This window comes from Abrus precatorius, unplaced genomic scaffold (genome assembly GCF_003935025.1).
Source record: "Abrus precatorius isolate BTA unplaced genomic scaffold, Abrus_2018 Scaffold6, whole genome shotgun sequence".
Taxonomy (NCBI): domain Eukaryota; kingdom Viridiplantae; phylum Streptophyta; class Magnoliopsida; order Fabales; family Fabaceae; genus Abrus; species Abrus precatorius.
In genome coordinates this window covers 1327219-1399307 of record NW_020874406.1, presented here as the reverse complement: position 1 = coordinate 1399307, position 72089 = coordinate 1327219, and the positions used below count along the sequence as shown (strand labels likewise).

Below are 72089 nucleotides of genomic sequence, written 5' to 3'. Positions count from 1 at the left end.
GACACATTGTTTCGGCCAGTCAGGATTAAAGGCAATGTTATTGCTCTAAAAAATTTAGGCAACGACCGCTTTTGCAATGCCCTAACCACAGAGGGCAAGACTAACTGCCTTAATGCACTTGAGGCTGAGATTAATAAATGGTCTCATCTTCGAATGTATGAAGTTGTAAGCAAAAGGGAAATCTATGATGTAACATATCACCTAAACAATGCTAGGACTTATAAAGCACCAGGCGGAACTGTGGTAACCAAAGAGATAGACAATGGGACTGCTTCTGAAGCAAAGGGAACAATGAGTTTCTTATACAAAGAAACTAAGACCCAAACTTGGAATGCTTCTCGTGCATGGTCTGTGGAAGTTTCCACCACTATAAAAACTGGTATTCCATTTCTGGCAGATGGAGGAATTAATGTTGGTGCGTCATATTCAGGAGCATTTTCCTGGGGAGAAACTATTGAACAATCAACAGAAATCAGTACAAATTTGAATGTAAATGTTTTGCCCATGGCCACAACAAAAGTGACTCTGATAGTAACAAAAGGAGCCATAGACGTCCCTTTCTCATACACTCAACGTGACACTCTTTTCAGTGGAAAAATTGTAACCTCACGATTCAATGATGGCCTGTTTACTGGGGTCAATACCTCCTTCAAATATCACATCGTGGGACAGTGTCTTCCTCCAACAACAAAATAGGCAGTTTTAATTTGTTCGTCGATTGCTTGCTTGCAAATTGTTCGAATCTCTTGATTTCGCTTGGTTTATAGTAAGACCCAACTGTAGTTGGCTTACTGTCAATAAGGCCATCTTGGCTGAGCCTTTGTTTGTCTTGATTTTGCCAGTTTCATCTAAATTTGCTTTGTGTGCGATTCTAATGTATGTTAAATCCACGTGTGTAACCCATGTCATACATGGAATTTGTGAGTATATTAATTAAATAATATGAATGTGTGTTATTTTATAGTTTTTAGATTTGTATATTATTATATATAATAAATTATTTTCATGTCAACTATTGCTGGACATAATTAACTAATCAAACAATTGAAATATGAAAATTTAAATTTAAAGTTTTGAAATCAAATTATTATTAGGGTATTTGAATCCTTTGTAAGCTAAAATTAAAATTTATAAGTTAATTTTTATAAATTTAATTAATATGCACTATCATTATTAAAAAATTTCACACAAATGCCTAATTGTATTTCATTATTTGTGATATTATAATTATTTTAAAAATAATTATTAGGATGTGACACGACAATAAATTATAATTTGTTATCTATGTAAAAGTTTTTAAACTAACAATGCATGCATAGTTATTAAAGTCTAGTTTATTTTATCATAATATCAACTAATTGTGATTAGGAAGACTTCCTAAGTTTAGTTCATTAAGTTAACCGTGTCTAAATTAGCATACACTATACTTTATCTTACTTCTTTTATTTTTTAAATTAATTTCATTAAATTGATTGTATACAAACAAATATTCATTTAATTAATTACATGATATTATATTATTATAAAACATTAATAGTTATATTAAATATTAAAACATGTATAAATTATATTACGATTATTATTAAAAAATAAATAGCAAATAATAATTAGAAGTAGAAAGAGTAAACTTATAATACATGTCATTTTTGGAGTAAAACAAAACTAAAAATAATAAATCAAAATAAACTTCAATTAATAAAAAAGAATTCAAATTCAACATATATATTTGGAAATATAAAAGAAATTCATTTTAGAAAAACATATGAATATGGTTGGTTGTATTATCAAACTTGATCAATAGAAGAACAAATCAGCCCTTTATCGTTTGAAATATAAAATAATTATAAGTAATTACAAATATCAAGAATGTTAATTAAAATTTTAAAATATAAAAATACAAACATAAACATGTAACAAAAGTGCCAATTGTAACATTGGCATTTCAATTTTATTAGATAATTAGTTTTACTTATTAAACTTATTTTAATTTTTAAAAATAAATCTAGCAAAAAATTATTATTCTAAGAGACACAATTGATCTCAAAATAATTTTAAAAATTTTAGTACATTTTATTTTTATTTTTAAATCGGATATAAAAATAACTAAAATGTCATTTCTATGTATTGTTTGATACCTAAACTATTAAAAATATTAGAAAAATATTTTTAGTTGAAAAATATGTTTATACAATTTTCTTATTTTTAATATAATTTCTGTTTGTATTTTATATTTTTAAAGATTTTCTAGGTATAATTATCAATCAGTAAAAAGAATTAAGAATATTATTTTCTTTTGTATAAATTCATAAAATATTTTTAAAATATATTTCTTGAAATTTTCTCATTTTATAAATTAAGTTTTAGTAATATAAATTTTTATTAGGATAAAATTGAAAAAAATTAAGTACAAATAACAGTACAATTTTGCATTGAGAAAAACACAATTTTTCCACTTTTTTTTCTTTGTTCAACTTAGTCAACTTGATTTTGAGAGAGGAATGGCCTTATCCTGGAGATATGGCCTTGTGTCGAGTAATATTATGAGAACTAGTACACACACTTTGGTTTTTGTTCTCTCCCTTCCTCTCCTATGTGTGCTGCACACACACACACACACCTGCTTAGTGATTTTTGGTTCCAAAACTATGAAAAAGGAGAGGAAGAGAGTCTCAGGGATAGAGTGTGATTGAGGGGGAGAGTGTCGTTCAAAGCTTGGAAATGTGGGTCTTTGATGTCCTCTTGCATTCTTCCAACCTTGTATAATCTTTTCTGAAACCCTATGTCCTTCATCCCTTTTTCATGCTATAAGTGTAACATTCTAAAATTTCCACTTTGACTTTTTTGAAAAATTTAAATTATTATTATTATTTTTATTATTATTCCAATCTAACAAACATCTTTTAGTATATTTTGTTGATTTAATTCTGCTCAAAATATTTAGAATTTTTTTTATTATTTGTTTCAGAATTTAATATGCTATTTCCCTTGTTGATTTCTTTTCTAGTAATATTGATTTTGATTTTAATTTCATGTGGGCACATGTATAATAGTAACATGCAGTGCATAACAAATTACGTTCTTTCATTCTTATTCACAATTCAAACGTGAAGTAAGTATAGTTGACAATTGTCATTGAATTTCATGCGTTATTCCTTCACTTGTCAAGTCGTGATGTTGCAACATTGCTGGTTGAAATATAAATTTGTATGTGTTTTTGTTTTTAATAAGAGGGCAGACTTGTCTAGTTACCCTCAACACCTTGCAACGTGTGAAGTGCAGAAAGGAACTCTCACTTCCCACTACTAAGTTACACAAAAAGAAACGTAAGTGGTTGTGTCCACGTGCAACCTTCTACTCACCTAGTCTTAGTTAGGATGTTGTAACTGAAATTTGTGCAGAATGTAAGTGTTTTATGGGGGAGGCAGATTGCCTAGACCATCTCATAATATTATGTAATCACATGTACAGAAAAAAGGTTTATTCCCTCTTTCTAAATCCTTTTCATTCTCGGATTCCACTTGCTGAATTACATGGACAGATTGCAAATGTCGTGCTCTTTAAACTACACGGGTAATTTCGCAAAATCCATTTACAGCATTTCAATTCCTTGGTGGCTAAGCCGTAATCATGTAGCACAGCACCTTAGAACTTGTGGTCACCTTCTCCCACTCACATTAATGCAGGATTGGACCTCTCCTCATTCAATTAGAATGTTCTTTCCATTCATCTAGTTGCTGCATGGTACAAAATATACCTAAAGGAAATCACTATCAGGCCTTAATTACGAAAAAGGTGTTGATTGAAGTGTGTATGTACATTTCTAGAAGGGAGGCAGATCTGCAAAATCTCTCACAGCATCACATAAGATGAGATGCAGCAATGGTCATTCTCTCTTTTAAAGACCCTATTCACTGTCGGTCTCCACTCCCCAAATGCATGAAAAGAGTATGCACGTGTGTTTCTCCACTAAAGAAGGAGAAAAACATCATAACTGCTTTACATTTTCACATCCCATAAATACTGGACAAGTACCCATTCTTCCACTTACTGTAATCTTCCTACTCCTCCTAAATTGTTGGCTGCTGCACGGTACCTAGAATAACCCTTATCAAACCCTGCCTTGTGATTAATAATAGGAGAAGCTTCCCTTGTCTTTTCATCTGAATAACTTAGGAGGTTGTGACATTACATATCCATCTCATCGCCAAAATTCAGGCTACCTAATCTCCCACTTAACATTCCACCGAAACAACGCAAAAAGAAATCATTCATTCACTTTTCTGTAGGAATTTTAAATATAAAATTAAAAATAAAATAATTATATATAATACACGTCATAACATTTCAATATAATTCCAACGATATGTAATTGAATAATAGCGTTAAACGCATACCTGATTAGAACACATAAGTCATAAGCAATCTTAATGAGAACACATGAATCATAAACAATCCTTGTTTTCGAGTGAGCGTGTACTATTCTCTTCTCTGATTGCTATTATCCCACTCTAGTAACTGTCTAATGGGTCAACAGTTATATAAGCCTAATCAGATGAGAGTAAGAACCTCTCACTGGACATATAGAATAGTCCAACCCATCACGTACTATTTACACTAAGAGCCCAATTACAAAATCTATATAATAATTATTATTATTATACACATTTATTTTACGTCATAATTAATAACAATATAACCATAAAAGATATGTCAATAAAAGTGATGTCAACAAAACATATATCTCATAAAGAAATTAGATAATAATGTCAACAAACAAATACAAAATTTAACTCCCACTCATCCAAAATATCAAAAGACTTGACCAGACCCATATGAGCTACATGATTCTAAAAAGCTCTAATGGTTAAGCCTTTGGTTAGTGGATATGCTAACATGTTCTTTGTACCTACACAATTTGAGTCTAAAATTCAAGTACTTTCTCTCTAACAAACAAATACTTTAGATCAAAGTGTTTCAAACGAGTATAACTCTTATTATTCTAAGAGAGAAGTACAGTAACAGTATTGTTGTAATAAATCACAAGTGGCCTAGATATACTCTTAATAATGCAGAAGCCAAAAATCAAATTCTTTAGCCACATAGCCTAGCCAGTAGCCTCATAACAAGCGACATACTTTGTTTTCATAGTAGAAGTAGCTATAACTATCTATTTGACACTTTTCCAAGATACATCTCCTACCGCCATCATAAAATTAAAGCTTGAAGTAGACTTACGGTCGTCAGGACAACCTACAAAATTAGAGTATCCAATGACCTGAAGTTGATCAGACTTCACATAGGTCAACATATAATCTTTGGTTTCCTGCAAATATCTCAAGACCATCTTCACGGCTTTCCAATGACCCAAACAGAGGTTGCTTAAGTATCTATCCAAAGCATTAACAACATAAGCAATATCGAGATGAGTACAAACTTAAGCACACATCAAACTCTCAATAATGGAAGCATATGGAACTTTCTCCATTTTAAACAACTCTCTATCATCATGAAGACACTAAAAATTAGAGAGTTTCTTACCCCTTTGAACAGGCGCAACACATGGAGTGAAAGAATACATATTAAATCTCTTGAGGATCCTATCAATATACTCTTTCTGAGACAATCTAAGAGTAACACGAGACCTATCATAATATATCTGGATGCCTAGAATAACAGAAGCATCATCAAGGTCTTTCATATCAAAATGGCTACTCAACATATTTTTTGTCTCATTCAAAGATATCATCAACATGTATGACAAAGATGATAAAATTGTTCCTACTCATCTTCAAGTAAATGCACAGATCTCAAGCCTTTTCCTTGAAGCCAATAGAAGTGACCACTTGGTCAAACTTCAAGTACCATTATTTAGAAACTTACTTCAAACTATAAATGGATTTTATTATTCTAGAATTAAATTCAAGTTATAACAAAATTTGATTTATGTTAGTCCACACAAAATATTCAACAATTTATCTCCCACTTGGACGACATAAATCAAAACATTTTATTATTCTAAATTAATCAACAATATATGGCCATAACAAGATGACAAAATAAACTAATATGAATTATAAACATCTTAACAATGCAGAAAATCATACTCGAAGGAGTAGTGATATTATACATTATAAGATACTTATATCATGTGACTCAACAACTCTAGTGGTATAAGTAGGACAATAAAATCTAGAACCCATGGAGTCTACACAATATCCTACAAAGAAACTGCTAATTGATTTTTATGAACAATGAAAAATAATAAGTCTTTTTCGTCTTATCAAATTTCTTAAGTTTCTTGCCTAGAGACACTATTAAGATTTCACAATTTTGCGACGAATCTTTGTCAAAGAATTTGTCACTAATTTATCTGTAACAGATTTTGTGACTAAACTTACTTCTTAATATTACTCATCTCAAGAACATTGTCTACAGTGACCTTTATAATTACTAGACATATTTTATTAGAATGAATCCACTTATCATGTTTTACTATAACGGCAGTGGAAGATTTAGGTGTGAAAAATTTAGGCTCATTCTCTCAGTAGGGGCAACATTAACACTAGAAAATGAATTTAAAAAAGTCAACTTAGTCCTCATAATTAATCATGTTCAAAGTTTTCACCGAAGTGGACATAGACACTGATGTGGGAAATAACAAAATTTAATATGTGCAATTAGCTCAAGTGCAACAATAATATGCCTATCACAAAATTTCTTACTTACTATGATCCCGCCTAAGGGTCCCGGATCACAATAAATAAGAAAGATGAATACAATGCACAAAATTTCATGTCATAAGAATCCTAACACCGATGGGGTATCAGTACAAAATTGATATAAGCAAAACACAATTGCATACTATTTTCAAATCACATTAATAACAACACATTGATAGGATATAATTATTATTAATGCAATATATAATTATATAATTTACACAAGTCATGTATAAATGGTCTCACGATAGGTGGGATGACATTTATACAGAGTAATCATGCATTCAGAATTAATTTAAATATGTATATTATGCATGAAATCATAATTATACCAAAATTACATCAAATAATTTATATAAAACTAAATTATTATTTTTCTAACATATATGACATTAAAAAAAAGAGTGAATAGTATAAAAAATGTCATAAATATAAAATATTAGTATAATAATGTATATAAAAAAATTGGATCATATTCCATCGATACCATAATTATTTAATTAATTTAGGCACAAGTTAATTAATTAAAAAATATTTACAGTGCCTAAAAAAATATGAAAATTGTCTAAAAAATTTAATATCAAAATAATCCTCCACGCGAGTGGCCTTCTTGCACTTAAAACCATAAGCTGCAAGACAGGTCCAACAAATTCAGAAACTTGACCCAGTTCAATCTTGCATTCTAAAGCATCAATTCATATTGTTACAAAGGTTTATTGTGAACAACAAAAGAGAGTTTCAAAGGCTAAAACCCGCACAGTCATGGAGGATTCAAAGTACGTGAGAATTCAAGCAACCCAAACAGTTTCTTTCAACGAGTAGGGTTCACTACGTTCTTTGTGATGTGTACAACAAAAATAGGGCAATGGCGAACGCAAAATGAAAGAAAGAATAAATTCTTAATCTAAATTGAACGAAATAATGAATTAATTATTAGATTATACTCGTGTTCAATTTATTAACAAAAGCCCTTAATCAATTTTTTAAAATAAATCTTTGCCCCTTTGAGAGAATTTGAAAGAAAATGATTTTAGGGTTTATAGTTTCAAAAATTAATAAACTGTGAAATTCTCTTAACATACCCAATGAAAATTAACAATTTTTGGATATGATATTTATGAATATAAGAGGAAAAAAAAAACCTAAATTATTTTCCAAATCCATACATAAAATTATAGCATTTTGGTTGTTCAAAGTTGAAAAATTATGATGTGTATTAAGTTGGCTCTGATACCATTTGCAGGAATTTTAAATATAAAATTAAAGATAACATAATTATATATAATACGTATCATAACATTTCAATATAATTCCAACTATATGTAATTGAATAATGGCGTTAAACGCATACTTGATTAGAACACACGAGTCATAAGCAATCTTGATGAAAACTCATGAGTCATAAGCAATCCTTGTTTTCGAGTGAGCGTGTACTACTCTCTTCTCTGATTGCTATTATCTCACTCTAGTAACTGTCTAATGGGGCAACAGTTATATAAGCCTAATCAGATGAGAGCAAGAACCTCTCACTGGACACATAGAATAGTCCAACCCATCACGTACTATTCATACTAAGAGCCCAATTACAAAATCTATATAATAATAATTATTATTATTATACACATTTATTTTACGTCATAATTAATAACAATATAACCATAATAATTTAATAATGCTAATCTACAAATTAATATAAATATTAATATTAATATTAAAATATCTAACATCTTCTACTCTTTCAAATTTCACGCCATCTTGAGAAGAGAAGCTCTCAGTTTCTTTCTTCCAGCACCTTGAAATTTTTGTTCCAAACGCTTTTCCATTTCACCTTATCTTCCTCCTCTTAGTCCTCATTCATTAGGAATTAAGAGAAACCGAAACTGCAACAGTGAGTAGTCCACACCTTCTGCATTTTTCTTTACTCAACTTCCTCTTCCTCATTCTCACTTTTCCTTTCATTTCAAGGTATCCGCTGTTTCTGTTTTTCTGCCGCTGCATAGTCAAACCGTGCCATCACAAACTCCGCTCTCCATCCTTTCAACGAAGTTCCCTATCACCAAGTAAGGGGAGTTCATCTTTGATTGGAAATTAATAAAATCTTGTTGCATGCACCCCGGGAGGCCTTCTCCCTTGTGAAATCCATGATTGTTTTTGTGTGTAATGTGTAAATACAGCCTGTAACCAACAAATAAAAACTGGACAGATTCAGTTTGCTTTTGCATGTAATAGAAATTGAGTTTGATGTGTGTGTGCAGATTGTGTGGGTGTCGGTTTACTTTGCATGTAATAGAAATTGAGTTTGATATATGTGTGTGCAGACTGTTAGGGTGTTGGTTTGCTTCTGCATGTAATAGAATAATTGCCTCTGCATGTAACTAATAACTCGTGGTCAAATGCTTGGTGCAAAAGTTTAATACATGACATGATACTGTGGAGGTGAAAGGATACATGATTACTTGTCTTTCATTTCTGATTATAGTACAATTGTTATACATGAGATTCATAAACTAATTGGTGAGGTGGCATATAGGTGTAACCAATAAACCGTGATTGAAGAGGATGTGCTTGCTAATTTTCCTAGTGTAGAATGTGGTAATTAGTGTGTAATAAGTAAACAGAACATGCACTGAATATTTGATATAAGTATAACCCCAAACAACAGCATCATAAGTGATAGAATTAGAACAAATAAAATTGGACAGAATTGAAAGTCGCTCTTAGAAATAATTTGACATAGTATTCGTGTACAATAAGAGGCTAGGAAAGTTAACTGCATAACAAGGGAATCATAGGACTTTAGTATGAACTTAAGATAAAACCTCTGCACCTAAGAATGAATAGTTAATCTATACTTTAGTTTCAAATTGAAAGGAATTGAGGAGAAACCGAGAAGAGTAAACTGAGTCAACAACATCTAATATTGAATAAATAGTCATTAAACATTTGAATACACTAGGAAAATTTCCCTTTTAAATATCTAATCCAACTGAACTAATTGAAAGGGAATAGAACATATAAGTAAACCTTAGAATCACTTAGATTTAAGGGAAGATAACTCACGTATAATAGGTACCCAAGATTTAGGAAAAATAATTAATAGTATGACCGTATTAACTAATAGTTTCCAGTAGATATCCTCGCTTAATGTGCCGTGATCCTTGAATGAGTAAGAATAAAGTGGTAGCAGGGAATGATACAGATATATATACATATATGTAACCACATATATATGCATGAACCCTGAAGAGTAAAACCTGGTTGCGTTGAGTGAACTGTAAAACCAACTGTAATAAAACTAATTAAACTGCATATATTATGTGAACATACATCGTACTCGTAGAACTGACAAGTGAAAACCAGGCTATTGTTGGCACAGCTATAGAAAGGCGAACCTTGGGTAGTAATGATCATGTAACATTTTATGTTTACCTTTATGGTTTTATTCTTATTTTTAAACATTTTTATATGCTTTATTTTTTAAGTTTTTACCATTTTCTAGTTATTTAAATAAATTAGACTTGTTATAAATAAATATTTTAATTTTGTATTTTTAATTATTCTAACATTTAACTACCTTTTGGCCATAACTTTTTAATAGATATCGTTTTAGCTAATTCTAATTGCATTGGATTATACACATTTAGAGTTTCAAAATACATATATGAATTGTTGGACTAGAAGTTATTTTTGAGTTTTTATATTTTTTGAAGTTGAGGCAGATTTGCTGTATCTTATATGCGAGATTGCATTTGGACTCTTATTATTTAATAATTGTATTTGAGTTTTTAGATATAATTGAGACTCAAATTTTGTCCATCTAGTTACCCTAATTAGAACTTATAAATAGACCAATGAGGCTCTGAATTAAGTCTATATTAGACACTTGAGTTTTTGAGATTTGATCTTTAATAAGAATAATTCATTTTACCTTTTTTTGAATTCTCCATCTTTCACTTATTCTTGCTTGGGTTAAGTGTTTCAATAGAAGACTAAACCTCTCATTTAATCCGTAGAATCTAAATGGTGTAAATTCAATTTAAGTTTTGGCCAATTATTTTGAGTTTGTTCTCTTTTTTCTAATATCAGATTTGGAAATTGTAATTATGATTAACTTTTTTGTGGTTAGAATTTAAATTACGATTCGATTGATATTCTGATTGATAATTAATTTGCATTAGGTTAAATGATAATTTGATTTAATTCGTGATATGATTCAATTAACTTATTTTATTGAATTAATAATTGGATTGAGTAATTATTCAAATTCAAATTAAAATCTTTAGATAATGTGAAAATTGAAATTACACGCCTTTGAGATTCTGTAGATTAATAATTCTTAATCTGTTTTTATTCAAGTTATTTGGGTTCGTAACTTAATTTAATTGATTTGAAGTTTTTAAATCCCTAAATTTTACTTGCATTATTAATAACTTAAAATTGAATTTAACTGAATATGTGTCTCGATGAATTAACCTAGATTGAGTTCTATACCGCAAAATTCTTAGAGAAATTTAATTATTTTGATAGTGACTTGGCATCGTTTATCAAATTTGAGCCATTGTTAGGACACATTGTTAGTTTTGATTATTTTAGGAGTTGTTAATTTTATTCTACGTGATTGTTCATTCTGTCAATTTAATTTTATTTTTTACGTTTTAATTTGTCCTATTCTTACAGATTTTACTTTAAATGATCAAGACTTGAAAAATATTTATTTGGTTGATGTTGAAAAACTCTTTAAAACAATGGAAGATCTTTGAAAGACAATAACTGTATGTCAATTGTAGAAGATTCAATTTTTAATTTGGTGAAAATAAGTTTACAGCAAATGAGCTCAATTACAATACAACTAAATTGGCTGAAGAACATCGCAAACTTCTACATTCTTTAACATTGGAGCAAAAAGTTGTTTACAATGAAATAATGAGCTCAGTATTAAATCAATCTAGTGGTTTTTTTTTTTCTTATATGGACATGGAGGAATAGGAAAAACATACATTTAGAATATTCTATTAGCAACTCTTTGATCTAAACAATTGATTGTTCTTAATGTGGCTTCAAGTGATATTGCTTCTTTACTTCTTGGAGAAAGACAACTCATTCCAGATTTTCAATTCCATTACTAATTGATGATATCTCCACGTGTAACATCAAGTAAGGAAGTTTGAAAGTCAATCTATTAATTAACGCAAGTCTTATTATATGGGATGAAGTTACGATGTTAATAAATTTTGTTTTGAATCTCTAGATCATACATTAAGACATTTAACGAGAGTGAAAAATTCAAACAGTATAAATGAACCTTTTGGTGGAAAAGTTGTTGTATTGGGAGGAGATTTCAAACAAATACTTTCGGTCATTTTGAAAGATAGTCGTGAGGATGTTCTTTCTGTAACTGTGAACTCTTTTATTATGGCTAATTGCAAATGCTTAAGTTGATAAAAAAAATTTGAGATTATCAACATTAGTAGAAAACACTTTTGCTATAATTGAAACTAATTTTTTGCAGATTAGATTCTTCAAATAGGGGATGAAAAAATTGGAGTTAATTATGATGAAGTTTGTACACTTGAAATTCTAGAAGACTTTCTAATTCTTGAATAAGATAATAGTCTTATGCATTTGGTAACTTTGCATATCCAAGTTTAGTCGATAATTGTGCTGATTTTAAATTCTTTGAACAAAGAACAACATTAGTGTCTACTTTGGAAAGTGTTGAGAAAGTAAATGAATTCATTCCTTCTTAATTCTCAGAGAAGAAAGAGAATACCTAAGTTCTGATTCAACTTGCTCATTTGATGAAAATGCCGAATCAAAAGGTGACTGACACTGAATCTTTGAATGAAGTTAAGCGTTTAGGAATTCCAAACTACAGATTAATTTTGAAACATGTGTTTTAATGATGCTTTTGAAGAATATAGATCAAGCAAATGGATTATGCAATAGAATTAGATTGATTGTTAATCATTGGGAAGAAACATAATTGCAACACTATTTGTTACAGAAAGAAATAATTTTGATAAAATATTATCCTAAGAATAAATTTAGTTTCTTCAGATTCGTGATTACCTTTTAAGTTTCAAAGAAGACATTTCTCTTAACTCTTTATTTTGCAATAACTATTAATAAGAGTTAACGCAAATATTTTCTAACGTCAGTCTTTACTTACCATAGCTATTGTTCTCTCATGGTCAATTATATGTTGTTGTTTCATGAGTGAGAAAAAAAATATTAAAAATATTAATTTTAAATGAAGATAAGAAGTCAACTCTATTTACATCAAATGTAATATTCAAAGAATTTTTTAATAAGATATAACAAGATATTTAAATATTACTTTATGTTATTTATATTTTATTTACTAAATTTCTTATATGTTTTGTTTTATAATATGATTATCGCTATTTTAAGAAATTTTAACTTAACAAAATTTTATTCACTAAGCAGTCATACGTTGAAGTTATCTATATATTATCAAAATTATCTTTATTGACTTAGGAATTTTTTTTATTAAAATAGTAAAAAATGGTGATATATTACCTTATTAAATTATTTTTATATAAAATTAAGAAAATAATAAAATTTACCTTAAAATAAAATAATTTTTATACTAACTACTGACCAATTATAAGAAATTTTTTTTAATAAGATTCATTTACTATAATTACGTCTAATAATAAATTTATTTAATTTATATCATTGTAAAATAATATTATTATAATATGATTCAAATGTACTTTATTAAATAATAAAAAATAGTTATATATTTATAGCTTAATTATGTTTTTGTCCCTATAATATAGTCTTTTTTGATTAGTCCTTACAAATATTTTTGTTAAGAAGTGGTCTTTTTAAAGTTGATAATTTAGGAATTGTCTTGCTGTTAACTCTCCCCCTGTTAAGTACTGAGCTGGCTAATAGAAAGCAGTTCAACACTCCATGTGGCACCACGTTATATGCCATGTCATTTAAATATTTTATTTTTATTAATTAAAATAAATATTTGCCAAAAGATCCATAAACATGTTTTTTATTTGTAAAAAGGCTTCTTCTTCCTCCCCAAACTTTTCTCGCTCAATACGGGCAACCCCACTTCCAATCCACCCCAACCTCCACTTTCATCTCTTCCTCCAACCCCGCCCCCGCCCCCACCTGCAACTCCCAACCTCCACATTCTTACTCCTTCTATCATTTTTATTTCTCATTTCTCACCTTCTCCCTCCTCTACCGCTTCCCCTCTCTAACCCCTTTTAGACACCCTTCTCCTTTCCACATTCCTACCCTTCTCCTTCCTTGTTGAAACTCAGATTCCTAAAGGAAATAGAAAAATAATAATTTTTCATGTTACCAATCTTCCTTTATTAAAATCTTGGGCTTTATTAGTACTCTCACCATTTCGTGCTTTTCATTCCTCTAATGTTTTTTTTAATTTGGAGGATTTGCTAAGGGTTTCGGTGTAGGTGTTGGGGAAGGGTAGCATTGGGAATTCGTATAGGCGGTGTTGAAAGAAAGACTCAGTGCTTGATGCTTATTGAGGTTTGTTGGGTTTTGGAGGTGGGGTGATAAATGAGAAGAAGGGACTCAAAACCAGGCTTGCTATTGGGAATCCTACTAAAAAATGTGTTGATGAAGTAATGGGAAATTGTTGGCATTAGATAGGGCTTACCCTCTTTCTTTGTTGGGTAAATGATAGAAAAATTTCCTCAACTGTGGAGCCAGCAGTTCTGGTGGCCTAAGCAGAAGCAAAAGTGTCTAAGAAAAGAAGAGTTGGGTGGGAACTGAAAGGAAGAATGGATGGGATGCAAGGTTGGAAGAAGAAATGAAAAAATTGTGATGGTTTTGAAAAGAAAGACATGAGACTACTTGAGGTTGAGTAAAAAAGTTTTGAACTCACAAAGTATTGGCAATTTTTGGTCCATTACTCACTGGCCTTGCAGCTTTGGGTTCTGGTTTTTTGGTTCTATGAATGTATTTGGCTGTGATGCTTGGGTTATTAGTGGAGCTTTGGCAAGTGTTGTTAACACATTGCAGCATGGTGGGCAGTAGGGATGGTGTTTGAGTTATATAGAGCAACCCTTGGCTTCTTTAAGTAACGGAAGAGAGTGTAAAGCTAAATATTTATGAACAAGATCATGATAAAGAGAAAATGAAGAGCTGTTTGAAATCAAAGTTGTTTGGGTTAGCCAATGCATTGCCTCAAGAGTGTGCAAATTAAAATTAATTAAAACCAACAAAACCCACATGATTAAGAGTTGTTTGCAGTTCGTATTCTTTTGAATTTATTTCTTTTTATTTCTGTATCTTTGCCAATCTACCCAATAACATCAAGACAGAAAAATTTGTATAAACGTTTAACTTCACATTTGAACATCGTTGAAGTTGGGGTGAGGAAGTGAGGATTAGAGTGGAGGTGGGGAGGAGTTGGAGGAAGGGATAAGAGTAGGAGGTTAGGGTGGATTGGAAGTGGAGTTGCCGTATTAAGGGAGAGAAGTTTGGCAGGAAGAAGCCTTTTTTGCAAATATATAAATATGTTTATGGATCTTTTTACAATATTTATTTTAATCAATAAAAAATAAAAAAATTTAAATGGCATGCATATAATATGGCACCACGTGGAGTGTTGAGCTGACTTTCCATTTGCCAGCTCAGCATTTACATAGGAAAAGTTAACGGTAGGAACCAATTCCTAAATTACTAACTTTAGAAGGATCATTTTTCTAACAAAAATATTTATAAGACTAATTACAAAAGATCTATATTTATAGAGAGCAAAACATAATTAAGCCTATATTTATATTCTTAAATTAATTTTTTATCAGAGTAAAAAATAACTATATTTATATTAAATATAAATATAGATTTATATAATATAATTATCATTTTATATAATAAATATACATTCTGTGAAAAACTATTCTGATATATACATATATATTTTTAAGTAAAAATTATTAATAAAATATTTATTATTGCATTATATATTAATTTATCTTATTTAAAATATTAAAAAATTATAACTTATTTAAAAATAATTTATATATTATATCATTAACATAATTATTTTTTGTTTTATGATAAAATAATAAACTTACTTTAATAATTAGTTCAATTTTTATAATAAGATAAAAATTAATAAAATATAATAATATAAATGTTATATTATAAATATTAGTGATACTAATGTAATTTTTTTAAATTTAATATACTCTAAAATATGGTGTTAATTTAAAAATTAAATACTTAAATTTATTTTATAAATAATATTTTTAAAAATTTTAATATTAAAAATTATTTTATATATTGCATAAGGTTAAAATACTAGTATATATATATAATATATATATATTTATAATTATGTAAATTAAATAAAAAATTTAATAAAGTGTAAAAAATTTTAAACTTATATTAATGTAAAAAAAATCTTTATATATATATATATATATATATATATTTGTACTGAAATTTAAGCTCAAACTAAATACAATACAAAATTAATAATATAATAAAATAAAATAAAATACTGAATAAAACATGTAGAGATATGAAGTATCAGATGGTAAGCAAGAAAAATAATTCCCTAAATAATGTAAGAATTCTGATATTGAACAACAACTGCTAAGTGAAGTAATATAACACCCTTAAAAAATATGAAATAATATCTCTTCCTTTTTTTTCTCCACTCTCTCCTCTAGATTTTTTTCTGAAGCTGTTTTGCCGTCTCCTGTCTCTTTTTTCTTTGTTCTGAATTTCTTTCTCTTGGCCTTTTGGCTGTTCAAATTCTTTCTGTCCCTTCTATGCTCTTTCGTGTCCCCCTCGCTATCTTTGTTCCGTTTCCTTTTTATTCTTTCAATTAAATTTATTGCCTTCCTCTCCCTTTGCTGTGTGACTGTGTCTTCTATTTTCTTTTCAAATTCCTTCTCCAATGTTTTTTCTTGTTCTATCCGTTGCTTCCCTCTTTTTTTTTTTTTCCAGATTAATTACTTAATTCCCTTTAATTGCTTTACGTTTCTCTTTCATTTTTTTTTTAATTTGATTCCTTCCTTAATGTTTCTTTCTTTTTTAGTCCTTCCATTTCTTTCAAATTAATTGCTTTAATTCCTTCCGCCTCACTTGTCTTCCTATTTCTTCAGAATTAATTGCTCCAATCAATTATTTTGATGTTTCATTAATTCATTCTTTATTTTTTTCCTTTTCTATCTGTTGCTTCCCCCTTTCAAATATTGCTTTAAACTCCCTTAACTGCTTACGTTCTATCTCTTTTTCTAATTGATTCCTTCTTTAATGTTTCTGTCTGTCTTTTTCCATATGTTGTTCCTCTTCCAGTTCTTTCAAATTAATTGCTTTAATTCCCTCCCCACCACTACAATAAAATAGAGATTTAGTAACATGTATTTTATACTATAGCTGTAAAAAAAAATAAAATTGCAAATTATAAATAACAATATCTTTTTAATATTCAGCAGCATTTCAAATATGCTAAATTGTTTTAGCAACATGAACTTATACTATATTGTAAAAAAGTTAATAAAATACAAATAGCAACACTTTTTGATTTTTAGCAACATTTTTTTTTAAATATTGCTAAATATATATGTGTTGTAGGCGCCTCTCTTGTCCGTTCTTTTTTCTTTTTTCTTTTTAAATTTGTAACATGTATTTTTAGTTTTTAAAAAGAGAATTTTTTTTTTTAAAAAAATTAGAAACAAACATGTTTATAATTTTTAAATTTTTTTAATAATGGATTAGAAGTATTGGTCTAACTTTTTTTTATTTTTTAGAATGAGTCTAAATAATTAGACAATCTTATTTTTGTTCTTTCTTTCTTACTAGTCCTAAAAATAAAATATTTTTATTTTTTAAAAAAATTATCCAAAATTATAATAATAACACCAACGTTATAATATCAAATATAAAATATAAGGTTCGCGTTTCAAATCTTTCCATTTCCAATCCACACATTGCAAGCATTGTTCATATTATATTATTATTATTGTGTGATCACTATGTTTAGGAGATGATTTTTGGAGGAGAAAGGAGGGGAGGACTTATTTTATATTTTAAATATATATTTAAAATTAATAATTTTTAAAATAAAATAATAAATTAATATAATAATAAAAACTTAATGTATTAATAGTATATTTGTCATCCTAAATAATATATAATTTTATAATATAAAATTAAAAAATAAGCCCTCTCTTTTTATCCTTTTCAAAAATTCTCTCCCAAACATATCTTAAAGAAGTGTACAGTAAACTGTCTGTCTTTCAACATTCATTCTTCAGGATTAAAAATAACAAACAAAAATTTTGTGTTATAAATCCTTTATTTTATTTTATATTTTAAAAAAAAAATTATAACATAAAAAATGAAATAAGAAAAAAGTGTCTAGAAAAAAAAAAAAAAAAAGATAGAGAAAGAATATGAAAAGAGGAAAATATTGAATGAAGTATGAGATTAAGAAATCCTTTTGTCAATATTAAATAGTGTGAGTTATATCTTGAGTTGCAGATATTAGTTGTTATAAAATTGTTCCATTTGAAATTTAGCATTGCTGTCTACGAATGTTATGAAGAGCGTATGACTTAATTTGATATTTGGATAACTAAAGATTATATGAAAGTTGTTAGAAAAGTAAGAGAGTGAAAGAAATAGCCAATATTCACTTACTCATGTCTAGAGTTTTTAAGTGTTATTTTGACGTGGAATCAATCACATTTGAAAAATAATGTTGAGGTCTAAAATTTTTATGAAGATATTAAATCTAAAGAATGAAATTTTGTGTATTATTTTAAGGATAAAAGTGAGCTATTTAATTAAACATTTATATTAAAATTCTACATTTAAAATAAAATAAAATTTATCAAACCTCTTCTTTAAAATCTCACATTAGGCAAATCAATCTCTTTGATCTCTCCTCCCCTGTATAAAAGATGAGCTACCAAGTGCTTAGGTATTATCAAGAAATCAATATTATGGATTTAGTGTTAAATTACATAGCATTATTTTAGTTTTTTTTTTTTTTATGGAGAGTTATGCCTATGCTTTAACGTTCATTTTTTTAAGGCCTATACTAACGTTGGGTGGACATTATTTTTAGGTAAATTCAATGGTACCTTAAAAAAATTATGAGTACAGTATCCTAAAAAAGTAAAAAAATAAAAAAATAAATATGTGACAACTTATTAATGACATATATTAATATATAATTTATTTAGCATTATTATTATTATTATTATATTATTATTATTATTATTATTCTTTGCTAATCAATCCTTTTATGTGTTAGAAGATTTAACCTTTGATTAACGTAAGAATTAGATGTCCAGTTTTATTTTCACTTAAGCGAAAGTGAACTCGCTTAGGTGAAAATGCAGAAAACGACAATTTTTTTTTTATGCAAAATTAGTTTAAGTGAATTTTGTAGATTCGCTTAAACGAATTATGTTGGCTTAAGCAAATTTTGTATATTTTCTCTCAATTTTTTTTTCTTTCTCTTCATCTCCTTAAATATACAAATTTTACTTAAGCCAATATAATTTACTTAAGTTAAAAAAATTTGTTAAAGCTAATTTTACATAAATTTTTTTTATCATTTTATATATTTTTGTTTAATGAGTAAACGAAAATAAAACTGAACGTCTGAATTAGATTAGATTTGGATCTAAACAATAAAAATTCTTAAAATAAAAGTTTATCTAATTTTAATTATTCTTTTAGCATAAATATTTTACTACAAATTTTAAAATTTTATAATAATTTTTAAAATTATTTTAAATAAATTATATATAATAATATATATCATTAGTAAGTTATTACATGTCTTTTGCTTTTATTTATATCTTTATGACACGGTATCTATAATTTTTGAAAAATACTGTAGAACCACCTTATTTTCATATACCCAATTAGTATTAGATCTCCCGATGCGTGTTGGTCACTGCAGCTTTTTATCTCGGGTCTACGTGTTTTGCCACCATACGTTCTCGAAGGTAAATAATAAGTTGGCACCTCAACGGGTGTCTACATCTTCAGAGATATAGGAATAGAAGAGAACTAAGTGATAGATATGATAGATGATGTGATATGATAGAAAAAGAGAGAGAGAAGAATGAGAGGTATAAAATGGGTGTTTGAAAACTTATCATAGATTTTTTTATTTTTTTTTTATTTTTTTGCTATATATAAAGGAGAAGGTTGAGGCAATATTTGCAGCAAGCGAGCAAATTTCAAATAGAAATTTTGGACTTTGAGATATACTGAAAAAGAGAGAGAGATGGCTACGGGGTTGGCCTTGCCACGGTTCATAGCCCTCCAGGGAACCAGTAAATACTTGTGCTTCGTTCGTAAAGATGAAGAGCTTGGCGGTTTCTTACAGCACGCTGGAGATGAGAATGTGAGTCCATGCACCAAGTTTGAAACAGAGTGTGCTAGGACTGATGAAAACTTGGTGCACATAAAATGTTGTTATAACAACAAGTACTTGGTGAGATCTTCCCAGAAGGAATGTTGGATTGTTGGGGAAGCTCATGAACCCGAGGAAGACAAATCCAAATGGTCTTGCACGCTGTTCCGACCTTTTGTCACCGATGCTGATGAGAGTTCCTTCAAGTTCATTCATGTCCAATACGGAGGCTATTTGGACATAGATGCTGGTCTGAATTGCTTGTGCATTAGGCAAATAGATTTTGCGAGTGCGCGAAGCTTCAAAGTGGTAAACATGGAGTCCTCGGTGATACTGCCTCAACATGTTACGTTCAAAGGTTATAATGACTTATACCTTAGTGCACGGGTGATCCAAAACTATCCATATCATCAGTTTGCATCCGACGACATTTATGATCCAACCATTAGGTACGGAGACATATTTTATTTCCACACTAGATTTCTTAGACACTTTTTTATCCAAATCATCTGTGTCTTTTTCCTATCTTTTTTCTTGTCTCAAATAATCCAAAATCACCGCAGTTAATGGTTATAAAAAAAATTAATATGTTATAAAACTGTATGATGTAAAATAATTTTATTAGTTGTGACAGAAAATGAGACCAGAAAAAGAATTGAAGGTTTGAGTTATATTCAACACTATTTTTTTTTATTATTATTGTGAGTGATTCTATTGTGAACCCTTTTTTTTTTATAGATGGAGAATTTTTTAATTTAGTGAATTTATGATATTTTAACTTAGTTTTTTAATCCATAAAATAATTATTTACAAAAAAAAAACTCCTAATTATATTGCCAATTATAATATTTTATGTTTTATCCAATTTTTTTTGGTTATATTTTGCTATTTGGCATGACTATTTAAAATATTGTTATTGCTGCGATACTCCAAAATTGCTAGTTATTGATGTGTTTTAGTGTTATTTTTTGATATGTTTAATTAGGGATAATGAATAACTTATTATGGATCTTATCCATTTAAAAAAAAACAATAAATTTAACAGTTTACCTTAACTTTAAAAATTGGTCCTCCAGTGAAAAGAAAAACAAGAGGTCTATGATAAACAAATCCTATTACTATTTTTATCTCCCTTTAATTTCATAAAAATTGTTGTAAATTTTTTATGTTAATATAATTTTTTTTAGGTACGAGGTCTTCAAAGCAAGCAACGGAAATGTTCGCATTAAGTCCAATCACTTTGGCAAGTTCTGGAGGCGCAGTCCCAACTGGATATGGGCGGACAATGATGACACTACTGTTAGAAATAATGACACATTGTTTCGGCCAGTCAGGATTAAAGGCAATGTTATTGCTCTAAAAAATTTAGGCAACGACCGCTTTTGCAATGCCCTAACCACAGAGGGCAAGACTAACTGCCTTAATGCACTTGAGGCTGAGATTAATAAATGGTCTCATCTTCGAATGTATGAAGTTGTAAGCAAAAGGGAAATCTATGATGTAACATATCACCTAAACAATGCTAGGACTTATAAAGCACCAGGCGGAACTGTGGTAACCAAAGAGATAGACAATGGGACTGCTTCTGAAGCAAAGGGAACAATGAGTTTCTTATACAAAGAAACTAAGACCCAAACTTGGAATGCTTCTCGTGCATGGTCTGTGGAAGTTTCCACCACTATAAAAACTGGTATTCCATTTCTGGCAGATGGAGGAATTAATGTTGGTGCGTCATATTCAGGAGCATTTTCCTGGGGAGAAACTATTGAACAATCAACAGAAATCAGTACAAATTTGAATGTAAATGTTTTGCCCATGGCCACAACAAAAGTGACTCTGATAGTAACAAAAGGAGCCATAGACGTCCCTTTCTCATACACTCAACGTGACACTCTTTTCAGTGGAAAAATTGTAACCTCACGATTCAATGATGGCCTGTTTACTGGGGTCAATACCTCCTTCAAATATCACATCGTGGGACAGTGTCTTCCTCCAACAACAAAATAGGCAGTTTTAATTTGTTCGTCGATTGCTTGCTTGCAAATTGTTCGAATCTCTTGATTTCGCTTGGTTTATAGTAAGACCCAACTGTAGTTGGCTTACTGTCAATAAGGCCATCTTGGCTGAGCCTTTGTTTGTCTTGATTTTGCCAGTTTCATCTAAATTTGCTTTGTGTGCGATTCTAATGTATGTTAAATCCACGTGTGTAACCCATGTCATACATGGAATTTGTGAGTATATTAATTAAATAATATGAATGTGTGTTATTTTATAGTTTTTAGATTTGTATATTATTATATATAATAAATTATTTTCATGTCAACTATTGCTGGACATAATTAACTAATCAAACAATTGAAATATGAAAATTTAAATTTAAAGTTTTGAAATCAAATTATTATTAGGGTATTTGAATCCTTTGTAAGCTAAAATTAAAATTTATAAGTTAATTTTTATAAATTTAATTAATATGCACTATCATTATTAAAAAATTTCACACAAATGCCTAATTGTATTTCATTATTTGTGATATTATAATTATTTTAAAAATAATTATTAGGATGTGACACGACAATAAATTATAATTTGTTATCTATGTAAAAGTTTTTAAACTAACAATGCATGCATAGTTATTAAAGTCTAGTTTATTTTATCATAATATCAACTAATTGTGATTAGGAAGACTTCCTAAGTTTAGTTCATTAAGTTAACCGTGTCTAAATTAGCATACACTATACTTTATCTTACTTCTTTTATTTTTTAAATTAATTTCATTAAATTGATTGTATACAAACAAATATTCATTTAATTAATTACATGATATTATATTATTATAAAACATTAATAGTTATATTAAATATTAAAACATGTATAAATTATATTACGATTATTATTAAAAAATAAATAGCAAATAATAATTAGAAGTAGAAAGAGTAAACTTATAATACATGTCATTTTTGGAGTAAAACAAAACTAAAAATAATAAATCAAAATAAACTTCAATTAATAAAAAAGAATTCAAATTCAACATATATATTTGGAAATATAAAAGAAATTCATTTTAGAAAAACATATGAATATGGTTGGTTGTATTATCAAACTTGATCAATAGAAGAACAAATCAGCCCTTTATCGTTTGAAATATAAAATAATTATAAGTAATTACAAATATCAAGAATGTTAATTAAAATTTTAAAATATAAAAATACAAACATAAACATGTAACAAAAGTGCCAATTGTAACATTGGCATTTCAATTTTATTAGATAATTAGTTTTACTTATTAAACTTATTTTAATTTTTAAAAATAAATCTAGCAAAAAATTATTATTCTAAGAGACACAATTGATCTCAAAATAATTTTAAAAATTTTAGTACATTTTATTTTTATTTTTAAATCGGATATAAAAATAACTAAAATGTCATTTCTATGTATTGTTTGATACCTAAACTATTAAAAATATTAGAAAAATATTTTTAGTTGAAAAATATGTTTATACAATTTTCTTATTTTTAATATAATTTCTGTTTGTATTTTATATTTTTAAAGATTTTCTAGGTATAATTATCAATCAGTAAAAAGAATTAAGAATATTATTTTCTTTTGTATAAATTCATAAAATATTTTTAAAATATATTTCTTGAAATTTTCTCATTTTATAAATTAAGTTTTAGTAATATAAATTTTTATTAGGATAAAATTGAAAAAAATTAAGTACAAATAACAGTACAATTTTGCATTGAGAAAAACACAATTTTTCCACTTTTTTTTCTTTGTTCAACTTAGTCAACTTGATTTTGAGAGAGGAATGGCCTTATCCTGGAGATATGGCCTTGTGTCGAGTAATATTATGAGAACTAGTACACACACTTTGGTTTTTGTTCTCTCCCTTCCTCTCCTATGTGTGCTGCACACACACACACACACCTGCTTAGTGATTTTTGGTTCCAAAACTATGAAAAAGGAGAGGAAGAGAGTCTCAGGGATAGAGTGTGATTGAGGGGGAGAGTGTCGTTCAAAGCTTGGAAATGTGGGTCTTTGATGTCCTCTTGCATTCTTCCAACCTTGTATAATCTTTTCTGAAACCCTATGTCCTTCATCCCTTTTTCATGCTATAAGTGTAACATTCTAAAATTTCCACTTTGACTTTTTTGAAAAATTTAAATTATTATTATTATTTTTATTATTATTCCAATCTAACAAACATCTTTTAGTATATTTTGTTGATTTAATTCTGCTCAAAATATTTAGAATTTTTTTTATTATTTGTTTCAGAATTTAATATGCTATTTCCCTTGTTGATTTCTTTTCTAGTAATATTGATTTTGATTTTAATTTCATGTGGGCACATGTATAATAGTAACATGCAGTGCATAACAAATTACGTTCTTTCATTCTTATTCACAATTCAAACGTGAAGTAAGTATAGTTGACAATTGTCATTGAATTTCATGCGTTATTCCTTCACTTGTCAAGTCGTGATGTTGCAACATTGCTGGTTGAAATATAAATTTGTATGTGTTTTTGTTTTTAATAAGAGGGCAGACTTGTCTAGTTACCCTCAACACCTTGCAACGTGTGAAGTGCAGAAAGGAACTCTCACTTCCCACTACTAAGTTACACAAAAAGAAACGTAAGTGGTTGTGTCCACGTGCAACCTTCTACTCACCTAGTCTTAGTTAGGATGTTGTAACTGAAATTTGTGCAGAATGTAAGTGTTTTATGGGGGAGGCAGATTGCCTAGACCATCTCATAATATTATGTAATCACATGTACAGAAAAAAGGTTTATTCCCTCTTTCTAAATCCTTTTCATTCTCGGATTCCACTTGCTGAATTACATGGACAGATTGCAAATGTCGTGCTCTTTAAACTACACGGGTAATTTCGCAAAATCCATTTACAGCATTTCAATTCCTTGGTGGCTAAGCCGTAATCATGTAGCACAGCACCTTAGAACTTGTGGTCACCTTCTCCCACTCACATTAATGCAGGATTGGACCTCTCCTCATTCAATTAGAATGTTCTTTCCATTCATCTAGTTGCTGCATGGTACAAAATATACCTAAAGGAAATCACTATCAGGCCTTAATTACGAAAAAGGTGTTGATTGAAGTGTGTATGTACATTTCTAGAAGGGAGGCAGATCTGCAAAATCTCTCACAGCATCACATAAGATGAGATGCAGCAATGGTCATTCTCTCTTTTAAAGACCCTATTCACTGTCGGTCTCCACTCCCCAAATGCATGAAAAGAGTATGCACGTGTGTTTCTCCACTAAAGAAGGAGAAAAACATCATAACTGCTTTACATTTTCACATCCCATAAATACTGGACAAGTACCCATTCTTCCACTTACTGTAATCTTCCTACTCCTCCTAAATTGTTGGCTGCTGCACGGTACCTAGAATAACCCTTATCAAACCCTGCCTTGTGATTAATAATAGGAGAAGCTTCCCTTGTCTTTTCATCTGAATAACTTAGGAGGTTGTGACATTACATATCCATCTCATCGCCAAAATTCAGGCTACCTAATCTCCCACTTAACATTCCACCGAAACAACGCAAAAAGAAATCATTCATTCACTTTTCTGTAGGAATTTTAAATATAAAATTAAAAATAAAATAATTATATATAATACACGTCATAACATTTCAATATAATTCCAACGATATGTAATTGAATAATAGCGTTAAACGCATACCTGATTAGAACACATAAGTCATAAGCAATCTTAATGAGAACACATGAATCATAAACAATCCTTGTTTTCGAGTGAGCGTGTACTATTCTCTTCTCTGATTGCTATTATCCCACTCTAGTAACTGTCTAATGGGTCAACAGTTATATAAGCCTAATCAGATGAGAGTAAGAACCTCTCACTGGACATATAGAATAGTCCAACCCATCACGTACTATTTACACTAAGAGCCCAATTACAAAATCTATATAATAATTATTATTATTATACACATTTATTTTACGTCATAATTAATAACAATATAACCATAAAAGATATGTCAATAAAAGTGATGTCAACAAAACATATATCTCATAAAGAAATTAGATAATAATGTCAACAAACAAATACAAAATTTAACTCCCACTCATCCAAAATATCAAAAGACTTGACCAGACCCATATGAGCTACATGATTCTAAAAAGCTCTAATGGTTAAGCCTTTGGTTAGTGGATATGCTAACATGTTCTTTGTACCTACACAATTTGAGTCTAAAATTCAAGTACTTTCTCTCTAACAAACAAATACTTTAGATCAAAGTGTTTCAAACGAGTATAACTCTTATTATTCTAAGAGAGAAGTACAGTAACAGTATTGTTGTAATAAATCACAAGTGGCCTAGATATACTCTTAATAATGCAGAAGCCAAAAATCAAATTCTTTAGCCACATAGCCTAGCCAGTAGCCTCATAACAAGCGACATACTTTGTTTTCATAGTAGAAGTAGCTATAACTATCTATTTGACACTTTTCCAAGATACATCTCCTACCGCCATCATAAAATTAAAGCTTGAAGTAGACTTACGGTCGTCAGGACAACCTACAAAATTAGAGTATCCAATGACCTGAAGTTGATCAGACTTCACATAGGTCAACATATAATCTTTGGTTTCCTGCAAATATCTCAAGACCATCTTCACGGCTTTCCAATGACCCAAACAGAGGTTGCTTAAGTATCTATCCAAAGCATTAACAACATAAGCAATATCGAGATGAGTACAAACTTAAGCACACATCAAACTCTCAATAATGGAAGCATATGGAACTTTCTCCATTTTAAACAACTCTCTATCATCATGAAGACACTAAAAATTAGAGAGTTTCTTACCCCTTTGAACAGGCGCAACACATGGAGTGAAAGAATACATATTAAATCTCTTGAGGATCCTATCAATATACTCTTTCTGAGACAATCTAAGAGTAACACGAGACCTATCATAATATATCTGGATGCCTAGAATAACAGAAGCATCATCAAGGTCTTTCATATCAAAATGGCTACTCAACATATTTTTTGTCTCATTCAAAGATATCATCAACATGTATGACAAAGATGATAAAATTGTTCCTACTCATCTTCAAGTAAATGCACAGATCTCAAGCCTTTTCCTTGAAGCCAATAGAAGTGACCACTTGGTCAAACTTCAAGTACCATTATTTAGAAACTTACTTCAAACTATAAATGGATTTTATTATTCTAGAATTAAATTCAAGTTATAACAAAATTTGATTTATGTTAGTCCACACAAAATATTCAACAATTTATCTCCCACTTGGACGACATAAATCAAAACATTTTATTATTCTAAATTAATCAACAATATATGGCCATAACAAGATGACAAAATAAACTAATATGAATTATAAACATCTTAACAATGCAGAAAATCATACTCGAAGGAGTAGTGATATTATACATTATAAGATACTTATATCATGTGACTCAACAACTCTAGTGGTATAAGTAGGACAATAAAATCTAGAACCCATGGAGTCTACACAATATCCTACAAAGAAACTGCTAATTGATTTTTATGAACAATGAAAAATAATAAGTCTTTTTCGTCTTATCAAATTTCTTAAGTTTCTTGCCTAGAGACACTATTAAGATTTCACAATTTTGCGACGAATCTTTGTCAAAGAATTTGTCACTAATTTATCTGTAACAGATTTTGTGACTAAACTTACTTCTTAATATTACTCATCTCAAGAACATTGTCTACAGTGACCTTTATAATTACTAGACATATTTTATTAGAATGAATCCACTTATCATGTTTTACTATAACGGCAGTGGAAGATTTAGGTGTGAAAAATTTAGGCTCATTCTCTCAGTAGGGGCAACATTAACACTAGAAAATGAATTTAAAAAAGTCAACTTAGTCCTCATAATTAATCATGTTCAAAGTTTTCACCGAAGTGGACATAGACACTGATGTGGGAAATAACAAAATTTAATATGTGCAATTAGCTCAAGTGCAACAATAATATGCCTATCACAAAATTTCTTACTTACTATGATCCCGCCTAAGGGTCCCGGATCACAATAAATAAGAAAGATGAATACAATGCACAAAATTTCATGTCATAAGAATCCTAACACCGATGGGGTATCAGTACAAAATTGATATAAGCAAAACACAATTGCATACTATTTTCAAATCACATTAATAACAACACATTGATAGGATATAATTATTATTAATGCAATATATAATTATATAATTTACACAAGTCATGTATAAATGGTCTCACGATAGGTGGGATGACATTTATACAGAGTAATCATGCATTCAGAATTAATTTAAATATGTATATTATGCATGAAATCATAATTATACCAAAATTACATCAAATAATTTATATAAAACTAAATTATTATTTTTTCTAACATATATGACATTAAAAAAAAGAGTGAATAGTATAAAAAAATGTCATAAATATAAAATATTAGTATAATAATGTATATAAAAAAATTGGATCATATTCCATCGATACCATAATTATTTAATTAATTTAGGCACAAGTTAATTAATTAAAAAATATTTACAGTGCCTAAAAAAATATGAAAATTGTCTAAAAAATTTAATATCAAAATAATCCTCCACGCGAGTGGCCTTCTTGCACTTAAAACCATAAGCTGCAAGACAGGTCCAACAAATTCAGAAACTTGACCCAGTTCAATCTTGCATTCTAAAGCATCAATTCATATTGTTACAAAGGTTTATTGTGAACAACAAAAGAGAGTTTCAAAGGCTAAAACCCGCACAGTCATGGAGGATTCAAAGTACGTGAGAATTCAAGCAACCCAAACAGTTTCTTTCAACGAGTAGGGTTCACTACGTTCTTTGTGATGTGTACAACAAAAATAGGGCAATGGCGAACGCAAAATGAAAGAAAGAATAAATTCTTAATCTAAATTGAACGAAATAATGAATTAATTATTAGATTATACTCGTGTTCAATTTATTAACAAAAGCCCTTAATCAATTTTTTAAAATAAATCTTTGCCCCTTTGAGAGAATTTGAAAGAAAATGATTTTAGGGTTTATAGTTTCAAAAATTAATAAACTGTGAAATTCTCTTAACATACCCAATGAAAATTAACAATTTTTGGATATGATATTTATGAATATAAGAGGAAAAAAAAAACCTAAATTATTTTCCAAATCCATACATAAAATTATAGCATTTTGGTTGTTCAAAGTTGAAAAATTATGATGTGTATTAAGTTGGCTCTGATACCATTTGCAGGAATTTTAAATATAAAATTAAAGATAACATAATTATATATAATACGTATCATAACATTTCAATATAATTCCAACTATATGTAATTGAATAATGGCGTTAAACGCATACTTGATTAGAACACACGAGTCATAAGCAATCTTGATGAAAACTCATGAGTCATAAGCAATCCTTGTTTTCGAGTGAGCGTGTACTACTCTCTTCTCTGATTGCTATTATCTCACTCTAGTAACTGTCTAATGGGGCAACAGTTATATAAGCCTAATCAGATGAGAGCAAGAACCTCTCACTGGACACATAGAATAGTCCAACCCATCACGTACTATTCATACTAAGAGCCCAATTACAAAATCTATATAATAATAATTATTATTATTATACACATTTATTTTACGTCATAATTAATAACAATATAACCATAATAATTTAATAATGCTAATCTACAAATTAATATAAATATTAATATTAATATTAAAATATCTAACATCTTCTACTCTTTCAAATTTCACGCCATCTTGAGAAGAGAAGCTCTCAGTTTCTTTCTTCCAGCACCTTGAAATTTTTGTTCAAACGCTTTTCCATTTCACCTTATCTTCCTCCCTCTTAGTCCTCATTCATTAGGAATTAAGAGAAACCGAAACTGCAACAGGTGAGTAGTCCACACCTTCTGCATTTTTCTTTACTCAACTTCCTCTTCCTCATTCTCACTTTTCCTTTCATTTCAAGGTATCCGCTGTTTCTGTTTTTCTGCCGCTGCATAGTCAAACCGTGCCATCACAAACTCCGCTCTCCATCCTTTCAACGAAGTTCCCTATCACCAAGTAAGGGGAGTTCATCTTTGATTGGAAATTAATAAAATCTTGTTGCATGCACCCCGGGAGGCCTTCTCCCTTGTGAAATCCATGATTGTTTTTTGTGTGTAATGTGTAAATACAGCCTGTAACCAACAAATAAAAACTGGACAGATTCAGTTTGCTTTTGCATGTAATAGAAATTGAGTTTGATGTGTGTGTGCAGATTGTGTGGGTGTCGGTTTACTTTTGCATGTAATAGAAATTGAGTTTGATATATGTGTGTGCAGACTGTTAGGGTGTTGGTTTGCTTCTGCATGTAATAGAATAATTGCCTCTGCATGTAACTAATAACTCGTGGTCAAATGCTTGGTGCAAAAGTTTAATACATGACATGATACTGTGGAGGTGAAAGGATACATGATTACTTGTCTTTCATTTCTGATTATAGTACAATTGTTATACATGAGATTCATAAACTAATTGGTGAGGTGGCATATAGGTGTAACCAATAAACCGTGATTGAAGAGGATGTGCTTGCTAATTTTCCTAGTGTAGAATGTGGTAATTAGTGTGTAATAAGTAAACAGAACATGCACTGAATATTTGATATAAGTATAACCCCAAAACAACAGCATCATAAGTGATAGAATTAGAACAAATAAAATTGGACAGAATTGAAAGTCGCTCTTAGAAATAATTTGACATAGTATTCGTGTACAATAAGAGGCTAGGAAAGTTAACTGCATAACAAGGGAATCATAGGACTTTAGTATGAACTTAAGATAAAACCTCTGCACCTAAGAATGAATAGTTAATCTATACTTTAGTTTCAAATTGAAAGGAATTGAGGAGAAACCGAGAAGAGTAAACTGAGTCAACAACATCTAATATTGAATAAATAGTCATTAAACATTTGAATACACTAGGAAAATTTCCCTTTTAAATATCTAATCCAACTGAACTAATTGAAAGGGAATAGAACATATAAGTAAACCTTAGAATCACTTAGATTTAAGGGAAGATAACTCACGTATAATAGGTACCCAAGATTTAGGAAAAATAATTAATAGTATGACCGTATTAACTAATAGTTTCCAGTAGATATCCTCGCTTAATGTGCCGTGATCCTTGAATGAGTAAGAATAAAGTGGTAAGCAGGGAATGATACAGATATATATACATATATGTAACCACATATATATGCATGAACCCTGAAGAGTAAAACCTGGTTGCGTTGAGTGAACTGTAAAACCAACTGTAATAAAACTAATTAAACTGCATATATTATGTGAACATACATCGTACTCGTAGAACTGACAAGTGAAAACCAGGCTATTGTTGGCACAGCTATAGAAAGGCGAACCTTGGGGTAGTAATGATCAATGTAACATTTTATGTTTACCTTTATGGTTTTATTCTTATTTTTAAACATTTTTTATATGCTTTATTTTTTAAGTTTTTACCATTTTCTAGTTATTTAAATAAATTAGACTTGTTATAAATAAATATTTTAATTTTGTATTTTTAATTATTCTAACATTTAACTACCTTTTGGCCATAACTTTTTTAATAGATATCGTTTTTAGCTAATTCTAATTGCATTGGATTATACACATTTAGAGTTTCAAAATACATATATGAATTGTTGGACTAGAAGTTATTTTTGAGTTTTTATGATTTTTTGAAGTTGAGGCAGATTTGCTGTATCTTATATGCGAGATTGCATTTGGACTCTTATTATTTAATAATTGTATTTGAGTTTTTAGATATAATTGAGACTCAAATTTTGTCCATCTAGTTTACCCTAATTAGAACTTATAAATAGACCAATGAGGCTCTGAATTAAGTCTATAATTAGACACTTGAGTTTTTGAGATTTGATCTTTAATAAGAATAATTCATTTTACCTTTTTTTGAATTCTCCCATCTTTCACTTATTCTTGCTTGGGTTAAGTGTTTCAATAGAAGACTAAACCTCTCATTTAATCCGTAGAATCTAAATGGTGTAAATTCAATTTAAGTTTTGGCCAATTATTTTGAGTTTGTTCTCTTTTTTTCTAATATCAGATTTGGAAATTGTAATTATGATTAACTTTTTTGTGGTTAGAATTTAAATTACGATTCGATTGATATTCTGATTTGATAATTAATTTGCATTAGGTTAAATGATAATTTGATTTAATTCGTGATATGATTCAATTAACTTATTTTATTGAATTAATAATTGGATTGAGTAATTATTCAAATTCAAATTAAAATCTTTAGATAATGTGAAAATTGAAATTACACGCCTTTGAGATTCTGTAGATTAATAATTCTTAATCTGTTTTTATTCAAGTTATTTGGGTTCGTAACTTAATTTAATTGATTTGAAGTTTTTAAATCCCTAAATTTTACTTGCATTATTAAATAACTTAAAATTGAATTTAACTGAATATGTGTCTCGATGAATTAACCTAGATTGAGTTCTATACCGCAAAATTCTTAGAGAAATTTAATTATTTTGATAGTGACTTGGCATCGTTTATCAAATTTGAGCCATTGTTAGGGACACATTGTTAGTTTTGATTTATTTTAGGAGTTGTTAATTTTATTCTACGTGATTGTTCATTCTGCTCAATTTAATTTTATTTTTTTACGTTTTAATTTGTCCTATTCTTACAGATTTTACTTTAAATGATCAAGACTTGAAAAATATTTATTTGGTTGATGTTGAAAAACTTCTTTAAAACAATGGAAGATCTTTGAAAGACAATAACTGTATGTCAATTGTAGAAGATTCAATTTTTAATTTGGTTGAAAATAAGTTTACAGCAAATGAGCTCAATTACAATACAACTAAATTGGCTGAAGAACATCGCAAACTTCTACATTCTTTAACATTGGAGCAAAAAGTTGTTTACAATGAAATAATGAGCTCAGTATTAAATCAATCTAGTGGTTTTTTTTTTTCTTATATGGACATGGAGGAATAGGAAAAACATACATTTAGAATATTCTATTAGCAACTCTTTGATCTAAACAATTGATTGTTCTTAATGTGGCTTCAAGTGATATTGCTTCTTTACTTCTTGGAGAAAAGACAACTCATTCCAGATTTTCAATTCCATTACTAATTGATGATATCTCCACGTGTAACATCAAGTAAGGAAGTTTGAAAGTCAATCTATTAATTAACGCAAGTCTTATTATATGGGATGAAGTTACGATGTTTAATAAATTTTGTTTTGAATCTCTAGATCATACATTAAGACATTTAACGAGAGTGAAAAATTCAAACAGTATAAATGAACCTTTTGGTGGAAAAGTTGTTGTATTGGGAGGAGATTTCAAACAAATACTTTCGGTCATTTTGAAAGATAGTCGTGAGGATGTTCTTTCTGTAACTGTGAACTCTTCTTATTTATGGGCTAATTGCAAAGTGCTTAAGTTGATAAAAAAAATTTGAGATTATCAACATTAGTAGAAAACACTTTTGCTATAATTGAAACTAAGTTTTTTGCAGATTAGATTCTTCAAATAGGGGATGAAAAAATTGGAGTTAATTATGATGAAGTTTGTACACTTGAAATTCTAGAAGACTTTCTAATTCTTGAATAAGATAATAGTCTTATGCATTTGGTAGACTTTGCATATCCAAGTTTAGTCGATAATTGTGCTGATTTTAAATTCTTTGAACAAAGAACAACATTAGTGTCTACTTTGGAAAGTGTTGAGAAAGTAAATGAATTCATTCTCTCTTAATTCTCAGAGAAGAAAGAGAATACCTAAGTTCTGATTCAACTTGCTCATTTGATGAAAATGCCGAATCAAAAGGTGACTGACACTGAATCTTTGAATGAAGTTAAGCGTTTAGGAATTCCAAACTACAGATTAATTTTGAAGACATGTGTTTTAATGATGCTTTTGAAGAATATAGATCAAGCAAATGGATTATGCAATAGAATTAGATTGATTGTTAATCAATTGGGAAGAAACATAATTGCAACACTATTTGTTACAGAAAGAAATAATTTTGATAAAATATTCATCCTAAGAATAAATTTAGTTTCTTCAGATTCGTGATTACCTTTTAAGTTTCAAAGAAGACAATTTCTCTTAACTCTTTATTTTGCAATAACTATTAATAAGAGTTAACGCAAATATTTTCTAACGTCAGTCTTTACTTACCATAGCTATTGTTCTCTCATGGTCAATTATATGTTGTTGTTTCATGAGTGAGAAAAAAAATATTAAAAATATTAATTTTAAATGAAGATAAGAAGTCAACTCTATTTACATCAAATGTAATATTCAAAGAATTTTTTAATAAGATATAACAAGATATTTAAATATTACTTTATGTTATTTATATTTTATTTACTAAATTTCTTATATGTTTTGTTGTTATAATATGATTATCGCTATTTTAAGAAATTTTAACTTAACAAAATTTTATTCACTAAGCAGTCATACGTTGAAGTTATCTATATATTATCAAAATTATCTTTATTGACTTAGGAATTTTTTTTATTAAAATAGTAAAAAATGGTGAGTATATTTACCTTATTAAATTATTTTTTATATAAAAATTAAGAAAATAATAAAATTTACCTTAAAAATTAAAATAATTTTTATACTAACTACTGACCAATTATAAGAAATTTTTTTTAATAAGAATTCATTTACTATAATTACGTCTAATAATAAATTTATTTAATTTATATCATTGTAAAATAATATTATATTATAATATGATTCAAATGTACTTTATTTAAATAATAAAAAATAGTTAATATATTTATAGACTTAATTATGTTTTTGTCCCTATAAATATAGGTCTTTTTGTGATTAGTCCTTACAAATATTTTTGTTAAGAAGTGGTCTTTTTAAAGTTGATAATTTAGGAATTGGTCCTTGCTGTTAACTCTCCCCCTGTTAAGTACTGAGCTGGCTAATAGAAAGCCAGTTCAACACTCCATGTGGCACCACGTTATATGCCATGTCATTTAAATATTTTATTTTTTATTAATTAAAATAAATATTTGCAAAAAGATCCATAAACATGTTTTTATATTTGTAAAAAAGGCTTCTTCTTCCTCCCCAAACTTTTCTCGCTCAATACGGGCAACCCCACTTCCAATCCACCCCAACCTCCACTTTCATCTCTTCCTCCAACCCCGCCCCCGCCCCCACCTGCAACTCCCAACCTCCACATTCTTACTCCTTCTATCATTTTTATTTCTCATTCTCACCCTTCTCCCTCCTCTACCGCTTCCCCTCTCTAACCCCTTTTAGACACCCTTCTCCTTTCCACATTCCTACCCTTCTCCTTCCTTGTTGAAACTCAGATTCCTAAAGGAAATAGAAAAAATAATAATTTTTTCATGTTACCAATCTTCCTTTATTAAAATCTTGGGCTTTATTAGTACTCTCACCATTTCGTGCTTTTCATTCCTCTAATGTTTGTTTTAATTTGGAGGATTTGCTAAGGGTTTCGGTGTAGGTGTTGGGGAAGGGTAGCATTGGGAATTCGTATAAGGCGGTGTTGAAAGAAAGGACTCAGTGCTTGATGCTTATTGAGGTTTGTTGGGTTTGGAGGTGGGGTGATAGAAATGAGAAGAAGGGACTCAAAACCAGGCTTGCTATTGGGAATCCTACTAAAAATGATGTTGATGAAGTAATGGGAAAATTGTTGGCATTAGATAGGGCTTACCCTCTTTCTTTGTTGGGCTCAATGATAGAAAAATTTCCTCAAACTGTGGAGCCAGCAGTCTGGTGGCCTAAGCAGAAGCAAAAGTGTCTAAGAAAAGAAGAGTTGGGTGGGAAACTGAAAGGGAAGAATGGATGGGATGCAAGGTTGGAAGAAGAAATGAAAAAAATTGTGATGGTTTTGAAAAAGAAAGACATGAAAGACTACTTGAGGTTGAGTAAAAAAGTTTTGAACTCACAAAGTATTGGCAATTTTTGGTCCATTACTCACTGGCCTTGCAGCTTTGGGTTCTGGTTTTTTGGGTTCTATGAATGTATCTTGGCTTGTGATGCTTGGGGTTATTAGTGGAGCTTTGGCAAGTGTTGTTAACACATTGCAGCATGGTGGGCAAGTAGGGATGGTGTTTGAGTTATATAGAGCAACCCTTGGCTTCTTTAAGCTCACGGAAGAGAGTGTAAAGCTAAATATTTATGAACAAGATCATGATAAAAGAGAAAATGAAGAGCTGTTTGAAATCAAAGTTGTTTGGGTTAGCCATATGCATTGCCTCAAGAGTGTGCAAATTAAAATTAATTAAAACCAACAAAACCCACATGATTAAGAGTTGTTTGCAGTTCGTATTCTTTTGAATTTATTTCTTTTTATTTGCTGTATCTTTGCCAATCTACCCAATAAACATCAAGACAAGAAAAATTTGTATAAACGTTTAACTTCACATTTGAACATCGTTGAAGTTGGGGTGAGGAAGGTGGAGGATTAGAGTGGAGGTGGGGGAGGAGTTGGAGGAAGGGATAAGAGTAGAGGTTAGGGTGGATTGGAAGTGGAGTTGCCGTATTAAGGGAGAGAAGTTTGGGCAGGAAGAAGCCTTTTTTGCAAATATATAAAATATGTTTATGGATCTTTTTACAAATATTTATTTTAATCAATAAAAAATAAAAAATTTAAATGGCATGGCATATAATATGGCACCACGTGGAGTGTTGAGCTGACTTTCCATTTGCCAGCTCAGCATTTAACATAGGAAAAGTTAACGGTAGGAACCAATTCCTAAATTACTAACTTTAGAAGGATCATTTTCTAACAAAAATATTTATAAGGACTAATTACAAAAAGATCTATATTTATAGAGAGCAAAAACATAATTAAGCCTATATTTATATTCTTAAATTAATTTTTTTATCAGAGTAAAAAAATAACTATATTTATATTAAAATAATAAATATAGATTTATATAATATAATTATCAATTTTATATAATAAATATACATTCTGTGACAAACTATCTGATATATACATATATATTTTAAGTAAAAATTATTAATAAAATATTTATTATTGCATTATATATTAAATTTATCTTATTTAAAATATTAAAAAATTATAACTTATTTAAAAATAATTTATATATTTATATCATTAACATAAGTTATTTTTTGTTTTATGATAAAATAATAACACTTACTTTAATAATTAGTTCAATTTTATAATAAGATAAAATTAATAATAATAATAATAATATAAATGTTATATTATAAATATTAGTGATACTAATGTAATTTTTTTAAATTTAATATACTCTAAAATATGGTGTTAATTTAAAAATTAAATACTTAAATTTATTTTATAAATAATATTTTAAAATTTAATATTAAAAATTATTTTATATATTGCATAAGGTTAAAATACTAGTATATATATATATATATATATATTATAATTATGTAAATTAAATAAAAAATTTAAATAAAGTGTAAAAAATTTTAAACTTATATTAATGTAAAAAAATCTTTATATATATATATATATATATATATATTTGTACTGAAAATTTAAGCTCAAACTAAATACAATACAAAATTAATAATATAATAAAATAAAATAAAAATACTGAATAAAACATGTAGAGATATGAAGTATCAGATGGTAAGCAAGAAAAATAATTCCCTAAATAATGTAAGAATTCTGATATTGAACAACAACTGCTAAGTGAAGTAATATAACACCCTTAAAAAATATGAAATAAATATCTCTTTCCCTTTTTTTTCTCCACTCTCTCTCTCTAGATTTTTTTCTGAAGCTGTTTTGCCGTCTCCTGTCTCTTTTTTCTTTGTTCTGAATTTCTTTCTCTTGGCCTTTTGCTGTTCAAATTCTTTCTGTCCCTTCTATGCTCTTTCGTGTCCCCCTCGCTATCTTTGTTCCGTTTCCTTTTTATTCTTTCAATTAAATTTATTGCCTTCCTCTCCCTTTGCTGTGTGACTGTGTCTTCCTATTTTTCTTTCAAATTCCTTCTCCAATGTTTTTTCTTGTTCTATCCGTTGCTTCCCTCTTTTTTTTTTTTTTCCAGATTAATTACTTTAATTCCCTTTAATTGCTTTACGTTTCTCTTTCATTTTTTTTTAATTTGATTCCTTCCTTAATGTTTCTTTCTTTTTTAGTCCTTCCATTTCTTTCAAATTAATTGCTTTAATTCCCTTCCGCCTCACTTGTCTTCCTATTTCTTTCAGAATTAATTGCTCCAATCAATTATTTTGATTGTTTCATTAATTCATTCTTTATTTTTTTTTCCTTTTCTATCTGTTGCTTCCCCCTTTCAAATTTATTGCTTTAACTCCCTTTAACTGCTTTACGTTTCTATCTCTTTTTCTAATTGATTCCTTCTTTAATGTTTCTGTCTGTCTTTTTCCATATGTTGTTCCTCTTCCAGTTCTTTCAAATTAATTGCTTTAATTCCCTCCCACCACTACAATAAAATAGAGATTTAGTAACATGTATTTTATACTATAGCTGTAAAAAAAAATAAAATTGCAAATTATAAATAACAATATCTTTTTAATATTTCAGCAGCATTTCAAATATTGCTAAATTGTTTTAGCAACATGAACTTTATACTATATTTGTAAAAAAGTTAATAAAATACAAATAGCAACACTTTTTGATTTTTAGCAACATTTTTTTTTAAATATTGCTAAATATATATATGTTGTAGGCGCCTCTCTTGTCCGTTCTTTTTTCTTTTTTCTTTTTAAATTTGTAACATGTATTTTTAGTTTTTAAAAAGAGAATTTTTTTTTTAAAAAAATTAGAAACAAACATGTTTATAATTTTTAAATTTTTTTAATAATGGATTAGAAGTATTGGTCTAACTTTTTTTTATTTTTTAGAATGAGTCTAAATAATTAGACAATCTTATTTTTGTTCTTTCTTTTCTTTACTAGTCCTAAAAATAAAATATTTTTATTTTTTAAAAAAATTATCCAAAATTATAATAATAACACCAACGTTATAATATCAAATATAAAATATAAGGTTCGCGTTTCAAATCTTTCCATTTCCAATCCACACATTGCAAGCATTGGTTCATATTATTATTATTATTATTGTGTGATCACTATGTTTAGGGGATGATTTTTGGAGGAGAAAGGAGGGGAGGACTTATTTTTATATTTTAAATATATATTTAAAATTAATAATTTTTAAAATAAAATATATAAATTAATATAATAATAAAAACTTAATGTATTAATAGTATATTTGTCATCCTAAATAATATATAATTTTTATAATATAAAATTAAAAAATAAGCCCTCTCTTTTTATCCTTTTCAAAAATTCTCTCCCAAACATATCTTAAAGAAGTGTACAGTAAGACTGTCTGTCTTTCAACATTCATTCTGTCAGGATTAAAAATAACAAACAAAAATTTTTGTGTTATAAATCCTTTATTTTTATTTTATATTTTAAAAATAAAAATTAATAACATAAAAAATGAAAATAAGAAAAAAGTGTCTAGAAAAAAAAAAAAAAGATAGAGAAAGAATATGAAAAGAGGAAAATATTGAATGAAGTATGAGATTAAGAAATCCTTTTGTCAATATTAAATAGTGTGAGTTATATCTTGAGTTGCAGATATTAGTTGTTATAAAATTTGTTCCATTTGAAATTTAGCATTGCTGTCTACGAATGTTATGAAGAGCGTATGACTTAATTTTGATATTTGGATAACTAAAGATTATATGAAAGTTGTTAGAAAAGTAAGAGAGTGAAAGAAATAGCCAATATTCACTTACTCATGTCTAGAGTTTTTTAAGTGTTCTTTTGACGTGGAATCAATCACATTTGAAAAATAATTTTGAGGTCTAAAATTTTTATGAAGATATTAAATCTAAAGAATGAAATTTTGTGTATTATTTTAAGGATAAAAGTGAGCTATTTAATTAAACATTTATATTAAAATTCTACATTTAAAATAAAATAAAATTTATCAAACCTCTTCTTTAAAATCTCACATTAGGCAAATCAATCTCTTTGATCTCTCCTCCCCTGTATAAAAGATGAGCTACCAAGTGCTTAGGTATTATCAAGAAATCAATATTATGGATTTAGTGTTAAATTACATAGCATTATTTTAGTTTTTTTTTTTTTATGGAGAGTTATGCCTATGCTTTAACGTTCATTTTTTTAAGGCCTATACTAACGTTGGGTGGACATTATTTTTAGGTCAATTCAATGGTACCTTAAAAAAAATTATGAGTACAGTATCCTAAAAAAGTAAAAAAATAAAAAAATAAATATGTGACAACTTATTAATGACATATATTAATATATAATTTATTTAGCATTATTATTATTATTATTATTATTATTATTCTTTGCTAATCAATCCTTTTATGTGTTAGAAGATTTAACCTTTGATTAACGTAAGAATTGGATGTTCAGTTTTATTTTCACTTAAGCGAAAGTGAACTCGCTTAAGTGAAAATGCAAAAAACGACAAATTTTTTTATGTAAAATTAGTTTAAGTGAATTTTGTAGATTCGCTTAAACGAATTATGTTGGCTTAAGCAAATTTTGTGTATTTTTTCTCAATTTTTTTTTCTTTCTCTTCATCTTCTTAAATATATAAATTTTACTTAAGCCAATATAATTTACTTAAGTTAAAAAAATTTACTAAAGCTAATTTTACATAATTTTTTTATCATTTTATATATTTTTGTTTAAATGAATAAAGGAAAATAAAACTGAACATCTGAATTAGATTGGATTTAGATTAAACAATAAAAATTCTTAAAATAAAATTTTATCTAATTTTAATTATTTTTTTAGCATAAATATTTTACTACAAATTTTAAAATTTTATAATAACTTTTAAAATGATTTTAAATAAATTATATATAATAATATATATCATTAGTAAGTTATTACATGTCTTTTGCTTTTATTTATATCTTTAGGACACGGTATCTATAATTTTTTGAAAAATATTGTAGAACCACCTTATTTTCATATACCCAATTACTATTAGATCTCCCGATGCGTGTTGATCACTGCAGCTTTTTATCTCGGGTCTACGTGTTTTGCCACCATACGTTCTCGAAGGTAAATAATAAGTTGGCACCTCAACGGGTGTCTACATCTTCAGAGATATAGGAATAGAAGTGAAATAAGTGATAGATATGATAGATGATGTGATATGATAGAAAGAGAGAGAGAGAGAAGAATGAGAGGTATAAAATGGGTGTTTGAAAAGCTTATCATAGATTATTTTATTTTATTTTTATTTTTTTGCTATATATAAAAGAGAAGGTTGAGGCAATACTTGCAGCAAGCGAGCAAATTTCAAATAGAAATTTTGGACTTTGAGATATACTGAAAAAGAGAGAGAGATGGCTACGGGGTTGGCCTTGCCACGGTTCATAGCCCTCCAGGGAACCAGTAAATACTTGTGCTTCGTTCGTAAAGATGAAGAGCTTGGCGGTTTCTTACAGCACGCTGGAGATGAGAATGTGAGTCCATGCACCAAGTTTGAAACAGAGTGTGCTAGGACTGATGAAAACTTGGTGCACATAAAATGTTGTTATAACAACAAGTACTTGGTGAGATCTTCCCAGAAGGAATGTTGGATTGTTGGGGAAGCTCATGAACCCGAGGAAGACAAATCCAAATGGTCTTGCACGCTGTTCCGACCTTTTGTCACCGATGCTGATGAGAGTTCCTTCAAGTTCATTCATGTCCAATACGGGGGCTATTTGGACATTGATGCTGGTCTGAATTGCTTGTGCATTAGGCAAATAGATTTTGCGAGTGCGCGAAGCTTCAAAGTGGTAAACATGGAGTCCTCGGTGATACTGCCTCAACATGTTACGTTCAAAGGTTATAATGACTTATACCTTAGTGCACGGGTGATCCAAAACTATCCATATCATCAGTTTGCATCCGACGACATTTATGATCCAACCATTAGGTACGGAGACATATTTTATTTCCACACTAGATTTCTTAGACACTTTTTTTATCCAAATCATCCGTGTCTTTTTCCTATTTTTTTCTTGTCTCAAATAATCCAAAATCACCGCAGTTAATTGGTTATTAAAAAAAATTAATATGTTATAAAACTGTATGATGTAAAATAATTTTATTAGTTGTGAGAGAAAATAAGACAAAAAAAGAATTGAAGGTTTGAATTATATTCAACACTCTTTTTTTTATTATTATTATTATGAGTAATTCTACTGTAAACCCTCTTTTTTTTTTTATTTTATAGATGGACAATTTTTTAATTTAGTTAATTTATGATATCTTACTTAGTTTTTTAATCTATAAAATAATTATTTACAAAAAAAAAACTCCTAATTATATTGTCAATTATAATATTTTGTTTTATCCATTTTTTTTGTCTTATTTTGCTATTTGGCATGACTATTTAAAATATTGTTATTGTTGCGATACTCCAAAATTGCTAGTTGTTTTTTAGTGTTATTTTTTCATATGTTTAATTAGGGATAATGAATAACTTATTATGCATCTTATCCATTTTTAAAAAAATAATAATAAATTTAACAGTTTACCTTGACTTTAAAAACTGGTCCTCTGGTGAATAGAAAAACAAGTGGTATATGATAAACAAATCTTATTACTATTTCTGTCTCCCTTTAATTTCATAAAAATTTTAAATTTTTTATGTATTAATATAATTTCTTTTAGGTACGAGGTCTTCAAAGCAAGTAACGGAAATGTTCGCATAAAGTCCAATCACTTTGGCAAGTTTTGGCGGCGTAGTCCCAACTGGATATGGGCGGACAGTGATGACACCACTGTCAGGAACAATGACACATTGTTTCGGCCAGTCAGGATTAAAGGCAATGTTATTGCTCTCAAAAATTTAGGCAACGACCGCTTTTGCAATGCCCTAACCACAGAGGGCAAGACTAACTGCCTTAATGCCCTTGAGGCTGAGATTAATAAATGGTCTCATCTTCAAATGTATGAGGTTGTAAGCAAAAGGGAAATCTATGATGTAACATATCACGTAAACAATGCCAAGACTTATAAAGCACCAGGCGGAACTGTGGTGACCAAAGAGATAGATAATGAGACTGCTTCCGAAGCAGAGGGAACAGTGAGTTTTTTATACAAAGAAACTAAGACCCAAACTTGGAATGCTTCTCATGCTTGGTCTATGGAAGTTTCCACCACTATAAAAACCGGTATTCCATTTCTGGCAGATGGAGCAATTAATGTTGGTGCGTCATATACAGGAGCATTTTCCTGGGGAGAAACTATTGAACAATCAACAGAAACCAGGACAAATTTGACTGTAAATGTTTCGCGCATGGCCACGACAAAAGTGACTCTAATAGTAACAAAAGGAGCCATAGACGTCCCATTCTCATACACTCAACGTGACACTCTTTTTAGTGGAAAAATTGTGACCTCACGATTTGATGATGGCCTGTTTACTGGGGTCACTACCTCCTTCAAATATCACATCGTGGGACAGTGTCTTCCTCCAACAACAAAATAGGCAGTTTTAATTTGTTCGTTGATTGCTTGCTTGCAGATTGTTCGAATCTCTTGATTTCGCTTGGTTTATAGTAAGACCCAACTGTAGTTGGCTTAGTGGGAATAAGGCCATCTTGGCTGAGCTTTTGTTTGTCTTGATTTCGCCAGTTTCATCTAAATTTGCTTTGTGTGCGATTCTAATGTATGTTAAATTCAGGTGTGTAACACATGTCATACATGAAATTCGTGAATATATTAATTAAATAATATGAATGTGTGTTATTTTATAGTTTTTAGATTTGTATATGATTATATATAATAAATTATTTTCATGTCAACTATTGCTGGACATAATTAACTAATCAAACAATTGAAAGATGAAAATTTGAATTTAAAGTTTTGAAATCAAATTATTATTAGAGTATTTGAATCCTTTGTATTTCTTGTCATATTATAATTATTTTAAAAATAATTATTAGGATGTGACACAACAATAAATTATAATTTGTTATCTATGTAAAAGTTTTTACACTAACAATGCATAGTTATTAAACTCTAATTTATTTTATCATAATATCTTCATTAAGTTAATTGTGTCTAAACTAGCATACACTATACTTTATCTTGCTTTTTTTATAAATTAATTTCATTAAATAGATTGTACACAAATAAGTATTTATTTAATTAATTGCATGATATTATTATAATACATTAATAGTTATATTAAATATTAAAACATGTATAAATTGTATTACGACTATTATTAAAACATAAATATTAAATAATAATTAGATGTAAAAAGAGTAAACTTATAATACATGTCATTTTTGAAGTAAAACAAAACTAAAAATAATAAATCAAAATAAACTTCAATTAATAAAGAAGAATTCAAATTCAACATATATAATTGGAAATATAAAAAAAAATTCATTTTAAAAAAACATAAGAAGATGATTGGTTGTATTATCGAACTTGATAAAAATAAATCAGCCCTTTATCATTTGAAATTTAAAAATATTGTAAGTAATTACAAATATCAAGAATGTTAATTAAAATTTTAAAATATAAAAATACAAACATAAATATCTAACAAAAGGTGCCAATTGTAATATTGGCATTTTACTCTGGAGTCCAATTTTGTAGAAAATTGATCTAAGACCTGAAAGAACAACTCTGGAGTCCAGTTTGTTCCTAGTGGTTGCATCTTTCCAGATTCTAAGCGTTTTTGGGTAACATTTACTGTTTTGACGATATCTCAAGGTACGGGTCGAGTTTCGAGACGATTCTTTTTTCGTTGCAAAACTCTTTTCTGGAGCTTCACTATGGAGTCCAGTTTTGCAGAAAATGGATCCCGTAGATGAAAGATATTTCCTTCGCAACTTGTTCAACACAGCTGCACTTTTAGTGCTATTTTAGTATTTTGGCGATATCTCGACCTGTGGGCCAAGTTTTGAGCTGATTCCGGATTTATTTTGAAGCTCTCGTCAGGGCTTCACTCTAGAGTCTGGTTTTGCAGAAAACGAATCTTGGACTTGAAAGATATGACTTTCACAGTTTGTTCCGAGCGGCTACACCTATCTAGATTCTGAGCGTTTTCGTGTAATGTTTACTGTTTCCACGATATCTCGAGCTATGGGTTAAGTTTCAAGACAATTCTTTTTTTGTTGCAAAAATCTTTTCTGGTGCTTCACTATGGAGTCCAATTTTGTAGAAAATAGAGCCCGCAGATGAAAGCTATGACCTTCACAACTTGTTTCACACGTTTGCACTTTCAGTCCCATTTTACAGTTTCGTCGATATCTCGAGTTGTGGGCTGCGTTTTGAGTTGGTTCCTAATTTATTTCAAAGTTGTCTTCAGGGGCGTCACTCTAGGGTCCAATTTTTATAGAAAATAGATCTCAGACCTAAAAGATATGGCCTTCGCAGTTTGTTCTGAGCGGCTGCACTGTTCCAGATTCTGAGCATTTTTGGCCATTGTTTGCTGTTTCGATGATATATTGTGATATAGGTCGAGTTTTATAGAAAATAGATCTCAGAGATGAGAGATATGTCGTTTGCAACTTGTGCCAAATGGCTGCACTTAAAGCTCCATTTTACTATTTTGGTGATATCTCGAGTTGTGGCTGCGTTTTAAGCTGGTTCCTAATTCATTTCGAAGCTCTCTTTAGGAGATTCACTCTGGAGTCCAATTTTGCAGAAAACGGACCTCGGTCCTTAAGATATTTCCTTCACAATTATTTTTGAGCGGCTGCACCCATCCAGATTCTGAGCGTTTTTGAGTAACGTTTACTATTTCAACAATATCTTGAGCTATGGGTCGAGTTTCGAGATGATTCTTTTTTCGTTGTAAAGCTCTTTTCTAGAGCTTTAATATGGAGTCTAATTTTGCAAAAAATGGACCCTATAGGCGAAAGACATGGTGATGAATCCATATTTTACTAGTATTTTACAATAGTTTTTAGTGCAATTAATAAAGAAAACATGCTAGAAATAGTAAAAAACCCTTAAAAAAATAATAAAATGTTGCATGTCACTTTTAAACATAGTTATTTTAAAATTCATTGATTTTCTATGTAAAAAGTGACATTTCAAGTATGCTTTTGTAGGGAATTTTGAGCAAAGTTCATGAGGATTGGATGATCAAAGGAAAAATAGAAGAAAAGTAGCAAAAATTAGAGGAAAGAAGTTGATAATTGAAGAACAGCCTCTGAGTGATCACTTTCGCTGGTGAAAGTGATCACTCCAGAACCATAAAATGAAGAAGAGCTTCTGCGTAATCACTTTTGCTGGCAAAAGTGATCGTTCTAGAGAGGTTGCAATGAGAAGAGCTTCTGCGTGATGACTTTTTCTGGAAAAAGTGAGCGTTCCAGAGAGTCCTCCAAGAAGAGTAGCTGTGCGTGTTCACTATTATCCACAAAAGTGAACACGCGCAAGAAGGTAGCTTCTGCGTGTTCACTATTTCTAGCAGAAGTGAACATGCTCATGACATTAGTAAGGGAAGTTTCTGCGTGGCTACTATTTTCAACAAAAGTGAACACTTTGAAGTGCGCACGGCTACTATCACCAGCAAAAGTGAACACGCGCAAGTGGAAATGAAGAATTAGCCTCTGCATGATTACTATTGCTGGAAAAAGTGATCATGCCAGTAGAGCAGGAATTCTATAAAAGACAGTTAGCTCAGGAATTTAGAGTTTTTGTTCATTTTTTATTTTCCATTTGTTTTTGTTGTTGAGAGAGTCAGAGAGAGAGATTGAGGACGAACACCAAGCTTCATTTCTTGAGGGATCAGATTGGAGATTGGCTTGAAGATGTTTCTTCTTTATTCATTCTCTTCTTCTCTTCTCTTCTCTTCTCTTTTTGTAATGTTTGCCTAAACTCTTTGTGGTTAGGAATTGTGAATATGAAATGGAAATGTTGAATTGATTTTGGATCTGAACTTTGAGTTTTGGATTGGATTGAGTGATTGATTCTGCTGTTAAACTAGTGATTGAATGGAAATTTAATCAACTAATCATAGAGGAACTCTTATCAATGGGAATTGAATTTGTTTCTCAGATCTGAATTAATTGCCAAGGTTATTTGTTTCTTAGGGATAAGATATCTTAATCTTGCAATCTTTTGGTTTCTCAAACTTAATGCAATATTTGATTGGATTAGATCTAAGGGATTAGAATGATTTGATTAGATGTTAGATTAATTGAGGCAAGGGATTGTCCTTTGATTAATATAACGTGAAATTGATTGTCATTCCATCTAAATGCTTGAAAGTTCAGAACTTTATTAATTCAATGTTGAAGTTTTGGTGAAACAATTTCCTAACTACTCTTTCTACATCTATTTACTATATACTTTTGTATTAGCTGTTCTGTTTTACTTTCTAATTTCATTTTTGATACATTCATACCAAATCCATCTGAAATTTGTAAAGCTCAACTAATTGTGATCTTGTGAAGTGGTAATTGAGAACTTTATTCCCTGAGGATGATACTTGGAACTTAATTTAATTCTAAGATTTTTTTATAACTTACTACAACAACACTAGTACACTTGCTAGTCAGTTTACTTTCAGTGCAACAACAGTTGTAAAAGTAATAAGTTTTTGGCGCCATTGTCGGGGAATAATTTGTTTCAATATCATTAGTAACAGGAAAATAACTAGATTGAACATTTGTTTCTTTAAATTTTCTGCAAATATTACATTATATGTGCAGTTTTCTATTTTCATTATACTATATCTGTGTTTAGTTGTATATGCGTGGCAAAAACAAAAATAAATCTACTCTTGTCTTTGATCCTGACATTGATAGAACTCTTAGGAGATTAAGAAAAGAGACTAGAGCAGAGAGATCTGTAGGAAGTGACAGTGATCTAGAGGTTATACATTCTCCAGAATTTCAAGTCACTCCTTTTGCAAATAGGAAACATTCACCTTTTAGACAACCAACTACAAAAGTTGAAATGGCAGAACAACATAGAATGAGAACACTAGGAGATTATGCAATTCCAGATATGCAAGGCTATAATTCTTCAATTGTTAGACTAACCATTCAAGCCAATCATTTTGAGATAAAACCAGCCTTACTTCACCTAGTGCAGCAGGACCAATTTTCTGGTGGAATTTCTGATGATCTTAATCTGCATATTTCTAATTTTCTGCAGTTGTGTGATACTATAAGGATGAATGGAGTAAGTGAAGATGCTATAAGACTGAGGCTATTTCCATTTTCTTTAAGAGACAAAGCCAAATGTTGGTTACAAGTACAGCTTCAGGGAAGTATCACCACATGGACTGAACTTGTGAATAAATTTCTAACAAAATATTTTTCTCCCTCAAAAGCTGCTAAGCTGAGAGGAGAAATAACATCTTTTGTGCAGCAGGAAGGAGAATCACTTTATGTAGCATGGGAAAGATATAAAGAGTTGCTGAGAAGATGCCCACATCATTGTATTCCAGAATGGATGCAGTTGGAAACTTTTTATAATGGAATGAATGTAGTAATTAGAACTATGATTGATGCAGCTGCAGAAGGATCTTTGAGCATGAAATCCTTGGAAGAATCCCAAAGAATCATTGAGATGATGGCTTCATCCATGTATCAGAATTCCAACTTGAGGAATACAAGAAGAGGCAATGAATATGAAGCAAAGATGATGGAAACTTTTCTTGCACAGAATCAGCTGCAGAACCAATTATTTTCTGATCAAATAGCAGCTTTGACTCAGCAGATTAATAATTTGCAGACTGGTGCATGTGATGTACCTACACCTGAACCACAAGAGCAAGTCAATTATATGGGAAATTATCAAAGACAGCAACAATCTTATCCTTAACAATCATTTCCTCTTGGATTTTAGTATTCTAATAATAGGAATCAACAATTTTATAAATGGAATCCTCAGAATTCTGCAATGAAAAGCACTAATACATCTCTTCCATTTTCAAATGCAGGAAATCACCAACAACAGCAGTACTTTCAAGGAAATTCTTCTACTCAACCTCAAAGGAGTCAACATTCAGCTAGACCAATGAGTGAAAGAATGAACGAGATTGAGGAAACAATGTTACAATTCATGAAAGTCACTCAATCCAGCATCAAGAATCAAGAAGCTTCTATGAAGAAGTTAGAAACTCAAATTGGACAGCTGGCTGAACAATTAACAAGCAGAGATGAAGGTAATATTTAATGTATTTGAAGCTTTGAAATATCCCATTGATGATAACACATGTATGAGAATAGATACATTGGATTCTACGATCACTCCTTATTCTTTGAATGGATTTGATGAAATTTCTGTGTTGAGAGAAACCATAGCTGCAGGAAATACTAAATCTCTGCATTTTGAAGATGAAAACGTATTTGAAATGGAGCAGCAATTGGAAACTCTACCTATTTTAATACCTGCAGAAGAATAAATCAAAGAGGAGTTGAAAAATGAAGGAGAAGAAGAGAAAAGTCAGAAGCTGGAATTAAAGCAACTTCCATCTCACTTGAGATATGCATTCTTGGATCATAAACATGAAAATCCAGTTATCATAAGCAATGAACTCAAGGAAGAAGAGGAGGAGAAGTTGCTGAGAATTTTGAGAACCCATAAATTAGCAATAGGGTGGAACATCTCAGATTTAAAAGGTATAAATCCATCCTTTTGTAAGCACATAATTTTATTTGAAGAAAAGTTTAAACCAGTTGTGCAGCCTCAAAGAAGATTAAACCCTGCCATGAAGGAAGTGGTAAGGAATGAAGTCATTAAACTATTAGATGCAGGGATCATATATCCTATTTCAGACAGCAGTTGGGTAAGTCCTGTGCAAGTGGTACCTAAAAAGGGTGGAATGACTGTAGTACCAAATGAAAAGAATGAGTTGATACCCACAAGGACTGTCACAGGATGGAGGATGTGTATAGATTATAGAAAGCTGAATAATGCAACTAGAAAAGATCATTTTCCTCTACCTTTTGCAGACCAAATGCTAGAAAGGTTAGCTGGACATGCATTTTACTGCTTTTTAGATGGATATTCTGGCTATAACCAAATTGCTGTAGATCCAATTGATCAAGAAAAAACTGCTTTTACTTGTCCTTTTGGAATATTTGCATATAGAAGAATGCCTTTTGGGCTATGTAATGCTCCAGCTACATTTCAAAGGTGCATGTTAGCTATTTTTTCTAACTTGGTTGAGAAAATAATTGAGGTATTCATGGACGATTTTTCTGTTTTTGGGAATTCATTTGATGATTGTTTATCTAATTTGTCCATTGTTTTGCAGAGATGTCAAGACACCAACTTGGTGTTGAATTGGGAGAAATGTCACTTTATGGTGCAAGAAGGAATAGTGCTTGGCCATAAGATTTCAATTAGAGGGATGGAGGTTGATCAAGCTAAAATAGAAGTGATTAGTAAATTACCTCCACTTGTGAATGTGAAAGGAATTAGAAGTTTCTTAGGCCATGTTGGGTTTTATAGGAGGTTCATTAAAGATTTTTCTAAAATTTCCAAATCTCTAAGTGACTTGCTTGTAAAGGATGCATCATTTGTATTTGATGAATCTTGTATGCATGCTTTTACTATCTTAAAAGAAAAACTGATTTATGCTCCAATTCTTGTTAAACCTGATTGGACTGTACCATTTGAGCTAATGTGTGATGCAAGTGACAATGTAGTGGGTGCTATATTAGGACAAAGAAAAGATAAAAGACTACATGTGATTTACTATGCTAGTAGAGTCCTAAACTCTGCACAGATTAATTACACAACCACTGAAAAAGAGTTGCTTGCTATAGTATTTGCTTTTGATAAATTCAGGTCTTATTTAGTAGGGTCCAAGGTTGTGGTATATACTGACCATGCTGCTCTGAAATATTTGTTTTCTAAGCAGGATGCTAAACCAAGATTGCTGAGATGGATTCTACTACTTCAAGAATTTGAGTTAGAAATTTGAGATAAGAAAGGAAAAGAGAATGGTGTTGCAGACCATCTATCCAGAATTCCATTGGACACATTGCCATCAAATTATTTGGATATTAATGAAGAATTTCCTGATGAAAAGCTGCTAACTATGGATGAATTACCTTGGTTTGTTGATATAGCGAATTTTAAGGCCACTCAGCACATTCCAAAGATAATGAATTGGCAGCAAAGAAAGAAATTTCTTCATGACAGCAAGTTCTATATTCGGGAAGATCCTCATCTATTCAAAATTGGAGTAGATGGCATTTTAAGAAGATGTATTTCACAGAAAGAACAAGCTGATATCCTATGGCATTGCCACAATTCAGATTATAGAGGCCATCATGGTGGATCAAGAACAGCTGCCAAAGTATTACAAGCTATATTTTTCTGGCCTACATTGTTTAGAGATGCAAAAATTTATGTAGAAAACTGTGATTAATGCCAAAGAGTTGGTAACATTTCCAAAAGACATGAGATGCCTTTGAACAATATCTTGGAGGTGGAACTGTTTGATGTATGGAGAATAGACTTTATGAGACCCTTTCCAACTTCTTTTTCTCATGAATACATACTTGTGGTAGTGGATTATGTGTCTAAATGGGTGGAAGCTATACCAACCAGAACAAACGAAGCCAAAGTGTTGATTTCCTTCATAAAGAAAAACATTTTTTCAAGATTTGGAGTGCCAAGAATTCTGATTAGTGATGGAGGATCACACTTCTGCAACAAATACCTTGATAATGTTCTGGATAAGTATGGAGTAAACACAGAGTAGCAACTCCTTATCATCCTCAAACAAGCGGACAAGTGGAAATTTCAAACAGAGAAATCAAGAAGATCTTAGAGAAAGTAGTCAGTAACTCAAGAAAAGATTGGTCAAGGAAGCTTGATGATACATTATGGGCATATAGAACTGCATTCAAAACACCAATTGGTATGTCACCATATCAATTAGTGTTTGGGAAATCATGTCATTTTCCTGTGGAACTTGAACATAGAGCATATTGGACTACTAAATGGCTGAATTTTGATTCAACCAAGGCTGGAGAAAAAGAGTGTTACAGCTACATGAACTAGAGGAATTCAGACAAATTGCATATGAAAATGCAAAACTGTATAAAGAAAGGACTAAAAGAATACATGACAGATTCATCTTGCAGAGAGAATTCAGACCAGGGCAGCTAGTTCTACTATTCAACTCTAGATTGAAGTTGTTTCCTGGAAAACTCAAGTCTAGATGGTCAGGACCTTTTATGGTAAAGGAAGTATCTCCGTTTGGTGCTGTGTTACTTGAAGATGAGAGAGAAGGGAGAAAGTTTAAAGTCAATGGTCAAAGACTGAAGATTTACAATGGAGGAGAATTCAATAGGAACACTTTTTGCATTAACTTGGTTTCTCAGCAGTGAGGAACATTTAACGTCAAGCTAGTGACGTTAAAAGAGCACTTTGTGAGAGGCAACTCACATTTCTGAACAATTTTTACTCTATTTGCAATTTACTTAAACTTTTGTTAATTCTTTATTTCAATTTCTGCAATTTTCTGATTTTAATTCTATTTTATATGTGTTTTAGGAATAATGTGTTGATTCAATGAAGGTTCATGTTGTGGATGCATAAATAGGATGACTGAAATTGAATGCATGAGGCAATTAAGTTTCTAAGGAGCTTTGAATAACAAAATGAGTCACTATTTTGCAGAAAAGTGATCACGCATAGCTTCAATTACAAGGTTCTATTATGAACAATCACTTTTGCTGATGAAAGTGATCATGCAGAGGAGCAAGGGACGACACCCTTCTCTGGAACAATCACTTTTGCTGATGAAAGTGAACACGCAGAACCCTTTGGAAGACACCCTTCTCTGGAACAATCACTTTTCCTAGTGAAAGTAACCACGCCCAGGCTTAAATAGAGGTAATATGATGCGCGTAGTTACTTTTTCCAATAATAGTGATCACGCACATGAGTAATGTGTAGTTGCAAGTTAAGGTTGATGCGCGTTACCACTTTTTTTAGGAGTAATCACGCAGAAGGATACTACTTGCGCGTGATCACTTTTTCCAGAAAAAGTGAACACGCGCAGTTCATTTCAAATTACTCAATGCAAAGCCCTCTGGAACGTTCACTATTTCTAGCAATAGTGAACACGCGCATGCTATTTACCCTCAAAGTGTTCATTTTTGCCAGAAAAAGTGAACACGCACATAGCATTATCTCTACAACTTCCATTTTTTTTGAAAAAAGTGGCCATGTGCAGTAAGCGTGTCCATTAAAATGCATAAAAGGAATCATGCAGAGCCATTTTCAGAATCTCAAATCTTCATTTCTTCATCTCATTTCTCAAATTCTTGATCTTTCTGACCTTTTGCTGAACAAAATTTGTTTCTAAGCAATCAATTGAAGTTCATTCTGCACATTTCTCCAAATCCAGGTCAGTATTCTACTTCTCTGATTTAGAAATTAGGGTTCTTCATTTTGCAGAATTGTGGAAAACACTGAGTAATGGAAAAATAGAAATTTTCTTGTTAATAACTAATCTATATATGCAATTACAAGGCAATGTAGAGTAATTCTCACTTCAATTGATAGATTTTTACATGAAAGAAACCTATATTGACAGATTGCATGAGTTAACCTTAGGACTTAAAGTGAAAAATAGCTTGAAAGAAAATTTCTGCATAAATGTAACTCTTGAACTCTAGCATTTTGCATTCAAAATCATGAAAATCTGAGTTTAAATGCTTCAAGGAACCATATTCTGCATTGTTATGATATTCTTAAATTCTGCATTATTCATATTCTGCTATTCTGAAATTGAAAATGTCCTGCATTGCATTGCATCCATGTCTTTCAGTGTATTGAAATATTCTTTTTATGCAGAAAATTTTAAAAAAAATGGTAAGGACATCAGACAACACTCCAGTTGGCTCTTCTAGAGGTACTCCTAGAACAAAGAGAGGAAGATTAGCAGGAGCTTCTTTATCAAGGCCAAATCCTCAACATGATCCAAGGTTCAGGAGCATAGCTCATGAGAATTATTTCAGAGCTAATATCTTGAGAAGAAAGATTGTCCAAGATAGAGCAATTGAGATAGCTGAAGACCATTATCCAGAATACAAGGAGAAAATTCAGAAAAGAGAATGGGAATCCTTCTGCACGATGGCTAGCATTGGCTGGAGAGACATTACACAGGAATTTTATGCCAATGCCATGAGATTCAAGGGAGATCAGCTGCCTAAATACCATTCAATGGTCAAGGGGACAATAGTTGATTTTTCTGCTGCTAACATCAATAGAGTCCTCAACATTAAGACTCAAAAGCAACCTGGGAAACAAGACTTTAAAGTGTTCAGGGATGTTGAAGACAAGGACTACGTTCAAGTCCTTGAGAGGATGGGGAAACCAGGGACTACTTGGGAGTTAAATCTATCAGAAAAGCTCAAATGCATCACAACCAAGAACCTTTTGCCCTTTGCAAAAGTGTGGAGCACATTTATTTTGAGTTCATTTATGCCTGTTAGGCATAGCTCCACTCTAGCAGTGAAGAGAGCTGAACTCATATATGCTATAGTTAATGATTTCTATATAGATGTAGGAGAAGTGATTAGTGGATGCATTCTGGACATCCTCAAGAGAAAAAGAGATTCTCTAGCTTTCCCTTCTTTAATAACTATTCTTTGTGAGGATGCAGGTATTGAAATTGGAGATTATCAAATCAAAATTAGAGCTGCACCTCCAATTACAGTAACTATGGTGAAGGAGATTTATGCTACTGTCTCTTGCACATCAACAACCCCAATTCCCTCCCAGTATAAAAGAGAGAATCCAACCACAATGAAGGAGAAGATAGCTTTCATGGCTGAAAGACAAAACTCCTTAGCTGAGAGGCAGAATGAGTTGCACAGCAGTCTGAAGGTTGGCATCATGCTTCTTGAAGGTGTTCTCATGAACATTGGTCAAAAGATGGGCATGACCAAAGAAGACTTATACCATACTCCAGATCAAGCAGAGAATGCCCAATGCCTGAGGTCAACTGTTTTCAAAGACCTCCCCATCTACAGAACTCATTTTCCTCCACCAACAGCTGCTGCAGAAGAGGAAGAAGAAGATGATGAAGATGATGATTTGGAAGATGAGGATGAGGATGAAGATGAAGAGTAGATTAGGAATTTAAATTTCTGTCCTTAGTTTAATTTTTGTAAAAAGATTGTAATTAGAATTTCAAACTTTTGAGTGCTGTAATTACATTTTAGTTTTATTTTGGTTATGAACAATTCTGTTTTAAATATCTACTAGCTTTGATTTTTATTGAATTTTTTTTTATCTGATAATTGATGAATAACTTGTGATGTTTTTGTGCAGACCATACTCTCAAACTCTGAACAAGGAGCGCATGGAATGATTGAAATATGCACAGCTACCATGAAAGGGAGGTTTAATTCTGTACCTCTATTTTCATGTGTACAACTTACATTTTGCATAAAATATTCATAAGTTAGAAAAATATTAAACTGCATTAGATTTTGTTTTCTTGATAAATAAACCTGATTTTCAACTGATTGAAATTCTGATTGTTAAATTATATAAGTTGTTTTTCCCATTCTTAACATGATTGTCATACTTGTATTTTTAAAAAATAAAGCAGTCTTGCCATTTTATTCATACAAATTCTTGAAGTAAATAGTGAACTGAATTGATGAATATTATCCATTTACTTCCTTGGTGAGACTTGAACCTTTTCATTCATTGATGTGTGACTGATCTCAAATTCTGATTTACTCTCTAGAACTTGCTTTGTTTCTTAACTGAATATGCTGTTTTGCACTAATCACATAAAGGATGGAGGCCATTATTCAGATTTACCTAGTGAGCCAAATAGACTGCCTTTCATTCTTGAATGTCCTTGTTAGCCTCTTTGAGCTGATAGCCTTTCTTTGATTAACCTCAATACAAGCTTTTCTAGAAAAACCATTTTACCTATTCAAATAGAAAAGAGGCAAATTGAGTTGAATCAAAGATAAGTTTTAAAACTAAGTTTGGGGTAACATCATGTTTCTAGTGCATTACTTGAGGACAAGCAATGTTCAAAGTTTGGGGTAGAAAAGGATTAAGAAAAGGATTGAAATGAATTAAGAAAGTAAGAAAAAGTCATGCAGAGAAAATATGAAAAAGAAGTAAAAAGCTACAAGTAAAAATAGAAAAATGAAAAAGAAATAAAAAGAAATCAGCAAATCAAAAAGGAAAATGAAATTGGTAGATAATTTTGCAAAAATTTAAACTGTGATTGAAAGTTGATTAAGAATAGAAACAGTTGACGCAGCCCTTACTAAGTTTAAAAACTTATCTACTCAATTTGCATCTTTTTCTGTTTGAAATTAGCTGCATTGATATCCTGAATTCATTGAAATCATACCTATCCCTGAGCCTTAATATTACCTAAAAAGTCCTCTTGATATGTGATTAATTGTAAATTTGCAAAGGAGGTAGAGAATATAGGCAAGCTTATGGCAGAGTTTGATGAATTTGGTGATGATGAGAGCAAACACAAGCTTAAACACTGATTGAGTTAGAGAAACACTTTCTGAGAGCTGTGATAATATTTCTCAACTCTGTTTGCATGTAGCTTTAATGATTTGCTTGATTGAAATAAATGAGATTGTGCAGCAAACAGATAAGTCAAGTGTGACTATCATGATGAAGAATTGGTGAATGACTTATTGAGAAAACAATTAGAATTTACACCCTTGATATGCTCTAATTTGCTTGAGGATAAGCAAAAATTCAAGTTTGGGGTAGTGATGAATCCATATTTTACTAATATTTTACAATAGTTTTTAGTGCAATTAATAAAGAAAACATGCTAGAAATAGTAGAAAACCCTTAAAAAAATAATAAAATGTTGCATGTCACTTTTAAACATAGTTATTTTAAAATTCATTGATTTTCTATGTAAAAAGTGACATTTCAAGTATGCTTTTGTAAGGAATTCTGAGCTAAGTTCATGAGGATTGGATGATCAAAGGAAAAATAGAAGAAAAGTAGCAAAAATTGGAGGAAAGAAGTTGATAATTGAAGAACAGCCTCTGAGTGATCACTTTCGCTGGTGAAAGTGATCACTCCAGAACCATAAAATGAAGAAGAGCTTCTGCGTAATCACTTTTGCTGGCAAAAGTGATTGTTCTAGAGAGGTTGCAATGAGAAGAGCTTCTGCGTGATCACTTTTTCTGGAAAAAGTGAGCGTTCCAGAGAGTCCTCCAAGAAGAGTAGCTGTGCGTGTTCACTATTATCCACAAAAGTGAACACGCGCAAGAAGGTAGCTTCTGCGTGTTCACTATTTCTAGCAGAAGTGAACACGCGCATGACATTAGTAAGGGAAGCTTCTGCGTGGCTACTACTTTCAACAAAAGTGAACACTTTGAAATGCGCGTGGCTACTATCACCAGCAAAAGTGAACACGCACAAGTGGAAATGAAGAATTAGCCTCTGCGTGATTACTATTGCTGGAAAAAGTGATCACGCCAGCAGAGCGGGAATTCTATAAAAGGCAGTTAGCTCAGGAATTAAAAGAGTTTTTGTTCATTTTTTATTTTCCATTTGTTTTTGTTGTTGAGAGAGTCAGAGAGGGAGATTGAGGATGAACACCAAGCTTCATTTCTTGAGGGATCAGATTGGAGATTGGCTTGAAGATGTTTCTTCTTTGTTCATTCTCTTCTCCTCTTCTCTTCTCTTCTCTTTTTGTAATGTTTGCCTAAACTCTTTGTGGTTAGGAATTGTGAATCTGAAATGGAAATGTTGAATTGATTTTGGATCTGAACTTTGAGTTTTGGATTGGATTGAGTGATTGATTCTGCTGTTAAACTAGTGATTGAATGGAAATTTGATCAACTAATCATAGAGGAACTCTTATCAATGGAAATTGAATTTGTTTCTCAGATCTGAATTAATTGCCAAGGTTATTGGTTTCTTAGGGATAAGATATCTTAATCTTGCAATCTTTTGGTTTCTCAAACTTAATGCAGTATTTGATTGGATTAGATCTAAGGGATTAGAGTGATTTGATTAGATGTTAGATTCATTGAGGCAAGGGATTGTCCTTTGATTAATATAACGTGAAACTGATTGTCATTCCATCTAAATGCTTGAAAGTTTAGAACTTTATTGATTCAATGTTGAAGTTTTGGTGAAACAATTTCCTAACTACTTTTTCTACATCTGTTTACTATATACTTTTGTACTAACCGTTCTGTTTTACTTTCTAATTTCGTTTTTGATACATTCATACCAAATCCATCTGAAATTTGTAAAGTTCAACTAATTGTGATCTTGTGAAGTGGTAATTGAGAACTTTATTCCCTGAGGACGATACTTGGAACACAATTTGATTCTAAGAATTTTTTTATAACTTACTACAACAACACTAGTACACTTGCTAGTCAGTTTACTTTCAGTGCAATAGCAATTGTAAAAGTAACAAGTTTTTGGCGCTGTTGCCGGGGAATAATTTGTTTCAATATCATTAGTAACAGGAAAATAACTAGATTGAGCATTTGTTTCTTTAAATTTTCTGCAAATATTACATTATATGTGCAGTTTTCTATTTTCATTATACTATATCTGTGTTTAGTTGTATATGCGTGGCAAAAACAAAAATAAATCTACTCTTGTCTTTGATCCTGACATTGATAGAACTCTTAGGAGATTAAGAAAAGAGACTAGAGCAGAGAGATCTGTAGGAAGTGACAGTGATCTAGAGGTTATACATTCTCCATAATTTCAAGTCACTTCTTTTGCAAATAGGAAACATTCACCTTTTAGACAACCAACTCCAAAAGTTGAAATGGCAGAACAACAAAGAATGAGAACACTAGGAGATTATGCAATTCCAGATATGCAAGGCTATAATTCTTCAACTGTTAGACCAACCATTCAAGCCAATCATTTCGAGATAAAACCAGCCTTACTTCACCTAGTGCAGCAGGACCAATTTTCTGGTGGAATTTCTGATGATTCTAATCTGCATTTTTCTAATTTTCTGCAGTTGTGTGATACTATAAGGATGAATGGAGTAAGTAAAGATGCTATAAGTTGCAAAGGCCATATCTTTCATCTGTGAGCTCCTTTTTATAGAAAACTGGAGTCCATAGTGAAGCCCCTGACAAGATCTTCGAAATGAATCAGGAATCGACTCAAAACTCGTCCCTCAGCTCAAGATATCGTCGAAACAGTAAAATGAGGCTGAAAGTGAAACCGTGTGAAACAAGTTGCGAAGGCCATAACTTTCATTTGCGAGCTTCATTTTTTGTACAAGCAGAGTCCTCGTCTTGAAACCCGGCCCGTAGCTCGAGATATCGTTGTAACAGTAAACGTTGCCTGGAAAGGCTTAGAATCTGGAGGAGTGCAGCCGGTTGGAACAAATTGTGAAGGCCATATCTTTTAGGTTCGAGATCCGTTTTCTGGAAGACAAGACTCCAGAGTGAAGGCCCTAACGAGATCTTTGAAATGAATCAGGAATCGGCTCAAAACTCGTCCCGCAGCTCGAGATATCGCCGAAACAGTAAAATGAGGTTGAAAGTGCAGCCAAGGAAAACAAGTTTCGAAGGCCATAGCTTTCATCTGCGAGCTCTATTTTCTGTAAAACTAGATTCCATAGTGAAGCCCAGAAAAGAACTTTGCAACAAAAAAAGAATCATCTCAAACCTCGGCCCGTAGCTTAAGATATTATCAAAAAAGTAAACATTGCCCGAAAATGCTCAAAATCTGGAGTAATGCAGCCAGCTGAAACAAACTGTGAAGGCCATATCTTTGAGGTCCAAGATCCGTTTTCTGTACAACAAGACTCCAAAGTGAAGCCCCTGACGAGATCTTCAAAATGAATCACGAATCTGCTCAAAACTCGTCCCACAGCTCAAGATAATGTCGAAACAGTAAAACGAGGTTGAAGGTGCAACCGTGTGAAACAAGTTGTGAAGGCCATAGCTTTCATCTGCGAGCTTCGATTTCTGCAAAACTAGAGTCCATTGTCAAATCATAGAAAAGAGCTTCGCAATAGAAAAAGAATCATCTCGAAACTCGGCCAGTAGCTCGAGATATCGTCGAAACAGTAAACGTTGCCTTGAAATGCTCAAAATCTAGAGGAGTGTAACCAGCTGGAACAAACTATGAAGGCCATATCTTTCAGGTCCGAGATCCGTTTTCTGTAAAACAAGACTCTAGAGGGAAGCCCCTGACGAGAACTTCGAAATGAAGCAGGAATCGGCCCAAAACTCATCCCGCAGCTCGAGATATCGCCAAAATAGTAAAATGAAGCTGAAAGTGCAGCCGTGTGAAACAAGTTGCGAAGGCCATAGCTGTCATCTAAAAGGTCTGTTTTCTGCAAAACCAGAGTCTATAGTAAAATCCCAGAAAATAGCTTCGTAACAAAAAAGGAATTATCTCGAATATCGGCCCGTAGCTCGAGATATCGTCAAAAAAGTAAATGCTGCCCGAAATTGCTCAAAATCTGGAGGGGTGCAGCCAGTCAGAACAAATTGTGAAGGTCATGTCTTTCAGGTGCGGGATCCGTTTCAGCAAAACCAGACTCCAAACTAAAACCCCTGATGAGATCTTTGAAATAAATCAAGAGCCGGTTGAAAACTCGTCCTTCTGCTCTAGTTATCACCGAAACAATAAAACGAGGCTGAAAGTGCAGCCGTGTGAAACAAGTTGCTACAGGCCATAGCTTTCATCTGCGTCCTCCATTTTCTGCAAAAACAGAGTCCATAGTCAAATCCCAGATAAGAGCTTCACAACAAAAAAAAAATCATCTCAAAACTCGGCCCGTAGCTCGAGATGTCGTCAAAAAAGTAAATGCTGCCCGAAATTGCTCAAAATCTGGAGGGGTGCAGCCAGTCAGAACAAATTGTGAAGGTCATATCTTTCAGGTACAGGATCCGTTTCCGCAAAACCAGACTCCAAACTGAAACCCCTGATGAGATCTTTGAAATAAATCAAGAGCCGACTGAAAACTCGTCCTGCAGCTCGACTTATCACCAAAACAATAAAACGAGGCTGAAAGTGCAGCCGTGTGAAACAAGTTGCTAAAGGCCATAGCTTTCATCCGCGTCCTCCATTTTCTGCAAAAACAGAGTCCATAGTCAAATCCCAGATAAGAGCTTCGCAACAAAAAAAAATCATCTCAAAACTCGGCCCGTAGCTCGAGATATCGTCGAAATAGTAAACATTGCCTAGAAAGGCTCAGAATCTGGAGGAGTGCAGCCAGCTAGAACAAACTGCGAAGGCCATATCTTTTAGGTTCGAGATCTATTTTCTGGAAAACTAGACTCCAGAGTGAAGCCCCTAACGAGATCTTCGAAATGAATCAGGAATCGGCTCAAAACTCGTCCCGCAGCTCGACATATCGCCGAAACAGTAAAATGAGGTTGAAAGTGCAGCCAAGGAAAACAAGTTGCGAAGGCCATAGCTTTCATCTGCGAAGCCTGTTTTCTGCAAAACTAGAGTCCATAGTGAAGCCCAGAAAAGAAATTTGCAACAAAAAAAGAATCATCTCAAAACTCGGCCCGTAGCTCAAGATATTGTCAAAAAAGTAAACATTGCCCGAAAATGCTCAGAATCTGGAGTAGTGCAGCCAGCCGAAACAAACTGTGAAGGCCATATCTTTGAGGTCCAAGATCCGTTTTTTGAAAAACAAGAATCCAGAGTGAAGCCCTTGACGACATCTTCGAAATGAATCAGGAATCTGCTCAAAACTCGTCCCGCAGCTCAAGATAATGTCGAAACAGTAAAACGAGGTTGAAGGTGCAACCGTGTGAAACAAGTTGTGAAGGCCATAGCTTTCATCTGCGAGCTTCGATTTCTGCAAAACTAAAGTCCATTGTCAAATCATAGAAAAGAGCTTTGCAACAAAAAAAGAATCGTCTCGAAACTCGGCCCGTAGCTCGAGATATCGTCGAAACAGTAAACGTTGCCTGGAAATGCTCAGAATCTAGAGGAGTGCAACCAGCTGGAACAAACTACGAAGGCCATACCTTTCAGGTCCGAGATCCGTTTTCTGTAAAACAAGACTCTAGAGGGAAGCCCCTGACAAGAACTTCGAAATGAAGCAGGAATCGGCCCAAAACTCATCCCGCAGCTCGAGATATTGCCGAAACAGTAAAATGAGGCTAAAGTGCAGCCGCGTGAAACAAGTTTTAAAAGCCATAGCTGTCATCTACAAGCTCTGTTTTCTGCAAAACCAGAGTCTATAGTAAAATCTCAAAAAAGAGCTTCGCAACAAAAAAGGAATCATCTCGAAACTCGGCCCGTAGCTCGAGATATCGTCAAAAAAGTAAATGCTGCCCGAAATTGCTCAAAATCTGGAGGGGTGCAGCCAGTCAGAACAAATTGTGAAGGTCATATCTTTCAGGTACAGGATCCGTTTCCGCAAAACCAGACTCCAAACTGAAACCCCTGATGAGATCTTTGAAATAAATCAAGAGCCGACTGAAAACTCGTCCTGCAGCTCGACTTATCACCAAAACAATAAAACGAGGCTGAAAGTGCAGCCGTGTGAAACAAGTTGCTAAAGGCCATAGCTTTCATCCGCGTCCTCCATTTTCTGCAAAAACAGAGTCCATAGTCAAATCCCAGATAAGAGCTTCGCAACAAAAAAAAATCATCTCAAAACTCGGCCCGTAGCTCGAGATATCGTCGAAATAGTAAACATTGCCTAGAAAGGCTCAGAATCTGGAGGAGTGCAGCCAGCTAGAACAAACTGCGAAGGCCATATCTTTTAGGTTCGAGATCTATTTTCTGGAAAACTAGACTCCAGAGTGAAGCCCCTAACGAGATCTTCGAAATGAATCAGGAATCGGCTCAAAACTCGTCCCGCAGCTCGACATATCGCCGAAACAGTAAAATGAGGTTGAAAGTGCAGCCAAGGAAAACAAGTTGCGAAGGCCATAGCTTTCATCTGCGAAGCCTGTTTTCTGCAAAACTAGAGTCCATAGTGAAGCCCAGAAAAGAAATTTGCAACAAAAAAAGAATCATCTCAAAACTCGGCCCGTAGCTCAAGATATTGTCAAAAAAGTAAACATTGCCCGAAAATGCTCAGAATCTGGAGTAGTGCAGCCAGCCGAAACAAACTGTGAAGGCCATATCTTTGAGGTCCAAGATCCGTTTTTTGAAAAACAAGAATCCAGAGTGAAGCCCTTGACGACATCTTCGAAATGAATCAGGAATCTGCTCAAAACTCGTCCCGCAGCTCAAGATAATGTCGAAACAGTAAAACGAGGTTGAAGGTGCAACCGTGTGAAACAAGTTGTGAAGGCCATAGCTTTCATCTGCGAGCTTCGATTTCTGCAAAACTAAAGTCCATTGTCAAATCATAGAAAAGAGCTTTGCAACAAAAAAAGAATCGTCTCGAAACTCGGCCCGTAGCTCGAGATATCGTCGAAACAGTAAACGTTGCCTGGAAATGCTCAGAATCTAGAGGAGTGCAACCAGCTGGAACAAACTACGAAGGCCATACCTTTCAGGTCCGAGATCCGTTTTCTGTAAAACAAGACTCTAGAGGGAAGCCCCTGACAAGAACTTCGAAATGAAGCAGGAATCGGCCCAAAACTCATCCCGCAGCTCGAGATATTGCCGAAACAGTAAAATGAGGCTAAAGTGCAGCCGCGTGAAACAAGTTTTAAAAGCCATAGCTGTCATCTACAAGCTCCGTTTTCTGCAAAACCAGAGTCTATAGTAAAATCTCAGAAAAGAGCTTCGCAACAAAAAAGGAATCATCTCGAAACTCGGCCCGTAGCTCGAGATGTCGTCAAAAAAGTAAATGCTGCCCGAAATTGCTCAAAATCTGGAGGGGTGCAGCCAGTCAGAACAAATTGTGAAGGTCATATCTTTCAGGTACAGGATCCGTTTCCGCAAAACCAGACTCCAAACTGAAACCCCTGATGAGATCTTTGAAATAAATCAAGAGCCGACTGAAAACTCGTCCTGCAGCTCGACTTATCACCAAAACAATAAAACGAGGCTGAAAGTGCAGCCGTGTGAAACAAGTTGCTAAAGGCCATAGCTTTCATCCGCGTCCTCCATTTTCTGCAAAAACAGAGTCCATAGTCAAATCCCAGATAAGAGCTTCGCAACAAAAAAAAATCATCTCAAAACTCGGCCCGTAGCTCGAGATATCGTCGAAATAGTAAACATTGCCTAGAAAGGCTCAGAATCTGGAGGAGTGCAGCCAGCTAGAACAAACTGCGAAGGCCATATCTTTTAGGTTCGAGATCTATTTTCTGGAAAACTAGACTCCAGAGTGAAGCCCCTAACGAGATCTTCGAAATGAATCAGGAATCGGCTCAAAACTCGTCCCGCAGCTCGACATATCGCCGAAACAGTAAAATGAGGTTGAAAGTGCAGCCAAGGAAAACAAGTTGCGAAGGCCATAGCTTTCATCTGCGAAGCCTGTTTTCTGCAAAACTAGAGTCCATAGTGAAGCCCAGAAAAGAAATTTGCAACAAAAAAAGAATCATCTCAAAACTCGGCCCGTAGCTCAAGATATTGTCAAAAAAGTAAACATTGCCCGAAAATGCTCAGAATCTGGAGTAGTGCAGCCAGCCGAAACAAACTGTGAAGGCCATATCTTTGAGGTCCAAGATCCGTTTTTTGAAAAACAAGAATCCAGAGTGAAGCCCTTGACGACATCTTCGAAATGAATCAGGAATCTGCTCAAAACTCGTCCCGCAGCTCAAGATAATGTCGAAACAGTAAAACGAGGTTGAAGGTGCAACCGTGTGAAACAAGTTGTGAAGGCCATAGCTTTCATCTGCGAGCTTCGATTTCTGCAAAACTAAAGTCCATTGTCAAATCATAGAAAAGAGCTTTGCAACAAAAAAAGAATCGTCTCGAAACTCGGCCCGTAGCTCGAGATATCGTCGAAACAGTAAACGTTGCCTGGAAATGCTCAGAATCTAGAGGAGTGCAACCAGCTGGAACAAACTACGAAGGCCATACCTTTCAGGTCCGAGATCCGTTTTCTGTAAAACAAGACTCTAGAGGGAAGCCCCTGACAAGAACTTCGAAATGAAGCAGGAATCGGCCCAAAACTCATCCCGCAGCTCGAGATATTGCCGAAACAGTAAAATGAGGCTAAAGTGCAGCCGCGTGAAACAAGTTTTAAAAGCCATAGCTGTCATCTACAAGCTCTGTTTTCTGCAAAACCAGAGTCTATAGTAAAATCTCAGAAAAGAGCTTCGCAACAAAAAAGGAATCATCTCGAAACTCGGCCCGTAGCTCGAGATATCGTCAAAAAAGTAAATGCTGCCCGAAATTGCTCAAAATCTGGAGGGGTGCAGCCAGTCAGAACAAATTGTGAAGGTCATATCTTTCAGGTACAGGATCCGTTTCCGCAAAACCAGACTCCAAACTGAAACCCCTGATGAGATCTTTGAAATAAATCAAGAGCCGACTGAAAACTCGTCCTGCAGCTCGACTTATCACCAAAACAATAAAACGAGGCTGAAAGTGCAGCCGTGTGAAACAAGTTTCTAAAGGCCATAGCTTTCATCCGCGTCCTCCATTTTCTGCAAAAACAGAGTCCATAGTCAAATCCCAGATAAGAGCTTCGTAACAAAAAAAAATCATCTCAAAACTCGGCCCGTAGCTCGAGATATCGTCGAAATAGTAAACATTGCCTAGAAAGGCTCAGAATCTGGAGGAGTGCAGCCAGCTAGAACAAACTGCGAAGGCCATATCTTTTAGGTTCGAGATCTATTTTCTGGAAAACTAGACTCCAGAGTGAAGCCCCTAACGAGATCTTCGAAATGAATCAGGAATCGGCTCAAAACTCGTCCCGCAGCTCGACATATCGCCGAAACAGTAAAATGAGGTTAAAAGTGCAGCCAAGGAAAACAAGTTGCGAAGGCCATAGCTTTCATCTGCGAAGCCTGTTTTCTGCAAAACTAGAGTCCATAGTGAAGCCCAGAAAAGAAATTTGCAACAAAAAAAGAATCATCTCAAAACTCGGCCCGTAGCTCAAGATATTGTCAAAAAAGTAAACATTGCCCGAAAATGCTCAGAATCTGGAGTAGTGCAGCCAGCCGAAACAAACTGTGAAGGCCATATCTTTGAGGTCCAAGATCCTTTTTTTGAAAAACAAGAATCCAGAGTGAAGCCCTTGACGACATCTTCGAAATGAATCAGGAATCTGCTCAAAACTCGTCCCGCAGCTCAAGATAATGTCGAAACAGTAAAACGAGGTTGAAGGTGCAACCGTGTGAAACAAGTTGTGAAGGCCATAGCTTTCATCTGCGAGCTTCGATTTCTGCAAAACTAAAGTCCATTGTCAAATCATAGAAAAGAGCTTTGCAACAAAAAAAGAATCGTCTCGAAACTCGGCCCGTAGCTCGAGATATCGTCGAAACAGTAAACGTTGCCTGGAAATGCTCAGAATCTAGAGGAGTGCAACCAGCTGGAACAAACTACGAAGGCCATATCTTTCAGGTCCGAGATCCGTTTTCTGTAAAACAAGACTCTAGAGGGAAGCCCCTGACAAGAACTTCGAAATGAAGCAGGAATCGGCCCAAAACTCATCCCGCAGCTCGAGATATTGCCGAAACAGTAAAACGAGGTTGAAGGTGCAACCGTGTGAAACAAGTTGTGAAGGCCATAGCTTTCATCTGCGAGCTTCGATTTCTTCAAAACTAAAGTCCATTGTCAAATCATAGAAAAGAGCTTTGCAACAAAAAAAGAATCGTCTCGAAACTCGGCCCGTAGCTCGAGATATTGTCGAAACAGTAAACGTTGCCTGGAAATGCTAAGAATCTAGAGGAGTGCAACCAGCTAGAACAAACTACGAAGGCCATATCTTTCAGGTCCGAGATCCGTTTTCTGTAAAACAAGACTCTAGAGGGAAGCCCCTGACAAGAACTTCGAAATGAAGCAGGAATCGGCCCAAAACTCATCCCGCAGCTCGAGATATTGCCGAAACAGTAAAATGAGGCTAAAGTGCAGCCGCGTGAAACAAGTTTTAAAAGCCATAGCTGTCATCTACAAGCTCTGTTTTCTGCAAAACCAGAGTCTATAGTAAAATCTCAGAAAAGAGCTTCGCAACAAAAAAGGAATCATCTCGAAACTCGGCCCGTAGCTCGAGATGTCGTCAAAAAAGTAAATGCTGCCCGAAATTGCTCAAAATCTGGAGGGGTGCAGCCAGTCAGAACAAATTGTGAAGGTCATATCTTTCAGGTACAGGATCCGTTTCCGCAAAACCAGACTCCAAACTGAAACCCCTGATGAGATCTTTGAAATAAATCAAGAGCCGACTGAAAACTCGTCCTGCAGCTCGACTTATCACCAAAACAATAAAACGAGGCTGAAAGTGCAGCCGTGTGAAACAAGTTGCTAAAGGCCATAGCTTTCATCCGCGTCCTCCATTTTCTGCAAAAACAGAGTCCATAGTCAAATCCCAGATAAGAGCTTCGCAACAAAAAAAAATCATCTCAAAACTCGGCCCGTAGCTCGAGATATCGTCGAAATAGTAAACATTGCCTAGAAAGGCTCAGAATCTGGAGGAGTGCAGCCAGCTAGAACAAACTGCGAAGGCCATATCTTTTAGGTTCGAGATCTATTTTCTGGAAAACTAGACTCCAGAGTGAAGCCCCTAACGAGATCTTCGAAATGAATCAGGAATCGGCTCAAAACTCGTCCCGCAGCTCGACATATCGCCGAAACAGTAAAATGAGGTTGAAAGTGCAGCCAAGGAAAACAAGTTGCGAAGGCCATAGCTTTCATCTGCGAAGCCTGTTTTCTGCAAAACTAGAGTCCATAGTGAAGCCCAGAAAAGAAATTTGCAACAAAAAAAGAATCATCTCAAAACTCGGCCCGTAGCTCAAGATATTGTCAAAAAAGTAAACATTGCCCGAAAATGCTCAGAATCTGGAGTAGTGCAGCCAGCCGAAACAAACTGTGAAGGCCATATCTTTGAGGTCCAAGATCCGTTTTTTGAAAAACAAGAATCCAGAGTGAAGCCCTTGACGACATCTTCGAAATGAATCAGGAATCTGCTCAAAACTCGTCCCGCAGCTCAAGATAATGTCGAAACAGTAAAACGAGGTTGAAGGTGCAACCGTGTGAAACAAGTTGTGAAGGCCATAGCTTTCATCTGCGAGCTTCGATTTCTGCAAAACTAAAGTCCATTGTCAAATCATAGAAAAGAGCTTTGCAACAAAAAAAGAATCGTCTCGAAACTCGGCCCGTAGCTCGAGATATCGTCGAAACAGTAAACGTTGCCTGGAAATGCTCAGAATCTAGAGGAGTGCAACCAGCTGGAACAAACTACGAAGGCCATATCTTTCAGGTCTGAGATCCATTTTCCACAAAACCAGACTCCAGAGTGAAGCCCCTGACGAGATCTTCGAAATGAATTAGGAACCGGCTCAAAACTCATCCCGCAGCTAGAGATATCGCCTAAACAATAAAACAGAGCTGTAAGTTCATCCGTGTTAAACAAGTTGCGAAGGTCATAGCTTTCATCTGCGAGCTCTATTTCCTTCAAAACCAGAGTCCACAGTGAAACCCCAGAAAAGAGCTTCGTAGCAAAAAAAGAAGCGTCTCGAAACACAGCCTGTAGCACGAGATATTGTCGAAACAGTAAACGCTGTCCGGAAACGCTCAGAATCTGGGGAATCCAGACAGTCGCAACAAACTGCAAAGGCCATATCTTTTGGGTCTGAGATCCATTTTCCACAAAACAAGACTCCAGAGTGAAGCCCCTGATGAGATCTACGAAATGAACCAGGAACCGGCTCAAAAGTCGTCCCGCAGCTAGAGATATCGCCAAAATAGTAAAACAGGGCTGTAAGTTCATCCGTGTTAACAAAGTTGTGAAGGTCATAACTTTCATCTGCGAGCTCCGTTTCCTTCAAATCCGGAGTCCATAGCGAAACCCCAAAAAGAGCTTGGTAACAAAAAAAGAATCGTCTCGAAACACAGCCTGTAGCTCGAGATATTGTCGAAACAGTAAACGCTGCCCGAAAACGCTCAGAATCTGGGGAATCCAGATAGTCGCAACAAACTGCGAAGACCATATCTTTCGGGTCTGAGATCCATTTTCCACAAAACCAGACTCCAAAGTGAAGCCCCTGACGAGATCTTCGAAATGAATCACGAACCGGCTCAAAACTCATCCCGCAGCTAGAGATATCGCCTAAACAATAAAACAGAGCTGTAAGTTCATCTGTGTTAAACAAGTTGCGAAGGTCATAGCTTTCATCTGCGAGCTCTATTTCCTTCAAAACCAGAGTCCACAGTGAAACCCCAGAAAAGAGCTTCCTAACAAAAAAAGAATCGTCTGGAAAGACAGCCTTTAGCTCGAGATATTGTCGAAACAATAAACGGTGCTCGAAAACGCTCAGAATCTGGGGAATCCAGACAGTCGCAACAAACTGCAAAGGCCATATCTTTCAGGTCTGATATCCATTTTCCACAAAACTAGACTCCAGAGTGAAGCCCCTGACGAGATCTTCGAAATGAATTAGAAACCGGCTCAAAACTCATCCCGCAGCTAGAGATATCGCCTAAACAATAAAACAGAGCTGTAAGTTTATCCGTGTTAAACAAGTTGCGAAGCTTATAGCTTTCATCTGCGAGCTCTATTTCCTTCAAAACTAGAGTCCACAGTGAAACCCCAGAAAAGAGCTTCGTAGCAAAAAAAGAAGCGTCTCGAAACACAGCCTGTAGCACGAGATATTGTCGAAACAGTAAACGCTGCCCGGAAACGCTCAGAATCTGGGGAATCCAGACAGTCGCAACAAACTACAAAGGCCATATCTTTCAGGTCTGAGATCCATTTTCAACAAAACCAAACTCCAGAGTGAAGCCCCTGACAAGATCTTCGAAATGAATTAGGAACCGGCTCAAAACTCGTCCCGCAGCTAGAGATATCGCCGAAACAGTAAAATGGGGTTGAAAGTTCTTCCGTGTTAAACAAGTTGCGAATATCGTAGCTTTAATCTGCGAGCTCTGTTTCCTTCAAAATCGGAGTCCACAGTAAAGCCCATGAAAAGAGCTTCGTAACGAAAAAAGAATCGTCTGGAAACACAGCCTGCAGCTCGAGATATTGTCGAAACAGTAAACGCTGCCCGAAAACGCTCAGAATCTGGGGAATCCAGATAGTCGCAACAAACTGCGAAGGCCATATCTTTCAGGTCTGAGATCCATTTTCCACAAAACCAGACTCCAGAGTGAAGCCCCTGACGAGATCTTCGAAATGAATTAGGAACCGGCTCAAAACTCATCCCGCAGCTAGAGATATCGCCTAAACAATAAAACAGAGCTGTAAGTTCATCCGTGTTAAACAAGTTGCGAAGGTCATAGCTTTCATCTGCGAGCTCTATTTCCTTCAAAACCAGAGTCCACAGTGAAACCCCAGAAAAGAGCTTCGTAGCAAAAAAAGAAGCGTCTCGAAACACAGCCTGTAGCTCGAGATATTGTCGAAACAGTAAACGCTGCCCGAAAACGCTCAGAATCTGGGGAATCCAGATAGTCGCAACAAACTGCGAAGGCCATATCTATTTGGTCTGGAAACACAGCCTTCGCAGTTTGTCGCGACTATCTGGATTCCCCAGATTCTGAGCGTTTTCGGGCAGCGTTTACTGTTTCGACAATATCTCGAGCTACAGGCTGTGTTTCGAGACGCTTCTTTTTTTGCTACGAAGCTCTTTTCTGGGGTTTCACTGTGGACTCTGGTTTTGAAGGAAATAGAGCTCGCAGATGAAAGCTATGACCTTCGCAACTTGTTTAACACGGATGAACTTACAGCTCTGTTTTATTGTTTAGGCGATATCTCTAGCTGCGGGATGAGTTTTGAGCCGGTTCCTAATTCATTTCGAAGATTTCGTCAGGGGCTTCACTCTGGAGTCTGGTTTTGTGGAAAATGGATCTCAGACCTGAAAGATATGGCCTTCGCAGTTTGTTGCGACTATCTGGATTCCCCAGATTCTGAGCGTTTTCGGGCAGCGTTTACTGTTTCGACAATATCTCGAGCTACAGGCTGTGTTTCCAGACGATTCTTTTTTTGTTACGAAGCTCTTTTCTTGGGCTTTACTGTGGACTCCGATTTTGAAGGAAACAGAGCTCGCAGATGAAAGCTACGATATTCGCAACTTGTTTAACACGGAAGAACTTTCAACCCCATTTTACTGTTTCGGCGATATCTCTAGCTGCGGGACGAGTTTTGAGCCGGTTCCTAATTCATTTCGAAGATCTCGTCAGGGGCTTCACTCTGGAGTCTGGTTTTGTGGAAAATGGATCTCAGACCTGAAAGATATGGCCTTTGCAGTTTGTTGCGACTGTCTGGATTCCCCAGATTCTGAGCGTTTCCGGGCAGCGTTTACTGTTTCGACAATATCTCGTGCTACAGGCTGTGTTTCGAGACGCTTCTTTTTTTGTACGAAGCTCTTTTCTGGGCTTTACTGTGGACTCCGATTTTGAAGGAAACAGAGCTCGCAGATGAAAGCTATGATATTCGCAACTTGTTTAACACGGAAGAACTTTCAACCCCATTTTACTGTTTCGGCGATATCTCTAGCTGCGGGACGAGTTTTGAGCCGGTTCCTAATTCATTTCGAAGATCTCGTCAGGGGCTTCACTCTGGAGTCTGGTTTTGTGGAAAATGGATCTCAGACCTGAAAGATATGGCCTTTGCAGTTTGTTGCGACTGTCTGGATTCCCCAGATTCTGAGCGTTTCCGGGCAGCGTTTACTGTTTCGACAATATCTCGTGCTACAGGCTGTGTTTCGAGACGCTTCTTTTTTTGTTACGAAGCTCTTTTCTGGGGTTTCACTGTGGACTCTGGTTTTGAAGGAAATAGAGCTCGCAGATGAAAGCTATGACCTTCGCAACTTGTTTAACACGGATGAACTTACAGCTCTGTTTTATTGTTTAGGCGATATCTCTAGCTGCGGGATGAGTTTTGAGCCGGTTCCTAATTCATTTCGAAGATCTCGTC

The 72089-nt window shown here is 32.7% G+C and overlaps 2 protein-coding genes and 1 non-coding gene across 3 annotated transcripts in view; 2 read left to right on the top strand and 1 right to left on the bottom strand.

The window, feature by feature from the left end:
* The window catches only part of LOC113869249, a 2137-nt gene extending 1441 nt beyond the window's left edge, over positions 1–696 (top strand). The window contains exon 2 of the mRNA XM_027505489.1: positions 1–696. This exon is cut by the window's left edge and continues 124 nt beyond it. Coding sequence (XP_027361290.1) covers positions 1–696 — 696 coding nt within the window.
* A 40848-nt stretch (positions 697–41544) lies between these two features.
* On the top strand, positions 41545–43682 carry LOC113869245. The gene is made up of 2 exons (XM_027505479.1): positions 41545–42122; positions 42863–43682. The coding sequence occupies exons 1-2, from the start codon at positions 41545–41547 to the stop codon at positions 43680–43682; spliced, it is 1398 nt and encodes a 465-aa protein (XP_027361280.1).
* A 4820-nt stretch (positions 43683–48502) lies between these two features.
* On the bottom strand, positions 48503–48609 carry LOC113870611. Its single transcript, XR_003505631.1, has one exon. It is a non-coding gene; the product is annotated as a small nucleolar RNA R71 (small nucleolar RNA).
* Positions 48610–72089: the final 23480 nt, after the last annotated feature.

Excerpts from the sequence above, each read along its gene's own strand:
- LOC113869245 (XM_027505479.1), top strand. The coding sequence starts at position 41,545 with ATGGCTACGGGGTTGGCCTTGCCACGGTTCATAGCCCTCCAGGGAACC. Across the intron at positions 42,123-42,862 it reads ATTTATGATCCAACCATTAG|GTACGAGGTCTTCAAAGCAA; the intron begins GTACGGAGACAT and ends AATTTCTTTTAG.